The 72089-nt window shown below is 36.6% G+C and overlaps 4 protein-coding genes across 6 annotated transcripts; 3 read left to right on the top strand and 1 right to left on the bottom strand.

The window, feature by feature from the left end:
- Nucleotides 1-15664: 15664 nt before the first annotated feature.
- Nucleotides 15665-22439, top strand: LOC140863720 (probable protein phosphatase 2C 76). Of its 2 annotated transcripts, none has more exons than XM_073267338.1 (10): nt 15665-16010; nt 16100-16145; nt 16634-16930; nt 18189-18316; nt 18472-18570; nt 19224-19382; nt 20446-20532; nt 21053-21144; nt 21459-21533; nt 22014-22439. In XM_073267338.1, the coding sequence occupies exons 3-10, from the start codon at nt 16677-16679 to the stop codon at nt 22269-22271; spliced, it is 1152 nt and encodes a 383-aa protein (XP_073123439.1). In that variant the 5' UTR covers nt 15665-16010; nt 16100-16145; nt 16634-16676; the 3' UTR covers nt 22272-22439. The 2 variants fall into 2 exon arrangements, with proteins under 2 accessions (XP_073123439.1, XP_073123438.1); XM_073267337.1 differs by having other exon boundaries at nt 15665-16018.
- Nucleotides 22440-23378: 939 nt separating this feature from the next.
- Nucleotides 23379-29706, top strand: LOC140863176 (uncharacterized). 2 transcript variants are annotated; one of them, XM_073266392.1, is made up of 2 exons: nt 23379-23543; nt 26823-29706. In XM_073266392.1, exon 2 carries the CDS (start codon nt 26954-26956, stop codon nt 29102-29104), a length of 2151 nt encoding a protein of 716 aa, XP_073122493.1. In that variant the 5' UTR covers nt 23379-23543; nt 26823-26953; the 3' UTR covers nt 29105-29706. The 2 variants fall into 2 exon arrangements, with proteins under 2 accessions (XP_073122493.1, XP_073122495.1); XM_073266394.1 differs by lacking the exon at nt 23379-23543 and adding an exon at nt 24820-25077.
- A 1239-nt stretch (nt 29707-30945) lies between these two features.
- Nucleotides 30946-36998, top strand: LOC140863941 (uncharacterized). The gene is made up of 2 exons (XM_073267748.1): nt 30946-31088; nt 34414-36998. Exon 2 carries the CDS (start codon nt 34545-34547, stop codon nt 36723-36725), a length of 2181 nt encoding a protein of 726 aa, XP_073123849.1. The 5' UTR covers nt 30946-31088; nt 34414-34544; the 3' UTR covers nt 36726-36998.
- Nucleotides 36999-37177: 179 nt separating this feature from the next.
- LOC140867172 (uncharacterized) lies at nt 37178-38607 on the bottom strand. Its single transcript, XM_073272250.1, has 3 exons — nt 38249-38607; nt 37858-38076; nt 37178-37721 (listed from the first exon to the last, which is right to left on the bottom strand). The coding sequence occupies exons 1-3, from the start codon at nt 38603-38605 to the stop codon at nt 37356-37358; spliced, it is 942 nt and encodes a 313-aa protein (XP_073128351.1). The 5' UTR covers nt 38606-38607; the 3' UTR covers nt 37178-37355.
- Between the last annotated feature and the right edge of the window lie 33482 nt (nt 38608-72089).

Raw genomic sequence — 72089 nt, 5'->3', positions numbered from 1 at the left:
TCCATGTTATAAGTAAAATGAAATATTGTCTCAGTGATCAAGTCAATCTCATTGAACAGTCAGAATAACCAATTGGGTTAGTTTGATTTTAGACAGGGGCGTAGCCAAATTTTTTTTTATCCTGGACTATCTGATAAATAAAAAATAAAATATATAAATTAAATATTAAAAAATTAAAATATGATAATGTACGTATAATCAAATAACACTTATCATATTTAATGGTAACTGTAATATTACATAGTAGCATGAACAAAATATAACTACTTAAGTTGTGCCCAACGGTTTTTCATAAAATAAAGTTAATCAATCATTGAATCAGTGTCGATATTTGCAATAATCCCTCTTTCAATTAGGATATTTATAGAATCTTCCAAGGACTCTTCTTCCATCTTATTTCAAAGAGAAGTTTTAAGAAGTTTCATAGATGCACAAGTAAAAGAAATACAAAAAATAAACTACATTTTTAAAAAATAATGGCTTACAATCATATTCTACTAATACTTTTTTTTTTTGAAAAAATATTCTACTAATTACACCAATATATACTTGAAGTTATATATATATATATATATATATATATATATATATATATATATATATATATACTAGTAAGAAGACACGTGCGCTGCTCATGAATAATAAATGAGGGAAATACGATGAAAATAAACAAGTATTTTGGAAAGAATAATTCATATAATATCACTAATGTCAAAATATAATGTTTGAAAACAATCATTCAAACAAACCAGTTTTATTCGAAAAGAATTATTCTAATAATATTACTCATGCCAAGAAATATAACTAATCAATATTTTCTTTTTTTCACTTTAATCACTTTAATTCCTGCTTCATTCATTTGATTCAATATCTGTCATCTTCTTTGAGTAAATACAATTATGTTCTCGTCATCTTCGATTTTAATTGTTTTGTATGTTGGGTTTTTTTATACCTTTACTTCATCTTGATTATTTGTAGTTTTCAATAAATATATATATCTCTCTCTCTCTCTCTCTTTTTGTTTTTTTTATCCTTTTGTGATTCCGACAACTGGTTGGCGTCTCTTGGGTTTTAGATATTTTTGTTTCGAAGATTTCTGGCAGCGGCTTTTGAAAGCTTTCCACAACTATAGATAGGGTCTTTTTCGGTTTATGAATTTATTTATCCATCTTGAAAAGAAACACATGCTCTTCCTTGATTGTGTTGTCAAGAGCAATGTGAAATTTTGTTTCATCCGGTTCCTGTAATTATATAATTTCAATGGACGGATTAGTAAATAAACCCCTGTGTCAAGAAAATAGCACCAAATATCCCCGTGAAATTATCGAAGAGCTAATAACCCCATGTGTAATGAATTTGAGCAAATGAACCTCTGTGTTATATTCGTTTTAGCTCACTCTCCTCAAAATATATATTTTTTGTATAAAATATATATTAAAAGACAAAAAATACCTCCATTTAAAAATAAAACTCTATCATTTTGTCAATTGATATATTATATATTTTGATCCATTAAATTTGTTGTGCAAGGATTTATTTATTTATTTTTTTATCACTTGAAATCGTACAAATATCAATCGATTTAATTGAATTTTTATGTTATGATTATATTATATTATCTTATATTAGCTACATGAAAAAAATGTGATTATTTTAAAAAAACTAAAATGATACATAAAAAAATTTCACTGAAAAAATAATATTTTTTCGAATCATAATTTTTAGATAATTTAAAAATAATAACACAAAAAATAGATGTTTGATAATATTTTTCACTAAAAATATATTTAATCTATTTTACCTATTAAAATGAATAAAAAGAAAAAGTTTTCCATTGTGAATTTTTTATCATGTACGCTCAAATTATTTGTTAAAATTAACTACATGACATTTAAATTTTAAGAAAATTGGTGCCAAAAAAATTGAAGATATTTTTTATATATATCATTTTAGTTTTTTTAAAAAATAATCACATTTTTTCATGTAGCTATACAATTATTACATAAGAATTCAATTCAATAGGTTAAAATTTGTACGATTTTAAGTGATAAAAAAATAAATAAATTTTTGCACAACAAATTTCATGGATCATAATATATAATATATCAATTGACAAAATGATAGAGTATTATTATTTTTAAATGAAGGTATTTTTTGTCTTTTAATATATATTTTAGACAAAATATATATATATTGGGGAGAGTGAGCTAAAAAATATATAATACAGGGTTCATTTGCTCAAATCTATTACACAGGGTGTTATTAGCTCTTCAATAATTTCACGGGGGTATTTGTTGTTATTTTCTCGTACAGATAGAGACTTTCATGCTAAAAAAAATTATAACATAGGGGCTTAAATGTTCAAACTCGTTACACAGGGATGTATTAGCTCATGCGTACTTTCACAAGGGTGGTTGGTGCAATTTTCTCGTTTAGTAAACACTAAATTCGGAACTTGACATTTGGATTTACGGTTACAATTATGTATACTAATCATCTTCTGAGATTGATATTGATATTTCTTCTTCAATTTCTCTGTAAAATGTTCTATTGCATTGGTCAATGTCGAGAGATATTTGTGGGAGAGCAAAAGCACCAATGTGTTTTCTCATGCTTTCCAAAATTATGTTTATATTTTGAAGTATTAGTAAGACACTAAACAAATAATTTGTAAGGTGAATATTTGTACAGATTTTTTTTCCACTATTAAATAACATTGATACAATCATAATATTTATGTTTTTATTATCATATTCATCGGGTTCTAATCTTTTTAATATGCTTAATTGATATTTTTTTTATATTATTTTGTAGTTGGAGGAAATTTTATGATCTTGGAGAAAGTTTGTGCTAAAAACATGATTTTTATCACATTTGAAGTTGCCAAGATGGAATTTTGAAAGAAAGACAGAAACGTCAAAAGAAATCCTGAAGCAAGGCGTAGGCACGCCTTGTGACTGCATATAAGAGATCGAAAATTTATTGAAAAATATCATATTTTATAACATTATTTATTTTTTTAATTACGAGACATGATAATTATCAGCTACAATGAATCAAGCTTTTAGGAAATAAATTTTGAAGTAAAAATGTAAAACTGCCATTTATTATTTGGGGAAAAAATCATATTAATGTTCTATCATATAAGAAAGCAAACACTAACTTGTCGGCATGATTTTCTAGCTGATGGAAGAAGTAAGCATGGGAAGAATTCGAAAAGAATACCTATCTGTTTCGATTGAAGAATAGATTCCAGTGAGGAAAAATCTGTTGGATTCACAGTTGCATGTTGCGATTGGAGAACAATTCTCGGATTCTTAAATTTAGGGATATTCTGGTGTCATCCATTTTCACCGTTAGGAAGATGAAATGGATATTGCAGGTGTGAGGACCCGGATTGCTAATCTCATCTTAGGGCAATTAACGATTAATAGACAATTAATCGAACAATAAAAGAATATTCAAACCAAGAGCAACCAAATTTTTTTTTTTTTTAAAGAAGGCCCCTCGCTCGATCGGGTAAATTCACCCGATCGAGCGGGCAAGAAAGTCCACACTCGGGTCTGAATCCATATTGGTCTCGCTCGATCGGTGGAAATCACCCGATCGAGCGAGCCCAAAAACTCACTTCTCTGCTTTGGAAATTCACAGGCCGCGCTCGATCGGTGGACTTTACCCGATCGAGCGGGCTACTCTGCTTCAAAATTCTGCAGAGTTCTTTTGCTGATAAAATCAATTATCAACTCCAAGTCATGATGTCTAAAATCAAATAACATGTATATAAGCTATTCAACATGATTCTACATATTTTACATGCATTCAAACTAATATCAAGTGATCTAGAATACATAAACTCTCAAATATATATATCAATACTTGACAAAAATAACATATACAAATGTTCTTGCTTTCTAACATGTTTACCAAGGCATAAATACATGTCATTTGCTTAAAACCCGAGTCACCACATGCTATGACTCTTCTCAAGCTATCCAAGCCAACTCTAGCTTGATCATGCCCCAACCTGATGCAATGCACACATACAAACAAAGCAACAGCCGGATAACTCCGGTGAGAATAAATCTCAGTATGAAAGACATGCATATACATCATTAAAGCATATGAAATCTATATGTCATAATAATCTGAAATCGTAAAACATGTAATAACATGTAAATCATAGAATCATCATCAATTCTTAAATTCTTAAAGCATAACGATTCATCTACAGCAATAGCACACATTCGTATCTAGAATAGCGTATTACAACATGCTAGCATTTATAACTGCATAATCTAAACCATAGAAAACTCTAGGTTAATGCATAAATGCAATGCATGTGCCAAGGAATAGGCTATCAAATCTGATACCAATAAGCTTAGTTCTTGGGATCCCGGGGAATAAAATCTTTAACTAACCACCGACTCTCCCAATCGAGGTGGTGTTAAATATTTTAATTTCCCTGACTTTGGTGCAACTATAGTGAGTCATCTAGCTCTGGATATAAATCTATATTCCGTGCCATGAGTCATCTGACTCTGGAAGTAAATCTGCATTCCATGCCACTCAACTACAGTTCTCCAAACGTCATATGCACTCTAGGCCATTCTGCCCTCTGTGCTATTCAAGGTAGGGTTCAAGATGAATGCAACATAATCTGTATGCATTAAATAAGCTAACACATCTTGAACACACCATTCAAACATCATTCAAGGCATAATAAGAAATACAGCACATAAAAACACTTAAACAAGTAAGTATGTGATTTTAGGAAAACTCGAAAACCACCACGTTCTCGAGTTGTTCTACCTTGCGAGGATAATGTCGAATCATACCTTTCATCGCGATTCAAACATCTTGAATCTGTTTCCAATGCTGAGTATCTCAAAGCTAGCCAAATCAGTCATACAATGCTGCTCATTTCAATCAATGCTACTTGAAGGTATTCTTGATTCAACTTCAAACATTTCAAGTCATTCAAACTTGAACTCGTCGATTCAACTTCGATAATATTCACTTCAAATCTGAAATGGTTTATAACATAGCTAAACATCAATATCCAATCTGAATCGATGTTTCTTTAAAGCTTATATAGTTCAAATCTTGCTAATACAATCGAAATTCAAACCGACGTCGCAACTATTCGAGTCCGATAAATCTTTCGATTCAAATATCATTATATCTTCATTCTCAACATACTCACATATTCAATTCATCCACAATAAGCTTAAACATGAGCTCTAGACATTGAGAATGCATAACAATTCAAAATCTTGAACCGGCGGCGTAATGATACGATTTCGAAAATTCCAAAGGCATTAACAGCATTAAGATAATCATATCATTCAAATATCATCAATTCTTCAGCTGAATTTCGAAATATGCAACCCCTAAAAATCATATTTCTGACAAATCTTTCAAAAATCGGAAACATGTTCAAACGACAATCTTTTCTCGATCCGTCTTAGATATGCTATCGTCGTATATGCTAGAACATGTTTATACAATCAAATATTAATTCTAACAACATCATAAATTTCAAACATGGTAGAACTTCGTAAAACTTACGTCAAAACGTAGCACTCGGAGCCGTGATCGTAAATATATGCTCAATCGGAAATTCTACCGGGCGGATCAAAAGATATCGAAACTTAAAGGGTTGAAAATGGCTTAACCCTTCTTTTTCCACCCTCTCGGCCATTTCTGAATTTTGTGGGCTGAGAATCTGATAATTCCTCCCTTTACACGTTTATACATTGCAAGTTGCAAGCAAAATTGCACTTTGGTCCCTAAACTTTGGCCTAATTGCAAATGAGTCTCTGGACAAGCGATTGAATTCAATTTTAATTCTAAATAATTTAAGAATATTAGAATTCAAGTCTAAACTCTAAATATTCTCAAATTAAATATTCTCGAATTAAAATTAAATCATTTCGGACCTTATCGCATTTTAGTCCTTGAACTATTCAATATTTGCAAATTGGCCCTTGCTCGGATTTTATCCTCAAATTCAATCTTTGATATTTATCATCTTGGAATTCACATCTTAAATTCCATAAATATCAATTCAAATATTTTTAATCTTTTAATTTAAAAATTCCGGATATTAAAATCTTAAAATCCAAAAAATCCTCAAATTAAATATTTTTGACCCGAAATTGAAATCTCGAATTTTCATAAATTCTCAAATTCATCTTTTCACTCTTATTCGGAATTTAAATCTTAAATCCCATCATTAAGAACTTAATATTTTCGGGTCTTACAGCAGGGGATCATAACAACCAAAATAATGTTTTAATATGTGTTTCTGTCCATCAGATTCATGAATTATTATGTTCCTGTCATATGGAATATTAGGATTATTTCCCTCGATCCAAATAACAGCAACTTGGTCAGCCATAAGATTGTTATAGCTACGCTGAGATACTCTAGCATTCTTGAATATTTGAAGCTTGACATCTTCAATGGAGAGAAAATCATGCATTCAGTGCAACAATTCATATGGATTTTTTTCATGACATCCTTCAGTAGCTTCATAGTATCTTCACAAATCTAAGCATTGTCAAATACTGCCATCCTATTAGTCAATTCATTGTTGCTATCCCAAAAATACAATTGAAAACGAGACGATTTTTCTTCATGATAAGTTCAAGGTGAGAGTGTATGGAATACCTGTCCTAACACTCTAAATATATAGATTCCATGCATGTCTCGAAGAAGCAATATTTTTATCCATCTTAACACCAAAAGAAGTGAATGAAAATATACTGTTATAGACTCTGATTATTTTCCAAAAATCCTCAGCTTCTTGAGATTGTGTGTCAGTAAATAGCACAAATAATTCATGTGAAATGGTTGTTGTAACGCCCCAAAAAATATCCAATTAAATAATTTATGAGAATTGGAATTCAATTTCTAAGTTTCATAAATGAAAGGACTGAAATTGAAGTTTGGAGATAATCATGGACTAGATTGCAATTTTGGAAAAGATCAGGGACTAAACTATAAATATGGGTTGACCTATTAATTGCATCAATTATTAAGATTATATGCATGTGATATGCATTCACCCATTTTCAGAAGAAGAACCGTGAGGGAGAGAGAAATCCATAGCCAAGGCTTTTCAAGCTTTTCAAGCCCCGAACCAAGGAAATCCAACCGGTAGAATTTTGATTTGAGCACGGTTTTGCGATCCTCGCAACAAGAGCTAAGTTTCTACGTAAGTATGATTAAATTCTACCAAGTTCTAATTTTTGGATGTTGTTGGATTCGGGTTTTTATGGTATAAATATGTTCTTGAGATAATGGAGATGGTATATCTAAGACGGTTTGAGAAAATACCATCGTTTGAACATGTTTTTTTTTTTTTTTTTTTGAAGTATTTTTGGAATTTTTGGAAATTTTGGATGATGGATTTCGAAATTTAAGGATGATTTTTGATGATGATATTATGATGGAATTGTGATAATATTGATGTTGAGAATTTTGGAAATACTCGATTTTTAAACGTTATGCCGTCGGGTTGAATTTTGAAGAAATTGTTAAATGATTATTTTAGCAAGGATGACAAGGAATGATATTGAGAAATAATGTTGTCCATTTTCATATTTTGAATTGGAATTTATTGAATCGTAATCGCAAGAAATCGAGTTGTTTAGAGTTAGATCAAGATTGAGATTGATTATTGTTCGAAATGTGATTTTTGGATCGAACAAGAAATTGATATGAATTTCATATGAATGTAGCTTTCAAGACTTGAGCATTTCCGGACTTGAAATTGAGGTATGGATAGACAATGAAGAGCTTGTGATTGAATCCTCGAGAAGATTTGAGATTCTCGAGCCCAATAAATCACATACTTATTTGCTATATTATTTGAATTATATGAATTGATTGAATAACATGAAATAATGAATTTGATTTTTATTCGATGATTATCGATATATGATTCATGCTAATGATTTGATATATGAGATGAGATGCTCAGATTGAGCAGATATTTTGATATATTGAATTGCATCATCTCATTCATATTGAGCCATACTTTGTTCAGATTTGACGGCAGACTTGCCTAGATTGCAGCGGACGTTTGAGTCTATATTTGAGTGGGATGGAATATAAAACAACTTTCATGACCAGAATACTCTATATAGGAGTGCCGAAGTCCGGGGTTGAGATGCTCAACGCCCACCCGATTGGGAGAGTAGGTGGTGACGTTGTGTTTTCTTTTCCCTTGGGATCCCTAAGATCAAGATTCAGACTGAATCAGAGAATTGATAACCCCAGACTCTTGAGCATGCATTTCTTCCATGCATTATCCATTTGAAATTACTTATGGATTTATATTGATATCATTGAAATATTTAAATACTCATTTGTTTTTGTCATTCATACTGAGTTTTTATACTTACCAGTTTTTCGGCTGTTGCTTTGTCTTGTGTGTGCATTGCAACAGGTGGTTTGGGGTCAAGCTTTAGAGAAACTTGAAGATTTGAAATGAGAGTAGAAGTGGAGCTCGAGTCTAGCAGACGAATAATTTTAAATACATATTGAAAACATGTTGAATTTGGAGTTTTCAAACTTGTTGCATTTTATACTTGTTTGAATGATTTTCAGACATCTCTTTATTGTATATTGTGATCAAGACTTTGAGAGGTCACCATTCCGGGTTTTTGAAGCAAGAAAAAAATAGAGATTTTCGAAGCCTCAGCGCGCCCGCGCAATCCAGGGGCGCGACCGCGCATCCGATGCGCCATTTTGCGCAACGGAGGCGCGCCCGCGCGCCTGCGCCTCCTCCTTAAAAAAATTTACTTTCCGCGACACGTTTTTGCATCGCCAAATGTCATATTGATTATTTTAAATATTTGCACCCGAGGGCTCCACAGTTGTGGTTGCTAATATTATTTTATCATTATCACAACAGGACGTGGGACTATAAAATTCAAACTTTTTTGCCCCGCAGTAATGACACATGAGCATTGAATTTATTTCATGTGATTTTATTGTTCCTGCATGTCATGGGCAAGGCAAAAAATATAATTATATAATTAATTCAGGATAAAACATAAAAATGTATAAAAATATTTCGTAGCAAATTCATGAGGACATAAATGACTAATAATTCTTTCTTTTACTTTGATGTTTAACAGCTATGAGCCGTCAATTTGGGTTAGGCCCGTCGGGTTGGCCCGGCCCGCCACAGAATTTAAGTGGGTTGGGTTGAAATTTTTTCAACCCAACAAAAGGTGGGCCTAGATGGGCCAACCCGCCTAGGCTCGCGACCCGCGCGGGTTGGCCCGCGGGCCTAGAGAATTAATAATTTATTTTTATTTTTATTGTTATATATGTATTTTTTAATAAAAGTTGTGAATTTTTTTTGTATTAATTACTTTATATAAAATTTACACACATGAAATCAATAATTAAATTTTTTATTAATATGTATCTATTAATATTTATTTATGAAATGATTTTTATAATTAATTATAATATTTTTTATTTATTTTTATTGTCGTGATTCAACCCGCGGGCTGGCTCGCCTAACCCGCAACCCACCTTGGGTTGGGTTGGGTTGAGGATTTTGAGTCCACCAGGATGGTGGGTCGGCCCGCCATCGACCCGTCAAAAGGTGGGTTTTTGGTGGACCGGCCCGCCTCGCCATGGATTGGCTCGTTTGACAGCCGCCTATGAGTAACGTGGCATTATCTTTCTCTTTTTCTTTTTTTCTTGGCTGTAATGCATTCTTAATCAGTTTAGGACGTCTTTGAATAAGAGAATTTGAATGTTTGGACACTGGTTTGTCCTTTTCTAAAGTATTTTCTGCAAATATGTCTGTATTAATTATGGTAGTTAGCAAAATAAAATTTGAAATACGTTGTAATTGATAATTCTAAGATATATGAAGCTTATATTAAAAATATACCTTGTGGCAGTTGTTGTTGTTGTTTTTTTTTTTTTTGGTTTTTTTTTTTTGCATGTAATCAACATGCACAAAGCTACCATCATGGAATAATACCTTTTTGATAAAAAAAAAAAAATAAAATGAACTGCATGTTAGGCATATATTGTAGTATATAACATTAACCGGGAAAAATGAAGAGGTAATAGATGTTTTCCGGCACATTACAAACGTGCACAACCAAAATAGAATTGTATAGAAATGTTAGAACGAGTGTAAACAATTTTTTTCCTTGGAATATTTTTGAGGGGCTATAATATAAAATGGCGATAAGAAAATAAATATAAGTGATTATTATATCTATTTACAATATAACAATTTATGACAATATTTTGGAAAACATGCTTGAGTTGGAGAATCTTTTCTTTTCTTTCTTGGCTCAGATGCGTCCTCAGACCGTTTTTCGCCTTTAGAGGCACTTTCTGCAAGTTTCTCTAATATAAATACAGTTGAGAGAATCAAGTAGAAAATGAGAGGTAACTATTATTTTTTTTGAACTTTGAGTTTCATAATAGCTTAGGAAAAATTGAAATTTAGTTATGTATGCTTGTCACTTTGCGATTTCGGTCCTATATGTTTTCACATTTCAGTTTTAGTCCTGTATGTTTTGATTTTTGGTAATTTTGGTCCTTTTTATTCGAAAATGCTTACGTGGCACTGTACACGCCAGCTCCACATCAGCACTGAATTGGTGTCACGTCGAAAAAAGGACTAAAATTTCCAAAAAAATAAAGATAGCAGACTAAAACTGAAATCTAAAAATATAAAGGACTGAAATTGCAAAGTGACAAATATACAGGACCAAAAAAGCAATTTTTCCTAATAGCTTACAAGGATAAATATACATTGAGAAGGAGTGCATAGATGTTTCTGCCCTATTTCTTTACAAAAAGAACAACTCATGACAGTGGCAGCACAATGATGAAACGAAATTTGAGAAACCTGACTGAGTTGGAATGTAGTAGCCCGATTCTATTTTACAAGATTAAGTGATTTTAAACATGTTAGAAAGTGACATATAATTTTAAAAGTGTCAAAACATGTTTAAGGAGTCCTTATTTGGTAAAAATAAGTGGAAAATCAGATCTGGAACGTCCAAAAATAGTAGGGTAGGTCCCGGGGGTCCAAAAATGACTTCGGAAGGACCAAAACAGTTCGGAGCACCCAGAATAGTTCGGGCCCTCCAAACCCGAGTTCGGATCGTCCGAACTCAGCAGAGACAGATGTCTTAAAGGCTCGGACAAGTGGCAGTTCGGACTGTCCGAACCCAGTTCGGATCGTCCGAACTTCGCCTATAAATAGGCCCTCCGAATTTCAGATTTTTCACACAAATTCAAGTATTCTCTCTCGGCCTTTAGTGCATTCTAGGGTTTTGGGGTGTTTCCAGCCTTCCTAGGCTTGGTCCGGAGGTTGGCCAGGTGCTCCGGGGTTGCGGCGGAGCGGTGCCCAAGTTCTGGGACAGTCGTCATCAGCGGGCTGACGACGGACGCAGGTATAGCTCTGGCTCCTTATAGTAAATAGGGAGTATGCTATAGCGTAGTTAAAGCTTTTAGAATAAGATTATAATGCACGAGTACTTTGCATTGTAGTGCGGATTATAGGCTTGGACATAGTGCTGGTCTAGCTTGCCTAGTTTATGAGGTACGGAAGTATTATTCGAGATATCCAGATTGAGTATGCATGTATTATGTGTTTGCATGGATTATGTGATTGCATGTTTTATATGCCTTTATATATACAACATGTCACAACTTTATGTTGCATACATGAGCATATTGAGCTTGTATCCTTGCGATATCTGGTATTGGGATATTTATCGTGTCAGTAGATGGTTGGACACAGAGACACGTTTTAGGTCACCAAAATCAGTTGGACACGGAGCTCGTGTTAGGTCACTGATATTTGGTTGGACACGTGTACTTGTGTTAGGTCACCATCAGGGCTTCTGAGTATATTGGTCACCTCCTGTAGCGACGGCTCAGCGTGGCACATACTAGGACCCAAGTTTGTTCTTGATCAGATATTCTTGACCTCGTGTCTTGGTACACAGTTCACTTGCATACATGCACATATAATACCGTATACTCATACTCTCGTACTAAGCTTATCATGCTCACGTCCCGTACTTGTTGTATCTGGACACCCTATTCTATGGGGCAGGTCTGCGGCTGGATGATGCGGGTGGTTCCAGGAGGGCTTAGGCGTTGGATGACCAGCAAGGCTTTGTCTAGGTTTTTGCTTCAGTTGTATTTGGGTTAATACATTGGATTTATTCGATATGGTTGTATCATAATATTTGGGGAGTTTATTAATGCTTTTTCGCTGTTAATTCTAATGATTTTATTATTTAAGTTAAATGCATGCTTAAGTTCTGATTAGTAGGTGATCACGACGCAGGTCACTACATGGAACCCCTTCTCTTTCTTTTATTAACTTGACTCAGTTGCTTCCTCAATTCGTTCTTTGCCTTTTGAAGAACTTCCTGTGAATGTCTTTGACATTAATGCAGTTGATAATATCAAATAGGAAATACGAGGCAACTGATATTTTTTTGAAGTGAGGTTCATAATAGCTTATAATGCAAAATATACCTTGAGAGGTAGAATTTAGTTGCATATTATCGATAGTCTTAGAACTTTTATCCTCGAATAACAACATGTTAATGATAAAATAAAATAAAATGAATCAGAATATTATATCGTATCAAAATAGCGACAATAAGTATATGAGTAAATGTGCCCCGGGAAAATGTTACATTCTAACCTTTTGGGTGAGAAAATTTAAGTTGTTCGGCCCATGGTGAACTTGTGATTTGATGAGAAAATTGGATTTACAAAACTTGAACACCTGGGATGAAAATAGAGATAAAGATTAATCTTGAAATTATGACGAAGATTGAGGGTTCAAGATATTTGATGTTAAAATGGATATTGTACAATGGTGAAATTTAAAGAAGCTTAACATTTAATTGAGTACATGGATTGTTACATTTCGATATGAAAAAAATTCATACTGATATCGTACAGATACAAAAAAAAAATCGATATACCAAAAAAATGTCTATATATCGAAAATATTTCGGTACGATATACCGAAAAGTCGGTATTTTTGTTCAATTTTCCAGTCCTAAAAATGATATTAGGGCCGCTGCGTGGGTTTTTTTTTTTTTGTTCTAAGATGGAGAAAGAATTGTGGGTGGGGAAGCGTTTGCGAGTGCAATTTTTTGTGGTGGAAATAGCAGAGGGGCTGATTGTTTTGTTTCTGAGGAATGTTGGGAGGGCACATGGGCACTGCCTGTGTGCTGCATCCAAGGGCCCAATTTTATTGCATTTGAGATGTTCACATGAACATCTCAAATGCAAAAAATGTGAGCCGTTGAATTCCTATTCGGGCACTGCCCGAATGGGGTAGCATAGAATCATCCGTTTGGGAGATGGTGATTAGTTTGGCGGTTTTTTTTGGATATAATAATAATAATAATAATATAATAGATTCAAGGGTGAAAGGGTAAATTTACAATTTATTCACACATTTAAATTGAAAAAATGATTTTTGGGTATAATAAAAATAATAATTACCCTGTAATAAATAATAATAATAATAACAATAACAACAACAACAACAACAACAATAATAATAATAATAATAATAATAATAATAATAATAATAATAGTAATAGATTTAAGGGTGAAAGGGTAAATTCACAATTGAAGAGTGACTAAATTTATTCACACATTTAAATAGAAAATAGAATAGAATAGAAAAAGGATTTTTGGGTATAATAATAAGATTAATAATAATAATTATTATTATTATTATTACTCTAAAATAATAATAATAATACAATAGATTCAAGGGTGAAAGGGTAAATTCATAATTGAGGAGTGAGTAAATTTATTCACACATTTAAATAGAATTTTTGGGTATAATAATAAGATTAATAATAATAATAATAATTATTACCCTAAAATAATAATAATAATAATACAATAGATTCAAGGGTGAAATGATAAATTCACAATTGAGGAGTGAGTAAATTTATTCACACATTTAAATAGAAGATAGAATATACTTGAAGTGGATCATAATTATACATATACGGTGTATGTAAGATCAAACACAAGATTGCTCAATTACTTTTTGACCCCGAATCCATGAATAAATAAAAATCAAGTTTTAATCTTTTATAATGTCCGTTATTTTTATTTTTAAATTTAATTTCTAATAATCAAGATTATTACTACTTTCATAATAATCTCTTATTTAAATAATAATCCTTCAATTTTTCCTACATTCAAGCTATTCAAAAAATCCAAAATATAATTTCACGTAACAAAATGAAGCAATGATAGAGAAAAAAAGGTGGAAAACTCACAAGAGGATAACATGAAATCGTCGACGGTGTGGGGAGATCTGATGAGCAGTCCAAATCGATTGAAAAACAGAAACGAAATTGAGAAAGAGAACAGAATTGAGAAGGCCGAAGGTTGCTGTCTGCTGTCAATATAATAAACCTTTGCCTACTAATGAGCTGGATCAAATTATAATTGAGCTACAAAAAATAATTTTGCCCGGTTCATAATTAAAAAATACATTATACTACTACTAATTTTTTTTTTTGATCCAGGGCTGGATCCCACCCCAGCCTTTGGGGTGGCTCCGCCCATGATTCTAGATCCAATTACTATAAGAAAAACCATCATTTTTCACGTGATGCAATGCATTGGACAACGTAAAAAACATATGTGATCTCTTTACAACCACTAGATTGCATATTTAGATATGTCACTCAAAGAATAATTAATATGAAATAAATCTACACGATATAGTACAAGGAAATAACATAACTTGAACTAGACCAAATAAAGTTCAATAATTTCAAGCATTAATAATTAAGAGTTGAGAATGATAGGGTTCATTATAAGTACGCTCCAAGAATAACACTAAATTCTTAAATCTAATCACGATATTTTCTGTCGGGACATGCATTCTAAAAAATCCGATACAAAAAACTAGATGAAAGTACTCAAAGCACAATAGCTCGATCATAGAGTATAAAATTAATAAAACCAACATGGAGATAATTTATTTTGATACATATATGTAGACATCGTTTTTTGTGAATATTAATTAGATATTGATTGATTAGTCATTTTAAATTGATTTGTCCAATCTTTAACGTCATGTACCACAATCTTTTCTAAGTCTTTATACCGATTTATAATCTTTATATTACAAATATTTCATCTCCCCATCAATGAGTCAAGTAGTGTCATAAAATATAAAATCTAGAGATCATGTGAAAGAAAATAACCGAATGCATAAACATATATAAACTAAATGAATGGTTTGGTCGCCCATTCCCTAAACATTTGAATTCAAAGCATCAAACTATCAAACTTTCGAGCTTTTTGAACACAAGCTCGAGTACCTCGACATGCATATTTCACATTATTCATTCGAATTCGAGCTACAACAAAAACAATTTAAATCAAATTGAGCTCAAATAGTATGACAATCGAGCTCCGTGTGATGCTCACACATGCTATAACCGTTACTGCTATTGCTGCTGCTATTAATGAATGAATAATAAAGATAGGAACAAAAAGGGAATGATAAATCGAAGCAGAATAATAATAATAACAATAACAATAATTTGTTATAATTGTGGGTAATGCAAGATTTGTGTAATTGAATGAGACGCACACGATGCCCTGTCTTAAAAGTGAAGCAGATGCCACGTCGACATCCCCCCCTTCGGTGACGCACACACAGATTCCAATACCCCTTTCTCCCACTCTCTCTTTCTCTCTCTACAAATCCATTGCCCATTCATTCACTCTGCTCCACAATCATTCTCTCTAGGGTTTTCCATTTTTCGAAATACTTCCCCCTTTTTTCTTTTTTTTTCCCCCCCTGTAGTATCTAAAGATATATTTGCCAACTGTGGCAAACTTTCTTTAGTGGTGTGGTTTGATTCGATTGAATCGGTTTCGGATCTTCGTTTGGATCCGATGTTCACCTTTTCATGGCGATCGATTCGTGATTGTTCGTGAATTTGTACGGATTTGTTTGTTTTTTTTGTTTTTAATTTTTTTTTAAAATAATCTGATGATGAAGTTTTTAATTTGAAAATGGCAGCGGATCTGCATCTTGAATCGATGCTTTTGAGTCAGCTACTCTGAGTGTAAGGATTGATCTTTCACGCTGATGGTTGTGGATTTTCGTTCTTTTATTTTTCAATAAAAAATTAATGACGAAGTATGTTGTGATTTCATGTATGTGTGTTGAAATGGGAGACGATAATTTTATTTTTGGAGTTCCTTTTTGTGAAGGTTATAAGGAAATAAAAGTGTTGGGAAATGAAATGTGATCATTGGATTAAGTTGGATTAGATTCATGATTCATCAACTGCTTTGGCAGCTGAATATACGGACTTTTCTATTAATGTAAATAAAAAAACCCAAGGAATAGAAGGTTTTCTTAATTGTGGGTGACATAGGAGGGTGGTGTTTGTGATTGTGAAACTTATTATGGGAAAAGAGAATCTTTGCATGAAAAAAGTAATTGTGTTGTTGTACTTGGCAGTTATTGTATTCTTTAGCTGACCACTTGCATGAAAATGTACTAAAGAATTCATGATACTGATATTTCCATTCTTCTTATGCGGTTTAGGATTCACTAGATTCAAAATCTAAGATCAAAGCGCCAGCTTTAGATGTTATGCAGCAGTTTTTTGAGGTCTGTATATCTTTGCGCGGGACACATTGAGAGATCTATTGAGGTCGGGAAGTTTCGATATATTTGCGGAGGTTCTAATGCTATTTGCCGCTTAACTTATCTGTGGGATAGAAAATTTGTGGGAACGAGAAAGATGATGGTGGATTCTGGATCAACTGCAAAAAGACCTATCATTGATGTCGTACCTGAGAAGGATGATGATGGTAGCTATGCTAGTGGAGGGTGGAAAAGGTGATCGAATTAAATAATTTTGTTAGTTTCTATACTTACGTGGATATTTGGTATTCAGTCATACTCTGGCAGGTATTAAATTCTTATTTGCGGTATCCTAATTTGATTGCGATATGGACGTTGGCACTTGCCGTTATTTTTCGTTTGTCGTTTGTTAGATTATATTTACGTAAAAACCGTTAAATGGATTCAGTTACTACATATAATCTCTCTCTACGTCGTTATCCTTTGCAACTTATTTATGCAAATTGCTATCTACTTTGATATATTTTATTACAATTGGTTTTCCAGCTAATACCTTTTGAGAGTAGAACCTTCCAATTTTTAGTTAGAAACTTGCTTCAATAATGTTCATCAACATAAAAAAAGGTCCTTTTAAAGTAATTAATTGGGAGTATCTTCATCTGGCTATAAACATCTTTTATTCTGTCATTCTCTTTCTGATGTGACTGAAAGAACCTGCGTTCGTTATGCTGTATTGTGTTTCATACATGAAAGAAAACCAATATTTGGACTCTTCCTTGCGCTCATCTTTATGGCCAAAGTCTTCAGTGAGAGTGCTTATGATGGTTGAATTTATGAACCTAAAAAAAGGAAATATAGCCAATTGTTTAGATAATACTGGAAGGACGGTAGCAAAGCTTCTTTAGCGCATTTGGTGCAAGCTCGATTAAAAGCATATACCACAAACTGAAATAGAGGATGACACGTTTAGCATGTCTTGCGGTGCTTTGTCGTGTTGTTCCAGATAGGGTTCAAGTTTGTGGGCCATGTGGTTGGTGCTTAGAGCCATCATTCAAGTGACAAGTCTACTCCATGCTCTACCGAAGTGTAACCACTTCCAATGAAGCTTGCGTGTGTTGTTCACACAAGAAGATTAAATACTGATCTAAATATATTTTATTTTTCTGATGTCTTTGTAATTGCCATTTTATATCGTGCACCTTTTTCCAGTTTCTGACTTCTTATTCATCCTTTCCATTTCTATGACAATATATGCCGGTTATCTCTTGCGCATTATCACCTCTTAAGGGAATGGAAAAATATTTGTATTTATTCGTTGTTCTCTTCCACTTTTCCTAACTTTATGTCAAGACCTGACTCTTTATTACTACCTCATGATGCCATGTTATTTCATGTTGAACGATATGGGAAAGCTAGGGTTTAACAACTGAGAGAGAATGTTTCTACTTTCATTATGTTGTCGGACTAAGTTCATGAAACAAAGTGGATTCACTTTTTCTTTCCTGATTGGCAGTGAAGATGGAAGATTAAGTTGTGGTTATTCCAGTTTTAGAGGGAAAAGGGCTACCATGGAGGATTTCTACGATATCAAGACTTCCAAAATTGATGAGCAGTCAGTCTACCTTTTTGGGATATTTGATGGTAGCTCTTCCCTTTGTTGTCTTTCAGCTTGAATACGGCTCGTAGAATCAAAACAATCTTGTTTTGGATAATACTTTTCATTAATTTATGCTATTAAAATAATTTGTAGTGAGAAGGCATATTGTTCTTCTAATGAGGATTGCTTGTTGTTACAGGTCACGGTGGCTCTCGTGCTGCTGAGTATTTGAAGGAACACCTATTTGAGAATATCATGAAACATTCAGAATTTATAAGAAATGTGAAATTGGCTTTAAGTGAGTTGATAATCCTATTCCGTGCTGCTTTTTATCTATGTTTGATAAACAGGGAACAGACTTGTATAACCTTAAACATTAGTTTTTGTGCTTCAAGGACGTTAAATTTGTACCATAATTATTGAGCTTATCTGTGGAAGAGCTTCCTCAACCTGCACCAAATTTATGGTATCTTATGCATTTGCTGTTATCTGTGCTGCCTGCTGTTTAAGTTCCCGCAGAAAGTCGATCGATGTGTTAACTGTTTCCCTCTGAAAGTCACTGACATTATATTAGCTCACACCTATTTATACCTAAGTGAGCAATATGATATTCCTACTGTAAGAATGTGGTAATGGTAAATGCACATTGTCTTTTTCCTCTGGAGCACGGTAATTTATTACTTGCTTTATTAGTGCCTCCCAGTTTTATATCTGTGTCAGATGTGTAGCTACTTAAGTAATCGAATTCCTGAGTTTATCTCGCTAAGGACTTGGAGCTCTAAATTTGCCTTGGATCCTAGGATATAAAAGATACATTCTCACCATTCTCTTTGTCTGATCCTGCCTAAAGCCTGTAGAAATCATCGGACTGGTGGTTGGGTGGTTCTACGTTGTCAATTGTCAGTGCCTATCCTTTTATGACACATTTAATTAACTTAGATAAAATGACAGGTGAGGCATATCAGCAAACTGACAAAGAGTTTCTAGAGTCTGAAAAAGACACTTTCCGGGATGATGGCTCAACAGCTTCTACGGCAGTTCTTGTTGGCAATCATCTCTATGTCGCGAATGTTGGCGATTCTCGAACTATAATATCCAAAGCTGGAAAAGGTGATCCACATTTTAATTTTCTTATAAAGTAGTATTAGATACTGCGACGAATTCAGCAGCCTTCCTTCGTAAGAACAGGCTGCAAATTGATCTGGAATTTTGCCACAAGTTATTACATGACCACCGCAAAAGAAACTTGTTATGAAACTTTAATTCAATTTTAGTCACACGATATTAGTTCCTTTTTCTGTTGTTTTCTGGAAGTGCGATTCCCTTTCATAATATATATACGTTTTAGGATGAACTTTTTATATATATATATATATATAACAATTCTATACCTGGTCTGGATCATTCCAGAAGTGTTTGAACTTTTCCGGATTCTTCGAGACAATATTCTGTTTCCAAACACAATTTTTAAGTTGGAAATACTACTTGATGGCTTCTACCAACACTATATTATAAGTGGTGGATGATTTTGTTGGGACGTGTACATACTTTTAAGAATTGTCCGACTAAATTAAATAATTAGGTAATCTGCATCTCGGTGAAATATTAGCCAACTTTTTAAAAATTTGAGCTACCATTCATGTATATTTTATCGATCTACATCTTTTCTGATATATGGTAAGTTTACAGCTCTTTTTGCTATGGAAACTTTTTCCATATCGCGGTTAAAATCTCTTTTTGACAAATAATCCCCCTTGGCTTGCTTGACAGCAATTCCACTCTCGGAAGATCATAAACCTGGTCTGGCTCATTTCAGAAGTGTGTGAACTTTTCCACATTCTTCGAGACAATATTCTGTTTCCAAACACAATTTTTAAGTTGGAATTGCCATTTGATGGCTGCTACCATCACTATATTGTAAGTAGTGGATGATTTTGTTAGGACATGTACATACTCTTAATAATTAGTTGACTCGGTAAGTTAGGGAATCAGCATCTCGTTGAAGTATTAAGCCAACATTTTTAAAATTTGAGCTACAATTTGTCCATTCATGTATATTTTATTGATGTAGTCTTTTCTGATATATGGTAAGTTTACAGCTCTTTTTTGCTTTGGAAATTTATCGTGGTTAAAATCTCTTTTGACAAATAATCCCTCTTGGATTGCTTGACAGCAATTCCGCTCTCGGAAGATCATAAACCAAACAGAAGCGATGAAAGGAAAAGAATTGAAAATGCTGGAGGTATCGTGATGTGGGCAGGTATTGTCTTTCTAATAATTCAACCGCTAAAGCTTATTCAATTTCTTTGCATATATAGCAAGAATCTGCCTCCAATAAATTGTATCATTCCCGAGACACCTAGAGGCGGTGTGTATTGTCAAGAATATGTTATCATTAACCCTTCTATACGATTCCAATGGACAAATGGAATCCTTCGATGAAAATGAGTTATTTTCTACAAATGGAGCATAATTTGTGGACTGATTGATCTTTGTCCCTACTAGTGGTTTCATTTCATTTCATTTCTCTTTCCCCGATTTGAGAGACTGGTTGTCTTGAGTGAAAAATTTGTGGTTTCGTTTCCTTTCTCTTTCCCCTGTTTGAGAGACTGGTTGTCTTGAGTGGGAAATTTGCAGTTGGTCGGGAAGATAGATTATTTGTGAGCAAGGGTATGAATCCCTTGAACAAAGATGGTGGTCTATTGCATTTTAATACCGAAACTTAAATAAATAAGGATTTCAAAAGTAGCTATCACCTTCGATTTTTGCTATTGTTTCAGGCACTTGGAGGGTTGGAGGTGTCTTGGCAATGTCTCGTGCGTTTGGAAATCGCATGCTCAAGCAATTTGTAGTGGCTGAGCCTGAAGTTCAGGTACTCCCTTGATTCATAATCATTAAATATTTTGGTTTCTCCATACTGATGAATTCAGTTGGTCTTGCATGATTACCCTGATCTCGCTGTAGTAAGAAGTCAAATGGTTTACCTTTTAAAACCCATGTATAGGTTATAGTTCGAGAATGATGCTTAATGCTATAGGTTGCATTTGGGGTAAAGGATTAGGAAAGGATGACCCTGGGGCACTCAAATCCTTGGCTCAAAATCCATCAATACGAATGCAACCTTAGGCAAATAACTTTTGTCATATACTAAGTTTAATGGGCATATGTTGCTATGTGAACTTGCAGGAACAAGAAGTTGATCAAGATCTCGAATTGCTTGTGCTTGCTAGTGACGGGCTTTGGGACGTTGTTCCTAACGAGGTAATCCCTTTTAATGAATAATGGTGTTATCCTTTTAAACTCAATAAAGGTGTTATCTTTTTAAACTCAACAAAGGTGGTATTATTTTTTCATGATTTTGTTTTCATTTTTGGATAACATTTTTTATAGCCAAATTAAAACATCTATTTTCCATGTTGTTTCCCAAAGACTTGCAATCTTTAAATTTTTCCAACAGCTGGTAATAGCAATAACTATTTAATCTAACTTTTGTGCAATCACACAAAATACTCGTACTGCATTCTTACAAAATAAATCACACTTTACCGACCTATGTTCTGGTATTACATGTTATTACTGTGATTTAAAAAAAGCTAATTAGCAATTTAGCACGTATGCATAGAAATTTTTTTCCACTACATACCGCTATATAAAAATGCCCAAACTTAGTCATAGTTTATTTGCTTCACATCAGTTGAGTAATTTAGTTACGTTTATTTATTTATTAATTTTTTTTTCCAGGATGCTGTGTTAATAGCGCAAACAGAAGATGACCCCGAAGCAGGAGCTCGGAAGTTGACAGAGACTGCTTTTGCTCGTGGTAGTGCAGACAACATCACCTGCATTGTCGTGAAGTTTCACCATGATAAACCCAATCCAGAGGAAATCCCTCCACATCTCGGAGCTGACCTGAAGGAAACGAAGCAAGCTTGCGAACCAGAACCTGAAGTATCCCAGTTAGATTCTGAATCGGAGTCAGAGGAGACCCGGCAGAGTTGATGAATTTGTCGATGAATTCGCAATTCTGATTCATACTTGTGGTGGAGCCAAGGGTTATGATTTGTTTATTCATTGGTTTGTTTCTTTCAATTTGCTTTGTAATTTAGAAATTCTGGTGATTGTGTAGAAGTTTTTTTAACTCATAAATGTGTTCTTGGTAGATTCAAATGTGTGGTCTAATTTAATTTTAATTTAATAAAGACAAGTTGACATTTCGATTCTCCGTTGTCAAATGATCCCTCACTCCGTCGCTGGTGAGCGTCTTTGAAATTCTATAATTATTATTATATTATGGAGAGAGAAATTTAAAAACTCTCTTGATCAAATTTAGTCAAAAACAATTATAATATATTTGAAATCATGGGTATGAAATTTATCGTGAATTTGGTCGAGGCTGGTTGATCAAGTACAGCCTAGTCAATCGTGTATAAAAGAGGGTCCTTCCCAAAGTACGAGGGGCTTCGAACGTGGTCACAAATATTCTTGTTTTTTTAACATCGAAGCCATGTAATGAAGCTAAAGTTTCATTGAACTTGTCGTTGTAGATTCCCAAGTACCACTTCTTGAGGGTATTTTTGTGGCCTTTAAACACAAGTTAACCATAATAAACAACATTGCAAGAATATGGATTGTTTTGAACCATAGATTATATCAAACCAATAATGTATCAAGGATATGTTGCATGCTTAATGTTCTCCTTTTAGCCACATTAGGTTAATCATACTATCATATGCATGTTACAAATCTAAGTCTGATTGTCTTGATAAATTTTATGTTTAAATGATAGTAATCGAGTCGAGAGAGTATTGTTATCACATTTTATGGTCAAATAATATAACTGTTGAAATGATATAAGTTGTTTTTAAACGTCAATTTTGAAAATAAATTAGAAATAAAAAAAGTTTGATCGGAGTTAAAAAGTAACCGGAGTTAAAAAGAATACACACGAGTTAAAAAAAGAATCATGGTTAAGCTAAATGTGTCAATCTAACCATGGTTAACTCCAACTCTAGTGAGGTGGGAACCCAAAAGTTTGTGTTCACTATGAAATAAATGTGTTAATCTAACCATGGTTAACTCCTACTCTAGTTGGATGGGAACCGAAAAGTTTGTGTTCGCTATGAAATGCAACATTCTCACAACCCTATGGTTTCGATCACGATTTTAGTTTTCTCCATGGTCTACTAGGGTTCTGTCCAAGTTCAATTTGGTGGGAAAGTAGGAAAATTTTAACAATCACTGTTCCAGTCATTCAAATTCTTAATTTTGCGCGTAAGTCTGACATTCCCTTTATTTTTTCATGCGTTCGCTTTACGTTGAAATTGAATTTCTGTTTTTTGGAATCTTAGGGTTTTCGGGCTGTGTACTGAATTGAATTTGGCAGCTTGACAATCTTTTGTTTGATTAATCAGATCCATTGGGAATGCTCCTTTTCGTTGATTTAAGGGTTTATTTGGGTTTTTGGGACTCTTTAACTGTTTTCGAAGTTCTGTGCAATCAGAGCTTGTTTGAACTGCTGTTTGTCATTTAATGCTGTTGAAATTAATTTATGTTTTGGTAAGGGTTTGTGCCAGAGGATTTGAGCTACTTCATTGTCACTTTGTTAGTTGTTACTCCTTAAATTTAAGGTTAGATGTTAAATTTGAACAAGAATATGCTAGGCGAAAAAGAGATAATCCTCACTACTAGCTATCTCCAAGTGCAGGAAACACCTCAAATGTCACAGTTCACGGACTCGTGAGCGAATCATAGTTGTTGGTTAATTGTGATTGTACCTTACTAGTGTCTCATGAAAAATGAATAATTTTAAACTTAAGGTTGTAATTGGCTTTACAGATCTGAAGCCAAGAATTTCAAATCCATTGGTTTGTTTGGTAAACCCACTTGATTATGAATTTCAAATCTCAACTAGTTATTTTTTAAATCATCTTAGTGGATTTCAAATTATCCCAACATGGAGTTGTTTCAAATAATTCCTTCAGATACTCCGTCAAATCCAAATCCTCTAATATACGTGCAACCTTAGTGAATGTAATGATGTATTCGAAAGAAACTTATAGATTACTAATCATTGAAAAATATCAAATAATTGAAAGATGTAACGGTATAGTTTAGTCTGATTGAATTAGGATTCTCCAAATTATGTTTGGATCTTAATTTGATTTGTTTCCATATAAATGTACATATGCAGTTTATATAGAATACACCAATAATATCATAATAAGAGAGTATCAATTATTTGTTTCTTAATGTTGCGTGGCGTCACTAACTTTACGTCACTTGGTAGTAGAGGTGTTCCAAGAATTCCAGAAATCATGTCTGTCGATTAGCATCCGACTGGAAAATACACTTGATCAGATATCCACTAAGACCAAAATTTCCAAATATGTGGTATTACTGGATTAGACAAGGAATTACAGATATCAAATTCAAAATCCGATCATATCCAAAAGAATTTGTATTGTTTAGACATTTATACTGGAAGAAGTTTATATTGTATTTTCATGTATTCTCGGAGTACTGTTAACCTTTAAGAGTTTTGAAATGATATGAGAATTATGAGCACCCAATGGCTAAAGACTGGAAGTTTTTGAACTTTCTAATTTTAGCATAGTTCCCTTGAATTCCGAAATTGTAAACTAAAAATTAATCAGATTGAATAACTGCTGGCGGCCATCTGAAAGTGGATATCCATGTATGACTATGCGAATATACCCTTATGGAGATTAGAAAAGTTTCTATCCGACTAAGTTGTTTCTGATAGCGAAAATGGCAGAGAAATCATATATCTGATCCGTGCTGTTCGGTAATTATTCCTTTCTTTTTTTGTCATTTTCCTCGTGCTTCTTCATCACATTTTCTCCTCCCTAGTCTACGCATTGGTACTGCTGACGTGTGTAGCTTGGAAGAGTGACCCTGCCAGATTGTAAGACATGCTTCATCCGAGGAAGAAGGTTACTTTGAAATGGTTATGTATTAACTAGTGTCGGCCAAATGCCAATATTCTTAAGCCTTTTTAGGCTACAACGGGTGGTGTATGCTAATATTGTTAGGCAGTTTATATCGAAAAAAAATGAAGAAACTACATAATGATACTGAGTGCAAATTTCGATGGTGTAAATGCATCTACCATTCTTATAACCACTTAAGTTTCTTCTTTCGTATTATTTTAAAGTTGAAGCTTTATGCTTGAGCTTGACTGCTTGAGGGAGAAAGTATTGCTGGATCACAGCATATATGAAGATTTTTTCCTTCTATCTTTCATATAATGTGAACATATCAACCACTCTCTCCTGTTGGTTGGAATGGAGCATTATTTCTTGGAAAGGAATTAAAAGACTAACACCAGATCTCAAGTAGTTCAACTGCAGTTTTGAATTGTTTGATCGACAAGTTAAACAGGATTTTGATTTGTGGTTTTAACTTTTAACTATTTGGGTTTTAGGTTGCATAGTATATTATGCACGGATACTACGAAAATGACCATTATTGGATCACATGCTCCCTGAATATGGTTAAATGTGGGTACTGCTACTGCAAGCATCCAATAAATAACAAAAAGAAATAAATTGGATGCGGTATCCGATAAGGCCAAAGGAATATCCTGATCATGTCTGATTCGGCAAGAAAATATCTTTGATTTTAGAAGGATGTAGTATGGATAATTTTTGGCAATATTTTAAAAAATTAAGATTTTTTCACAAGTAATTAGAACTTTAAAAAAATAAAAAATATAATTTGTAGTTGCTGATAAAAACAAATTGGATTTTTTTTAAATAATATCTTGTGCATCATTATTTGTGATCGATCATTAGATTTATTTTAAAATAAACTTGAATTTTAATGCCTTGCTCGAAAAATCGTTTAGTTATAATCATTGATTTGTTTATCATATTTTGTGTGTTTAATTTACATATGCATTTTTGCTTGTTTATTATTTATTTATTCATTTATTTTTATTTTTATATAAATTAGCCATATCATTTCATAGTATATTTTAAGGTTTGAAAATTGTTTAATTAGAATGTCCACACTTGTCTATCATAGGTAAAGATAGAGCATCACTGCTTCTTCGTCAATGTATGGTTTATACTTTATTGTAAAGCATGTTGTGTTTAAGTGCCTTTAGTTCTTGACATTTTTCAAATGTCGAGAAGATAGGCTGCTCAATTATGTGGGGGTGGTTTAAATTCTAATGTGAATGTTGAAGGCATATCAATATTTAGGCTGCACCGTTGCTGCTAGACATGTTTTCTGCAGAGTTTTTTGCTTATGTGTTTTAGTTCTGATCTCAATGATTGATTTCACGTATGATTCCATGCCTTCGAAGATATCGCTTTGGAAGTTGAAGTCATGAGCAATGTGTGGCTGCTAGGTTTCTTGTGATTCTTCACCCCTAGTAAATCTTGATAGTTTTCAAAAAATGAATCCCATGATATTATTTATGAACTCGTTCCGTGAGAATCGCATTTAATCAGAATAATTCTGTTCACGGTTTTTTATATTTATGTTTTTGTAATAACATACATTTTATCCTTCGTCACGCTTCAGGTGCTTGGAAATTATTATTCGGGAGGACCTTTGGTGCCAAACAATCCCTGTTATTTGGTAGTTCTTGTTGCGACTTAAGAGTACATGCATTGATAATCTGGTGAAAATTTGGAGGCATATAATTTTTAAGGATGGAGTGCAATAAAGATGAAGCTGTCAGGGCCAAATCAATTGCTGAGGCCAAGTTAGAGAAAAAAGATTTTGAAGGTGCGAGAAAATTTTCCTTGAAAGCTCAAGCTCTGTATGCAGGGTTGGATGGCATATCCCAATTGTTGACGACACTGGATGTATATTTATCTGCGGAGAATAAGATAAGTGGGGAAGTAGATTGGTATGGAGTACTTGGTGTAAGCCCCTCAGCTGATGATGAAACAATAAGAAAACAGTACAGGAAGTTTGCCCTCATGCTGCACCCTGATAAAAATAAATCCGCTGGTGCCGAAGGTGCATTTAAACTAGTTTCTGAAGCATGGAGTTTGTTATCAGACAAGGCAAAACGGTTGGCTTATAATCAAAGGAGAGGCTCCAAGGGGTTTCCTCAGAAGGTTCCTATGCATAATGGTGGTCCATCAGCAGCACCCAGGGCGAATGGGTATTACAAATTTGCAAGCAGGACATCAGCCCCGGTGACCCAAAAGAATCATGTGAAGGTTCCCCTCAAACCTACTCCTACTCCTTCTACTACTCCATCCCGTCAAAGAACTGATACTTTCTGGACGATCTGTGATTTGTGCAAGATGCATTATGAGTATGTCAGAATATATCTTAACAATACTCTTCTTTGTCCCAATTGTAAGAAGGGCTTTAAGGCTACAGAGACTGCTTCGCCATACAATTGTTCCGAACCAGCCAATCAGTTTCCTCGGCAGCGGCACCCAAGTCATAGTAATCATGTACCCAGTCAAAATGCTCATGATCCTGTAAAAGATGGTGCAGCTGCTCGAAAGCCGATATCTGGCCAGTCAGGTCCAAATTCTTTTAGGTATGTTAACAACCATCAGGATTCACTCGCTGGAACGGCTACTGTTGGTAGAACAGATCCTTCGATTGCAGTGAAGGCTGCCACTGTTGTTCAACTGGCTCAGGAAAAATTGAAGAGAGAACACACTGAATCACATGTCTCCTCTGGGTGGGAGGCATATATTAAAAAGATAAAATTAGATGAAGATGTCAGGAGATCTGGAACGGACAATAATTCAGCCCAGGGACATCATGGATTTGGAATTTCCAGCTCGAATGCTGGATTAAAGGTTTATGGATTTTCCGGAACATACCACTATCCAAACGTCACTAGAGAGTTGACAGCCATGGAAACCCGAAACTTATTGATGGTCAAGGCCCGGCAGGAGATTCAAAAGAAGCAAAATGAATGGCGGTTGGAGAGGATATCCAAGCCCGTGACTAAAGAGAAAGACAAGATGAAAGCAAGCAAGAAAGAGATAAGTCGAGGTGAGTCATCTGCAGTGAGGATTGCGGAGCAGGCAGAAAAATGTCAGGTTAACGGTGCTTCCGGTAATGCCACAAAAAAAGATCCTGCAGTGGCATCCATAAATGTACCAGATCCCGATTTTCATGATTTTGATCTGGATAGAACAGAAAGTTCTTTTAGAGATAACGAGGTCTGGGCTGCCTACGATGACGATGATGGCATGCCACGTTTCTATGCTTTAATCAACAAGGTCATCTCTAGAAAGCCATTTAAGTTAAGGATCAGCTGGCTCAACTCAAAAACCAACAGTGAATTTGGTAGTCTAGATTGGATAGGCACAGGTTTCTATAAAACATGTGGAGAATTTAGGGTGGGCAAATACGAAACTTGTAAATTCATCAATGCTTTTTCTCACAAGGTTAGTTGTTCAAAAGGGCTGCGTGGAGGCATTTTAATACTCCCCAGAAAGGGTGATGTTTGGGCACTCTACAAAAACTGGTCATCTGATTGGAGTGAGCGGACACCTGATGAAGTTATACACAAGTATGATATGGTGAAGGTATTAGACGACTATAGCGAGGATATGGGTGTCAGTGTTGCTCCTCTTGTGAAGGTGGTCGGGTTCAAAACAGTATTTCTTCCAAATTTGGACCCTGAAATGATCAAAAGAATACCCAAGGAAGAGATGTTCCGATTTTCTCATCAGGTCCCAAACCATTTGCTTTCTGGTCAAGAAGCTCAAAACGCCCCAAAAGATTGCCTGGAGCTGGATCCAGCAGCTACTCCACTGGAACTTCTTCAGGTGATAACTGAAACCAATGACGCACCAATGAGGCTGAATGAAGAAAGTTGATAAACAGGTATCACAGTGTTAAAAGTACTAGTTCAGATTGCCTTGCTACGGGCATGAGCATTTCAGGGAATATTTGCGAACCATAGATGTGTGAGAATGGGATCGCTAACAATTAGTAGATTTTGCTCAAGCTAAGGTATTGTACCGGATGCTCAGGTCACTGTAGAATTGATTCGCCTGTTTATTTTCTTCTCAAATTTCACAAGGACGGTGCTAGGATATCCACATCTTGCTACACTCATCTCCTATTGAATTGGGTGAACATTTGTTCATATTTTTGTTCATAAGCTTAGAAGACGAAGAACTCAATTTCTCTTTCCCCCAACTCCGACCGAGAAAGAAGACATCGCTTTCACTTCGCAGCTATTAGAAAATGACAAAGAGAGGTGCATACACTTTTGTTCCATGGCTTCTGACTCCGTCGTCTAAATATGGGAATTCTCTCCCTTTGAAGAGTAGGCATATTCATATTTTCAGTAGAATTGAATATAATTTCAAGCAGCTGCCTGCATTTACATCCTTTTTGGTTTAGAAAATGCCCTTTCCTTCTGATTAAACTTGTTTTGCGAATTGAATGGGTGTTCTGTCAGCAGCCAATACAAATTATACAATTTTCAGATTTATTTATTTTATTTTTATTTTTATTTTTATTTTTAAAAGTAACTTTAAGGGGTGGATTGAGTTTACTGTTTAGAACTGGGAAGTCTTTGACCTCTCGCTGAGAGAACCGGGAAATCTATCCCCCACAAGCATTACACTGGCTGATAGCCATTAGATGCATGGGTTTTACATGAATTTCAAGCGAGATTCATGCCATATCAATGATTCAACACTCTTGGTGTAACATAGTCTCGATAGGGAGAAGCATTGCCATGTGGACCAAATATAGTGGCGAACAAATTTGTCAAATTTGCTACCTACTAATTGCAATTAAATGTTTTTCAGTGTCTCAAAATTCGAACAATGATTTTGATACTATTGAACTAAATTGGCACTTCAAAAATATTATGAATTTAATTTCTTTTAGCATCAGAGCATTGTCTGAAAGAAAAAAAAGCTCTTTGTCTAAGCATGATTACAGATTATCAAAAGGCCTCGAGACAAGAAACAGCATATTTGAGCCCCAGTTTCACGCAAACCAAATCAAAGCACAAGTTTCTCTAGGGTTTTCCAAAGTGGAACCCAAGATCCATATACATTATATTCTTTTTGCTTTCACTTAATACATAACAATGGAAGCAAATGTTAATGCCTAACCAACAAGAACATCCTTGTAAGACATTGGAGCCAAGTCCATGATTCAACATAACCATGTGATAGTGATTGATATCCACTATTTCTTAATTATGTTTTGTGACTGATTTTAAAAATTTAAAATTAAAGTTAAAAAAAATCACAAAGAATGAAATAAAATATAATAATAAGAATTAAATATCAATTGGTTTAAAAAATTAAGATTAGAAAAATAGCTACTAGTTTAACGAAAATAATTCCAATTATAATTCTAGCTGTACCTTTAATTTATTTGCGAGTAACAAAGATCACTCACAAACTTTCTCAAAATCGAACAAAAATTTAAAATTGTCAAACATAAAAAAGAATAGAATGTAAATATCATTTTCTTGAAAATAAAAAAAAAATTTGATCGAGGCTAAAAAGTAACCAGAATTAAAAAAAAGAATAAAAAAAAAGTTTGATCGAAGTTAAAAAATAACCAGAGTTAAGCGAATACACGAGGTACAAGGCAACTATGATTAAGCTAAACGTGTTAATCTAACCATAGTTAACTCCTACTCTAGTTAGAGGGGAACCCCATAGTTTGTGCTTACTATGAAATGCAACCTTCTCCCAACCCTAATTGTTTCGATCACGATTTTAGCTTTCTCCATGGTCTACTAGGGTTCTGTCCAAGTTCAATTTGGTGGGAAAGTAGGAAAATTTCAACAATCACTGTTCCAGCTCATTCAAATTCTTAATTTTGCGAGTAAGTTTTACATTCCCTTTATTTTTCATGCGCTCAGCTCTACGTTGAAATTGAATTTCTGTTTTTTTTAAATCTTAGGGTTTTCGGGCAGTGTACTGAATTGAATTTGGCAGCTTGACAATCTTTTGTTTGATTATATCAGATTCATTGGGAATGCTCCTTCTCGTTGATTTAAGGGTTTATTTGGGTTTTCGGGTCTCTTTAACTGTTTTCGAAGTTCTGTGCAATCAGAGTTTGTTTGAACTGCTGTTTGTCATTTAATGCTGTTGAAATTAATTTATGTTTTGGTAAGGGTTTTTGCCAGAGGATTTGAGCTACTTCATTGTCACTTTGTTAGTTGTCACTCCTTAAATTTAAGGTTAGATGTTAAATTTGAACAAGAATATGCTAGGAGAAAAAGAGCTAATCCTCAGCACTAGCTATCTCCAAGTGCAGGAAACACCTCAAATGTCACAGTTCACGGACTCGTGAGCGAATCATAGTTGTTGGTTAATTGTCATTCAGAATTTGTACCTTACTAGCGTCTCATGAACATGAAATAATCTAAAACTTAAGGTTGTATTTGGCTTGACAGATTGACGTTAAGAATTTCAAATCCATTAGTTTGTTTGGGTAAATCCACTTGATTGTGAATTTCAAATCTCAACTAGCTATTTTTTAAGTCATTATAGTGGATTTCAAATTCATCCCAACATGGAATCATTTCAAATAATTTCTTCAAATACTCCTTCAAATCCAAATCCTCCAATATACACGCAACCTAAGTGAATGCAATGATGTATTCGAAAGAAACTTATAGATCACTAATCATTGGAAAAGATCCTATAATTGAAAGATGTAACGGTATAGTTTAGTTTGATTGAATTAGGATTCTCCAAATTATGTTTGGATCTTAATTTGATTTGTGTCCATGTAAATGTACATATGTAGTGTATATAGAATACACCGTCAATAACTTAATAAGAAAGTATCAATTATTTGATTCTTAATGTTGTTGTGGCATCATAAACTTTATGCCACTTTGTAGTACAAGTGTGCCAAAAATTCCAGAAATTATGTGCATTGATTAGCATCTGACCGGACAAATACACTTGATCAGATATCCACTAAAACCAAAATTTTCCATGTATGTGGTATGGCTGGATTAGAAATGGAATTACAGATATCAAATTTCAATATCCGTTCAGATCCAAAAGAATTTGTATTGTTTAGACAATTATATTGGGCGAAGTTTATGTTATATTTTCATGTATTCTCAGAGTACTTTTAATGTTTAAGAATTTTGAAACTAAGGGTGTGAGAATTAGGAGCACCCATTGGTTAAAGAATGGAAATAAAGTTTTGTGAACTTTCTAATTTTAGCAAAATTCCCTCGCATTCCCAAATTGTAAACCAAAAATTAGTCAGATTGAATAACTGCAGGCAGCAATCCGGAAATGGATATTCTTGTATGATTATGCGGATGTACCCTTTTGGTAGATCAGAAAAGTTTCTATCCGACTAAGTTAAATCAGATAGCAAAAATGGCAGAGTAATCATATATCTGATCCGTGCTGTTCAGTAATTATTCCTTCCTTTTATTACCATTTGCTTCGTTTTTCTTCATCACCATTTTCTCCTCCCTACACATCGGTACTGCTGAGTGCTGACGTATAACGTGGAAGAGTGTCCCTACCAGATTGTAAGACATGCCAATCTGTGGAAGAAGGTTAATTTATAATGGTTATGTATTCTTTAGTGTCGGCCAAATGCCAATACTCTTAAGCCTTTTTAGGCTACAATGGGTGGTGTATGCTGAACATTATTAGGCAGTTTACATCGAAAAAATATATGAAGAAACTACATAATGATCCTGAGCGCCGAGTAATTTCGTTTGTGTAAATGCATTTACCATTCTTATAACCATTTAAGTTTCTTCTTTCATATTATTTGTGTAAAGTTGAAGCTTATGCTTGATCTTGACTGTTTGAGGGAGAAAGTATTGTTGGATCACAGTATATTTCAAGGTTTATCTCTTCTATCTTTCATAGAATATGAACAAATCGACCACCTATTTTTTCAAACTTCTCTCCTTATGGTTGGAATGAAACATCATTTTTTGGAAAATAATTAAAAGACTTGACACCAGATCTCAAGTAGTTCAACGACAGTTTTGAATTGTTTGATCGACAATGTTTTAACTATTTGGGTTTTAGGTTGCATAGTGCCATAGTATATGATGCATGGGTACTCCGAAAATGACCATTTATTTGATCGGATACTCCCTGAACATGGTTAGATGTGGGTACTACTCTTCTAAGTATCCAAATAAATAACATTAAAAAATAAATTGGATACGGTATTCAATAAGGCTGAAGGAGTATCCTCACCATGTCTGATTGGATGAGAAATATCTTTGATTTTAAAAGGATACGGCAGGGATCATTTTTGGAAATATTTTTAAAAAATTAAGATTTTTTCACCTGTAATTAAAACTTTCAAAAAATAAAAAATATATAATTTGGATTCTTCATAAATACAAATTGGATTTTTTATAATATATTGTGCTTCATTATTTGTGATTATTAGATTAGTTTTAAAATAAACTTGAGTTTTAATGTGTTGCACGAAAAATTGTTTAATTATAATAATTGATGTGTTCATGATATTTAATGTGATTACTTGCATATGCATTTGTGCATGTTTATTATTTTCATTTATTTTTATTTCTATATAAATTACCTGTATCATTTCATTTTATATTATAATTTATACTTATAAATTTTGAAAATTGTCTAATCCAATGTCCATGTCCATCAGAGGTGACGATAGAGCACCACTGCTTCTTCGTGAATGTATTGTTTATTGTAAAGCATGTCATGTTCAAGTGCCTTTAGTTCTTGACGTTTTTCAAATGTCGAGAAGATAGGTTGCTGAATAATACGGGGAGTGATTTACATTCTAATGTAAATGTTGACGGCATATCATCTGTTGGCTGTACCTCTGCTGCTAGACATGGTTTCTGAGGAGTTTTTGCTTATTTGTTTTAATTCTGACCTCAATGATTGATTTCACGTGTAATTCCTTGCCTTCGAGGATATTGCTTTGGAAGTTGAAGTTATGAGCCAATTATTTGCCAATACTCTATAATGGTGTGGTTGCTGGGTTTATTGTGATCCTTCACCCCTAGTAAATCTTGATGGTCGTAAAAAAGTGACTCCCATGATATTATTTATGAACTCATTGTTCCGCGAATATCACATTTAATCAGAAAGATTCTATTCTGCGATTTATATATATATATATATTTGGTAATAACATATATTTAATCCTCGTCATGCTTCAGGTGCTTGGAAATTATTATTCGGGAGGACCCTTGTTGCCAAACAATCCCTGTTATTCGGTAGTTCTTGTTGCGACTTAAGAGTAAATGCGTTGATGATCAGGTGAAAATTTGGAGGCATATAGTTTTCAAGGATGGAGTGCAATAAAGATGAAGCCCTCAGGGCCAAATCAATTGCTGAGGCCAAGTTAGAGAAAAAGGATTTTGAAGGTGCCAAAAAATTTTCCTTGAAAGCTCAAGCTCTCTATGCAGCGTTGGATGGCATATCCCAATTGTTGACGACACTGGACGTATATTTATCTGCGGAGAATAAGATAAGTGGCGAAGTAGATTGGTATGGTGTACTTGGTGTAAGCCCCTCAGCTGATGATGAAACGATAAGAAAACAGTACAGGAAGTTTGCACTCATGCTGCACCCTGATAAAAATAAATCCGCTGGTGCCGAAGGTGCATTTAAACTAGTTTCTGAAGCATGGAGTTTGTTATCAGACAAGGCAAAAAGGTTGTCTTATAATCAAAGGAGAGGCTCCAAGGGGTTTCCCCAAAAGGTTCCTGTGCGTAATGGTGGTCCATCAGCAGCATCACCCAGGGCGAATGGGTATTACAAATTTGCTAGCAGGACCTCAGTTCCGGTGACCCAAAATAATCATGTGAAGGTTCCACCTAAACCTACTCCTACTCCTACTCCTACTCCTACTCCTACTCCTACTCCTACTCCTACTCCTACTGCTCCTTCCCGTCAAAGAACTGATTCTTTTTGGACGATCTGTGACTTGTGCAGGATGCACTATGAGTATGTCAGGATTTATCTTAACAACACTCTTCTTTGTCCCAATTGTAAGAAGGCCTTTAGGGCTATAGAGACAGCTTCACCACACAATACTTCCGAACAATCCAATCAGTTTCCTCGGCAGCGCCACCCAAGTCATGGTAATCATGTACCGGGTCGAAATGCTCATGATCCTGTAAAAAATAGTGCAGCTGCTCGAAAGTCGATATCGGAACAGTCAGCTCCGAATTCTTTTAGGTATGTTAACCATCATCAGGATTCACTCTCTGGAACAGCTCCTGTAGGTAGAACAGAGTCTTCGATTGCAGCCAAAGCTGCCACTGTTGTTCAACTGGCACAGGATAAGTTCAAGAGAGAACACTCTGAATCTCATATCTTCTCTGGGTGGGAGGCATATATTAAAAAGAGAAAATTAGATGAAGATGTCAGGAGATCTGGAACGGACAAAAATTCAGCCCAGGGACATCATGGATTTGGAACTTCCAACTCGAATGCTGGATTAAAGGTTTATGGTTTTTCTGGAACATACCACAATCCAAACGTCACTAGAGAGTTAACAGCCTTGGAAACCCGAAACATGTTGATGATCAAGGCCCAGCAGGAGATTCAAAAGAAGCAAAATGAATGGCGTTTGGTGAGGATATCCAAACCGAAAGACAAGATGAAAGTAAGTAAGAAAGAGATAAGTCGAGGTGAGTCATCTGCCGTGAGGATTGCAGAGCAAGCAGAAAAATGTCAGGTCAACGGTGCTTCTGGTAATGCCACAAAAAAGGATCCTGCAGTGGCATCCATAAATGTACCAGATCCCGATTTTCATGATTTTGATCTGGATAGAACAGAAAGTTCTTTCGGAGATAACGTGGTCTGGGCTGCCTATGACGATGATGATGGCATGCCTCGTTTCTATGCTTTAATCAACAAGGTCATCTCTAGAAAGCCATTTAAGTTGAGGATCAGCTGGCTCAACTCAAAAACCAACAGTGAATTTGGTAGTCTAGATTGGATTGGCTCAGGTTTCTACAAAACATGTGGAGAATTTAGGGTGGGCAAATACGAAAATTGTAAATTCATCAATGCTTTTTCTCATAAGGTCAGTTGTTCAAAAGGGCTGCGTGGAGGCATTTTAATACTCCCCAGAAAAGGTGACGTTTGGGCACTCTACAAAAACTGGTCATCTGATTGGAATGAGCAGACACCTGATGAAGTTATACACAAGTATGATATGGTGATGGTATTAGACGACTATAGCGAGGATACGGGTGTCGGTGTTGCTCCACTTGTGAAGGTGGTCGGGTTCAAAACAGTATTTTGTCCAAATCTGGACCCTGAAATGATCAAGAGAATACCCAAGGACGAGATGTTCCGATTTTCTCATCAGGTGCCAAACCATTTGCTTTCTGGTCAAGAAGCTCAAAACTCCCCCAAAGATTGCCTGGAGCTGGATCCAGCAGCTACTCCTCTGGAACTTCTTCATGTGATAACTGAAAACAATGACACACCGATGAAGCTGAACAAAGAAAGTTGATTTAACAGGTATCGCAGTGTTACAAGTACCAGTTCAGAACGCCTTGCTACGGGAATGCGCATTGCAGGGAATAGTCGCGAGACATAGTTTTAGTCCACTAATTTACTCATTTTTTTTGCCCCATTTTCAGCTAAAATGTAATTTTGCCTCTTGCATTGCCTTTGTCCCACCAATTTTCCAGCACAGAAATCCAAGGTGTCCAATCCAGAAAAAAATTGGTCGATTTATTCTATTTGTTATTTATTTTTTATAGCAAGGGATGCCCACATCGGGTTTAGAAGTCACGACCTCTCGTCCAGAGAAGCGTCGCCATTTGGGACTGATCCATTGGCGAAAAAAATTGTCAGATTTGAAGTCTACCCGTGGTATACGAAATTTTTTTCAATAACTCAAAATGTATTATAATACCGAAATAAAGTGACATTTCAAAAACATTACAAATTTAAGCAGATGAAAAAAGGGCAACTGTCTGATTATACATTATCAAAAGGCCTCGAGACAAGAAACAGCATATTTTGAGCCCCAGTTTTCATGAAAACCAAATCAAAGCACAAGTTTCTCTAAGGTTTTCCAAAGTGGAACTCAAGATCCATGTACATTCTTATTGCTTCACTTATGTAACTACTTTAGCTAATTAACAAGAACATCCTTGTAAGGCGTTGGAGCCACCCCCGAATGCCCCTCTTCCATTGCAGCCGGCCTTTGCTGCCTGCGCTGTTCTTCTCTTTCTCTAACTTGCGGCACCAGCCTTTCTCTCGATTGCCCCTCATCCCTAGCTATTGGCCTCTGTTGCCTCTGCTGCTGCTGCTGTTCTTCTCCAATGAGTGGCACTTGCCCCTCTCTTAAACGAACCAAACGCTCTTGCGCACCACCTCGCAACTTCTCTAGTCTTGGTTCGCTACCGCGTAGCATCTCGAACACTTTTAATACGTTTGCCATGCCCCCGAGAAGAAGCAATATGCTTCCTGATACACACAACCAAATCCATGATTCACCCTGCATCCACGTCTCTGAATTAGAAGTCACATAATAATTAATAGATCGATCTAAATTTAGTGTCAAGTACAAGAATTACACATGAAATGTGTGAATAAAACTACCAGATGATGGTGATCATATATATATATCGAACCTGATCTTGGCTCTTGAGAATACCGCCGACTAGGAACAACAAGCTAGCCAGCATGAACGGAATATGAACACTCTCCTGCAAGATTTGAATAGTCGCATCCGCCCTCTCATAGATTTGACATGAGTTATGGACTGATCCAAGCAACCATAGAACTGGACCAGCAATAAGCATGTTTAAAGCATGTTGTTCTAATTTATGATAGCCGTGTCCTTTTTCTGCCTGTCCAAAAATTGCACCCAAAAGAAAGACGTACGTTTAATTTCATTGATCGATGCACATACTTTAAATATTATTGAGTGATATGGCACATTAATTAATAAATCATATATAACAAGGGAATCATGAGTTATTTAAATGAATAAATGAACTAGATCATTAGATTAGCACATACTTTGATGAAGAGAAAAAGGGTGGCCAAGAAAAAGAGAAGAGTGCCAATAGCAAAGACCAACGGCCCGGCAAATTCGACAAGCGCCAGCTGCAAATCCAACTCGATCAACGGCAATCTGTAATCGATTCCGGCGAGGTGGGCGGCAAGATCATGCACGTTCACCACCAAAATTATCACCAAACCTATCATCACCAAAACAAGGCCGGACGTAGCCGCGCTCGACCACTGGCTCGCGAATCCACACACCAGCACGATCGTCGCGAACACGTACAGGCCCGCGTTTATGTATTCCGATCTGTTACGAACCCTTCTCGGGCCGTACGTTCGGATTTCCCGGGCCGACGCAAGCTTCACCATTTTTGCTCAGAGGATTGGAGATTTGGGCAGTGGCATTATATAGTGGAGGCAGTGTAGGTGGTGTAGGGGTGATGAAGTGTGAAGGAGAGTTAATGGGATTGGGCACGTGGCTTCGTGCATGGCTTCCATGCAATCACATTTTTAGAAAGTAAAAAAAAAATTTATTTTTACTACTTTGCTTCTCGAGACTACTTATTTAAATATTTAGGTGTCCCCATGATATATATTATTATATTCATATCGCCTTTTCATTTCCACCTACTCGAAAATTCTTCCCAACTCCAAATCTTTTCATTTCCACCTACTCGAAAAAGTGAATTTTGTGGTTTACAAGAATTTTTTTTTTTTGAAACAAGGTTTAACCGAATTCTCATTTTTTATATTTAATATTAATAAAAATAAATAAATATTTAAAAACTATAAGATGTTAAAAAATAAAAAAAAAATCACTTTTTGGTTTGGTTCATTTAAGCGAGGAAAAAAAAACAACCGAATCGAAAATCCGAAAAAATATAAATTGAATCAAATTTATGATTTAGTTTTCGGCTCAAACTGATTTTTCATTTTCGATGCATTTCAAGCGATTAACAACCGTGAACAACCCTATATACACACCACAACGTGCGAAACATATTTTTTTAATTAAAAAAATTATAATATTTTTGGTCCTAAATTTTGCATATATATTTTTCATTTTCAGTTATGTCTCAGTCAATTTACGAAAAATATAATGTGACATTCAGGGGCGGACTTATATGGTGGGCTAGATCGGACTTCAGCCCAGTCTAGCCTCAGCCCTTATAGGTCATATATATAAGTCTATGTAAAAAAAATTATATATTTTGAGCAATTTATGTTTATTATTATTCACTTTAATTTACTATTTTTTTTCGAAATTTTACTATTCCCACTTTATAATTTTTATATTGGACTTAATTTTTTGTGTTTAAGCCTTCTCTTTTTTTAATGAAAAAAATAGCATATTATAGAATTTTGTATTTTAATATAAATTAAAATAGATTTATTTAATTGCTCTAATAATGACTATATATTATAAAAAACAATAATAATTAGTTTCTTATGATATAAACCGTGTGAAATTTAAATTGGTTAAATGAACAACTATCAATATATATAAATAATATTCTAATTGCATATTGGTCTTATGAACATTAATTACATTTGAAAAATTATACCTTAACTTATGAAATAATATAAATATTTTATTCGTCACGCAACTCAAAAGATAAATATTCACTCATTTATAAAATTTTTACGCATTTTTTTTAAAGTTTAATTATTAAAATATAATAAAATGTTTTCAATAAATTTAATGAATAGTAATATTACCCATTATGATTTAATTTTTTCTACTAATAACTAATAAGGTTTGGATTCAAAAAAAATATAAATAAATTTTAAAACATTGAAAATAAGAAAATAAAAGATTAACACAATGAAACATGTAACTTGACTTGTTAAATTTTTTTATCAATAAATCTTTTAATGTAAAATCCAGCCCTCGGAACGAAAATCCTAGGTTCGCGCCTCTGGTGACATTTGAAAATAATGACATTTTTTTAAACAAGAGACGATTATATATAAAGTTGACCAGGGTGGCTCCAGCCCTAGTTTTAAAAAAAAATTAGTGCTATTGATATATATATATATATAATTTTGGTGTAGCCTATGATGAAATTTCTTAAGTATGGGCTGACTAAGTTTTTTGTGGGGAAAATTACAAATTTAGTCATGTATGTTTGTCACTTTGCGATTTTGGTTCTCTATGTTTTCACATTTCAGTTTTAGTCCTGCATGTTTTGATTTTTGGCAACTTCGGTCCTTTTTATTCGAAAATGCTTACGTGACACTGTAAATATCAGCACTGAATTGGTTCCACGTCAGCGCCACGTCGAAAAAAGAACTAAAATTACAAAAAAATAAAGATAACGGACTAAAACTGAAATCTGAAAATATAAAAGACTAAAATCGCAAAGTGATAAATATACAGGACCATAAAAGCAATTTTTCATTTTTTTGTGTGATTGAATTAGTTCTCAAGCCCATTTTATTTCAATTCATTTGCCATATAAACAAGAAAAAAAGAGCCATCAGTAGCAGAAAAAATGCATAGCACTGTCCACCGGGCGAAAAAACGACATTACACGAACGATAAATGAGATTTTTTCTGTATTTTATTCGGATTAATTCTTCACTCCCACTCTTTCTTCATCTAATTTTGCACGGATTCAGTTAATTATTTAATTAATTAATTGAAACTCTTGTTTAAATTATGTCACAGTAATATCAAACTTCATTAATTTATTTTAGTTACATTAATATTAAATGGAGCATAATTGTTTCCATAGTACCTTGAAATTTTTAAACGTGATCAGATAATGAATGACATAAAGTTTGAATAAGTTTTTTTTAATGGACATCAAGTAATACGTCAACAAGAATTTGAACTTAAGAGTTGTTTATTCTGATCGATGATGATGAATATTTATCAGGAATAATTTTAATTTTCAGCATTTTTTATTTTAATATTATGTTGGTTATACATAAATGAGAAATTTGCACCTCAATAAGTTTTGAGGTTGAATTAGGTCAACGATTAGTATTTAGTAGAGTCTGAAAAGACACAGTATTATCAATTTATTGACGGACCAATTCAACTCTTTTAACACTTCCTGTTTTTATTGTAAAAAATTCTCCCCGGAATAAGATGAAGACGAGTTCTTGGTAGCTAGATTCTATGATTGTCTACATATATTGAGAGTGATTTGCCTCAAAAATCGACATTGATTGAATAATTGATGACTTCTTTTCTATGAAAAAATGTAAAGGACATCTTCAATAGATTAATCTTGTTCGTTCCACTATGTAAAAATTATAGTTAACATTAAATATTTTATAAGTGTTCCTTGATTATAAATTAATTTTTTATTATAGTTTAATTTTAAATATTTAATTAATATTAATTTAGTCTATTTTGAATCAAGTAGCCCGGGATCAAAAAAATTTCTGACTACGACTCTGGTTGACACTTATTGATATGATTGTGACACAGTAAAACGGATTCAAACATTTTCTCATCGACAAAAATTAAATTTTTTTAAAAAAATTAATCTAAGTTAAAAATAACAAAAGAAACAAATTAAGAATATTTATAGAATATTAATGAGAAGAATCTCACTAAAAATAATATATTACTATTAACCTTTCCTCTTTTATTAATGGTATAATAATAACAATAATAGTATAGAAACAAATAAATGAAAAAACCGAGGGTTAACGAGTCCGATTCCTTATCTTAATGAATATAAAAATATACTAATTAACTCCAGCTTATTATTTTTTAAATATTACAGCAAAAAAATAAATTAAGGAGCAAGGGTTAAGGTGCCTGGCTCTAAGGTGTCCGTAACGTTATTTTAAAAAATTGATAAACAAGACATGATGATATATAGCTCATCTGATATTAAAGTTTCAAATATCGGACGAGGTTTTGAGTTTCAGATTCGATTATGACAAAACTCTCCTCGCATAAAAAATAACAAACAATTGGTAACTTGATGAACACGTGAAGACTAAAGAGTCTAGATTCTTTAGAAAATATAAAAACAAGCAACATAATTAAATTTTAGTGTTCAGGCACATTAATCTCGCTTTGTTAATTTTACTTTTTTGTTTCAATATTTTTCGAAAATAATGAGTCGTGCTCCTCAAACCAGGACTTCCTCATTATATTTTTCTTGTCTTAAAACTTTATAAAATAAAGAGATGTGCTGTTTCACCCGAATCGTTCATTATATTACTTGTTTCTATATTTTCTAGAAACAAGAACATTTTAAAAAATAATATAGATAAGTCTGCTAAATAATGTGAAAAATAACTTTACACTATTAAATAATTTAGATAATTATAAATGAGAACAAGAATATTTTGTATATTATATGCCACTAGTATATGGTTGTAAGTTATAAATTGTACTATACTGTATTAATTAATATTTTCTTATTTACATTAGTAAATGGAGTATACAGTAATATAATATTGTGGCCATGTATGGGGTGGGCATCTGGGTTCCAACCTTTCTTTTTTTTTTTTTTTTGAAAAGAAATAATTCCATAGATTAGGGAATAATATCACATATTACAATAGAATTAAGCCACATCGGGCAATCACCATTCAACCAAACTAAATTATCAGGTAATGAAAGAGCTTTTTTAGCTAATAAATAAGCTGCCTCATTAGTTGTCCTCCTCATGTGTTGGAGTGATAAAAATGGAGTGAGCTCGAGCATCGATTTGATTTCTAGAGCCAAAATGTCTTATGGTCGCAAATCATCTTCTGTATTGTGCATTGCTCGCACCGCTTGTTAATTGGATGTACTAGGAATTCTGAAAAAAAAACTTGTACAACAACATCAACAAAACAGCAACTAGTCGAGGCGAGAGAATCTCTCTATCCGCAAGACGAAATTGCCCGTTAACAGTGCTCAACGTTGGCGGCAATCTTCTCTAAGATACAACGACTAACGATTGTGATATAGCAGCACTACAAATATCACGAACTTCAGCGAACGAAAATAAGTTTCAACTTTTCTTTTGAGAAAGTGAGGGAGAGATTTTGCAAAAATCTGATGTATACGTTATCAGATGATTTTCTATCAGATTATACGTTATAACTGATCATCTATATAGCCTAAAACTTCAAACAATACGTCTTATGGCCTAAGGATGCAACCCATAACAAAAAAAACCCAGAAACAGATGCAACTTTTCGGACTGTAGAGGGCGCGCTCGGTCGGTAATTTTTAACCGATCGAGCGCCCTACTTTGGCCACACTCACTGCCTTGGAAAAATAAGGGTGCGCTCGGTCGGTATAATTTGGCCGACCGAGCGCCCAACTTTTCTGAAGCCCACTGTCTCGCAAGGTGAGGACTGCGCTCGGTCGGTAAATTTTCACTGATCGGGCGCACTAAAAAAAAAATAAATATTATTTTTTTTCTCTTTAACCAAATTTTATCCAAAAATAATAATTGATCATAAGACCTCGCCGAGCCGGCCGGCCACGCGTGTGTGTTTGTTGCATCGATTAGCGTCTTGCCCCTTTACAAAACATCCGGTGCCCTAAGGGCCCAATCCCATAAACCAAAATTGGGTTATTTAAGGAGTCAAACACATTGAATTTGTTCCAATGTGAGACAAACCAAAACAAGTTTTTCCTCCAATTTATTCACCAAATTTGAATTTATTCAACATATTTGGACAATCATTTCAAAAGCCTTTCAAGCCCAATTCACAATTTATTCAACATTTCCAACAATCCCCCACATGAATGAATTTCAAGTATATTAGCATTCTCACTAGAAAGTTTTTTTGAGTTATTGTTACATCAGGATAGGTAGCTTGTGGCTTTGAACCTACCGTAATAAAATACTATCGGATTTACTAGTTGCATAGTGACGCGATGTCTTGAACTAGTCAACCGTTTGTGTAAACCAAGTCAATAGTACTTACATAACAATACTCTAACATATTTTGTTCTCACGTTGTGTCCATTTCGGCCCTGGACCATATCTTAGATTCATAAGTGTGTCAATCAAAGCGACCAATAATTTGCACTTATATAGGTGATCTCCTATCAAGATTATCCCGCGTTACTCTACCTTATAGATATAGGAATCATTAAAAGAAAACTTAATCTCACCACATTTTGCAGATACATTTTACTTGGATATTCTAGGAATGAGTGAGTAAAGATTCCAAGTACTCAAACTAATATTTATAACTTAGTTGTCCAATTGAACCAATGTTTTGGGATCTCCAATTCTCAAGGTTGGGTTACCGTTATAAATATTTTAATTTGTGGATTTTAAACCCATTCCTCCAAGTAGTTTGTACATTTGATCTCAATTAATACTTTTTGTAAGCGGATCCGCAAGGTTTTTCTTTGACTTCACATAGTCAACCAAAATAACCCCATTCGAGATCAATTGTCTTATGGTATTGTGTCTCCGACGAATATGTCGAGATTTACCATTGTACATACTACTTTGTGCTCTTCCTATTGCTAACTGACTGTCACAATGAATAGTAATGGAAGACACTGGTTTATTCCAACATGGAATATCTTCTAGAAAGTTTCGAAGCCACTCGGCTTCTTCTCCAGCTTTATCTAGACAATGAACTCGGATTTCATTGTCGACCGAGCTATACACGTTTGTTTAGAGGATCTCCATGACACCGCTCCTCCACCGATTGTGAACACATATCCACTCGTAGACTTGGAGTCTTTCGTGTCAGAAATCCAATTTGCATCATAATATCCTTCTAGGACCGCATGATATTTTGTTTACACTATTCCATAACTTTAAGTGTATTTCAAATATCCAAGCACTCTCATTAGTGCTGTCCAATGATCCTCACTTGGATTACTTGTGAACCGACTAAGTTTGTTTACAGTATATGCAAGATCAGGACGTGTACAGTTAGTTAAGTACATTAAACTTCCTATCACCCTTGCATATTCCACTTGTGAAAGAGGTTCTCCGCTATTTTTGGCTAAATGTGTACCCAACTCCATAGGTGTTCTAGCCGGAGGACGATTTGTGGCATTAAATCGTTCAAAAAACCTTTTATACATAATGAGTTTGGGATAAAATAATTCCAGCAGATGTTCTAGAAACTTTAATCCCAAGAATAATATCACACAATCCCAAATCCTTCATATCAAAATGTTGTCTCAACATTTTCTTGGTTTTCACAATCAATTCATGGTTGCTTCCCATGATTAACATGTCATCTACATAAAGGCAAACAATTACATATGCATTTATAGTACCTTTAATATAGACACATTTATCACATTCATTTATTGTGAAACCATTTGACAACATAGCTGTGTCAAACTTTTGATGCCACTGTTTAGGTGCTTGCTTAAGTCCATACAATGACTTGACAAGTTTACACACCTTTTGTTCTTTTTTGGGTACAAAAAACCCTTCTGGTTGTTTTATATATATTTCTTCTTCCAACTCTTCATTTAAAAACGCTGTTTTAACATCCATTTGGTGTATCTCAAGATCATGCAATCCTGCAATAGCTATGAGAACACGAATGGATGTTATTCTAGAAACCGAAGAGTATGTATCTGTAGTGACCCTGCATGGTATCACCTACTAAGTGGCAACTAATAGCATGCATTAAACTTAATACAACAAAATAACCATAAATTACATATCAGCTTAGTATAAAAGTGTCAAGATTATTCATCAGTAGTGATACATCCATATCGAAATACTTAAAAGTAAACATTATACAGCTATATCGAATCCTGCTGTATAATTAACTCCTCAAGGCCTGCTCCCTAATCCTGCCTTGAACCACCAGCTCCGTCCATCCTGCAACCTGCCCCATGGAATAGAGTGTCCAAGATAACAACTAGGACGTGAGCGCTAACGCCCAGTACATAAACATGAGTACACGTATAAATATGATGCATGCAACATGACGACTGGTAAAGGGTCATCTGAAAAGTCATGCTCAGTACAGGCGCCACATGATTGCTGCCACCGCACGAATCAACCTCTGGATGCAACCACACTCGTCTAGTACACCAGAGTAGACAGACATAAATGCCCCCGCCGTCGCGGTACTCTCAGTGACAGACTATCGAATATAGAGCTGAGCGGCTCTATAGTCAGGTATAACAAGGTATAGGCTCAACGTGTATATGCACATGACATATGAATAAAGAAAACGGTAAATCATATCTCATGCCATATAATAATGCCAAATAAATGCAACATATAAACATGTATACTCACTGGCAATCTCAGTCAATGTATACGTACCTCTAGGCTAGTTCAAGTATAGTAGGATCCTAGGTTCCAAGCCTATATTCAAAAGTTCATCGTATCACTACATAAATTCTATAAGCCTTAACTAAGATAATAAGTACTCCCAAAACTTAAATAGATTCCCGAACCATACCTTCGTCCGTAGATAGCCCTTTGGAGTCGCTAGTCTCGAATGACTATAACCACAGCTTGGTTATTCCAGAACTCTTATTATAACCGATAGGGCCCTCAAGTGTATATCTCACACTATATAACTGAAAAAGGAACCTCGAGAATTCGTATTTCAAAATGAAATCGAATGAGCCCTATTTATAGGAAAAGTTTCGGACGAGTTCGGGCCCTCCGAACCTGAGTTCGGATCGTCCGATCCAACTCACTGTCTGCATGCGAGACATGTCGAGTTCGGATCGTCCGATCTCTACTTCGGGTCATCCGAAGTGCTCTAAGTCCGACACTTGTCAAAATTCATTGCTAAGTAATCCTGCCTACTTGGCACAAACAAGTTCGGGCCGTCCGAACTTGAGTTCGGATCGTTCGAACCAGCCTTAACTTCAAAGTCAACAAGCTCACCTTCGGAGCCCCCGGTGGTCAAGTTCGGGCCGTTCGAAGTCCTCTTCGGATCGTCCGAACTGGCTCAGACAATGAAATTTCATTTCTTGCTTCTGAAGTCCGATTAAATCCCGGAATTGGTTAATTACTAACCCTTAATCATGTTTAACATATTATTATCTTAAAATGAGTTCTGGGTTACTACATTCTCCCCACCTTTAGATATTTCGTCTGCGAAATAATATCTAAAGACAAATGAAGATAACAATATGAAATATCAAACCACGTTTTATTACAACAACTGTAATTACAACTACATGGTAATAAAAAATACAAAGTAAACAACTCAGGATATTCTGCTTGCATACGACTCTCAGTTTTCCAAGTTGCTTCTTCAACGCCTCGGCACTGCCACTGTACCATCACAAGTGGTATAGTCTTGTTCCGAAGAACTTTCTTCTTTCTGTCTAAGATACGGATTGGTCGTTCAACAAAAGACAAATCTGGCTCTAGCTTAATATCAGTAGATTGAATCACAGGAGATTCATCAGCTATATACTGTCGAAGTAACGATACATGAAAAACATTATGTATACTGGAAAGATTTGGCGGTAAATCCAAACGATATGCAACATCTCCGATCTTCTCCAGTATCTGGAAAGGTCCAATAAAACGAGGAGACAACTTGCCTTTCACGCCGAATCTCATCACCTTCCTGAAAGGTGATACTCGTAGAAACACATATTCACCAGGCTCAAACTGAAGTGGCCTGCGATGAATATTAGCATAACTGGCTTGTCTATCTTGAGCAACTTTGATCATATGCTTGATCAAATCTACCTTGTCTACAATCTGCTGCACCAATTCAGGACCCTCGACTTGTCTTTTCCGACTTCATCCCAGAATAACGGAGTACGACACCGTCGACCATACAATGCCTCGAAAGGTGCCATATCAATACTATGATGATAACTGTTATTGTAGGCAAATTCGATCAAAGGTAACTGATCCTGCCAAGATAAGCCAAAGTTCATGACAGAAGAACATAGCATATACTCCAATGTACGAATCGTCCGCTCTGACTGTCCGTCAGTCTCCGGATGATATGCAGTGCTCAAACTCAGAGTGATACCCAACGCCTCCTGAAAACTACCCCAAAAACGTGAGGTAAATCGTGGGTCTCTATCACTGACTATGCTCACTGAAATCCCATGCAATCGCACTATCTCCTGGATGTATAAACGTGCCATGCGATCATAAGAATACTCCCGGTTATAAGGAATAAAGTGTGCTGATTTCATCAAACGGTCAACAATGACCCAGATAGCATCACACTGACGTGAAGTCATAGGTAAGTGGGTAACAAAATCCATAGATACGTGCTCCCACTTCCATTTGGGAATTTCAAGATTTTGCAATAATCCACCTGGTCGTCGGTGTTCAGCCTTGACATGTTGACAAACCAAACATCTTGAAACAAATTGATACACTCCGCTTCATCCCTTTCCACCAGAATCTAGTTCGCAAGTCTTTATACATTTTCATGCATCCAGGATGAACTGATAATCGACTCCTGTGAGCTTGAGATAGAATATCGTTCCTGAGCTCCGCAACATTAGGTACAACCACTCGATTAGATAAGCACAATAAACCATCTGCCTGAAAATGAAATCCAGATGTATTAACTCCATTGGCTAAACGTGCCAAACGCTGAGTCTTAACATCAGATATCTGAGCATCTCTGATCCGAGAATACAATGCTAGCTCAGACAAAATAGTATACAATCGAATCCCATTTCTCCCTTTCTTTTGCTTGAGCGTAAAACTCAATGAACAGCACTCTTGAATCATATGAGATACTTCACTAGTCTGAAGTGCAGAAAATCTCACCTGCCGACTCAAGGCATCAGCAGTAAGATTTAGAACCTGGATGATATTTGATTTCACAATCATAATCCTTCAGAAGATCCATCCAGCGTCTCTGTCGCATATTCAACTCCGCCTGAGTGAATAAATACTTCAAACTCTTGTGATCCGTGAATATCTCAAATTTCTCGCCATAAAGATAATGCCTCCAGATCTTGAGTGCAAATACAATGGCGGCTAACTCGAGATCATGTACTGGATAATTACTCTCATGCGTCTTCAACTGTCGAGAAGCATAGGCAATAACATGTCCATGCTGTGTCAGAACACATCCTAACCCCTGACCAGAGGCATCAGTGTAGACAACATAACCTCCTGATGTAACACCCGGTATTTTTTTAAATACGTAAATCCGCATGCATAATTAGGGAATTTAATTATTTAAATTTTAGATTTATGGGTTAAATAATTATGTGAATTATTTGTGATTTAATTGATTTTTAAGCATTTAACCCATAATTAGTGATTTTTATGATTTTTAGTATTTTAATTATTTTATCGCGTAGACGGGACCGTGGACGGACGATATGACAACTTTCTAGCCAATTTAATTCATGAGCCTTTTAAGAGCCCAAAAATATTATTTTGAGTTTTATTTTCTCAAAATTTTTAGTATTTAATTTTATATAATTTTAGGAGTCCGTTTTTATTCAAAATAAGCCAAAATAATGATTTTTTAGCACTTTTAAAATTCCCTTAATTGTATATTTCGGGATTTTAATGTTAGTATCAGATTTTAATTCTTAATTGGAGTTTTTAAGTTATATATTTTATATATTAAAATCCTTATTAATATATTTAATTTCCTAAAAACCTATTTTTAATTAAAAACCTTACCCTAAGCCTACCCAACCCCACGTTTCAAAGCCTCAGCCGCCACACCCCCTCCTCCTTGGTCTTCTACAGCAGACTTCGGCCATAGCTCGATTTTCTTTAAGCTTCCAAGGTGTTGATCATCGTCCCGTCGTCCCGGAATCGTCCCACGCGCCTTTATCTCTTCAATTTCGGTGCAAGACATGTGTTTCTTCCAAGTTTTTGTACCTATCAGATATCATTATGTGTGTGTTGTGTAGGCATCGATTTGTTTAAAGAAATTTCAGAAAACTCGATCGGTTTTTTTTGTTGGTTGATGCTTGTGTATGTGATTTTCATTCAACTCACGATTTTCCTGGTCATGGCTCGTTCTAGCTGCTGGTCTTGGTTGGTAAGAGGTCTAAGGTGGGTCTAGGCTCGAGTGGCTCGAGCCAAACGAGCCAAAAAATCAGCCTTGGTTGTTCGGTCTCCATGGGAGGCACAGACTAGGGTTTCGGGAAGGGGCTTCGGCCTCGGCGTCGTGGACTGCATGGGGCTGAGGGTTGGTGCAGGTTAGGTCCGCCCAGACGTGGACTACGTCTGGGCGGCGACGCTCCGGCCAGGGGCGGCCGGAGCAAGCCGGCGGCAGCCTGGGAACGGCTGCTGCACTCGGCTGCAGTAGAGACGGGAAGAGGGAAAGGGGGGAGGTGGCGGGTTTAGGGTTTCAGGGTGGTTCCGGGTCGGGTCTTGGGTCCGAGTCGGGTCTGGTAGTAAGTGGGTTAAGTTAGTTGGGTCCGGGTCCGGGTTAAGTTAGTTGGGCTCGGGTATTTTATTTTTAAGTTAATTAATGAATTTAAGAGTTTAATTGGGCTAATTAGATTAATTTAATTAATGGGCTTCACTTAAGTTATTATTTGGGCTTAATTAATTTAATTAAGTTAGTCCACTAATTTTTATGGGCTTTAGGGCCCATGAAAATTATCGGGCCAGTCTTTGGGCTTTTGGGCTCATTGGGCCAGATTAAGTTGTTAATGGGCCAGATTTAAGTAAATGGGCTTGAGTGTTAGGGCCAGCAGTCCAGTACAATCTATGAGAAATTGCATGTGTCCTGAATATATATTTAATTATTTTTATGCATTGAAGATTATTTTTATATTTATATGTTAGTATGAAATTAAATTAAATATATATGAAGGACACACATTTTATTTAAGTACATGCATTCATGAAATAATTTTATGTATGATTTGATGTTTAAGGTTGAGCAATAAGAAAATATTTTATGTTGGAAGTTGAAGTAGTGTGACAATTTGAGATTTGAGGGGGATTCGTCCCCATATGTGAACTATTGAAGGGCAGCTTGCTGCCAATTTAAGAGGTGATTCGTCATCGCCACGTACATTAGTTTCCACGCTGATCAGTATTTAATGTATGATTTAAGGTTATACTACGGATACAACCATGCGATGTTAGAAAATAATTTGCTCAACAATATTTATGTATTATGATATTTAAGTTAATTTAAGTTAAGTTATGTTATGATATTTTTAAGCATGCTCATTTATGTATACGTTATGTATTAGTAGTAAATTGATTTAAATTATTTTAAACCCTTGTTATGTTAGCATGTTGGGCCTCTAGGCTCACTACACTGGTATGATGCAGGTGAGTACGTCGAGGATGATGTTGTACCCATCGGAGGCGAGGACATATGAGCGGACATGCAGTGACCCCGTGACCGTGATAGATATCTGAGTCATGATGCATGTTTGAATATTCCAGCACGTTAAATATTTTTAATTATTTTCAGTGGTTGAGTTTTTGGATAATTTATTTAAATATTTTCAGTGCATGCAGTTTTTAATTATTTTCTTATGAAAACATTTTAATTACGTATTTGACTCAGATATTTATTTTGTTAAAGAATGCATTTTTATTTAAGTTATTTATTTATTTTAAATCTTTTTATTTTGTGCATATATGTATGAGCATGTATGTACATGTTATATTTAGTAAGTATAAAAAAAAAAACTTCCGCATATTTATTTATTAATTATAGAGTTAGGGTCGTTTCAGTTGGTATCAGAGCACGGTCCTTGGAGGGGTCATTACTGCTATGCGAGCTCAAAAATCCACGCTACCGGTCTGTAAGTTTTAAGTGTTTATAGTATGATTTATTTTTTTAAGGATTTAAGTTAGCATTAATTTTAAACCACTTAGTTATGCATGGCGATTTACGTAAAGAAATATGTGGTGGTGCAGAATGCCTCCCAGACCGATGAACAGACGTGGGGGATCTCCACCTACACCTGCACCTCCACCTCCACCTCCGCAGAACCCACTTGCAGCATTGGAGCAGGCCAATGCTACTTTGATGGCAGGAGTTACTGCTCTGTTAGAGCAGCAGGCTTCACGTCCCAGAATGTCCCATGAGGAGGACGTAGCTGAGCGGTTCCAGAAGAAGGGGCCGAAGGAGTTCCTTGATACCACCGATCCATTGGTGGCTGAGGGGTGGATTCGTTCTTTAGAGTCCATCTTTGCATATATGGGGATCACAGATGCGGACAGGGTGAACTGTGCGACATATATGTTGAGGGGAGACGCAGCTCTTTGGTGGGAGGGTGCTGCCAGGGGAGTACACCTCCCTACACTGTCTTGGGCGGAGTTCAGGCGTGTCTTCTACGCCAAGTATTTCACGGAGGATGTGAGGAGTCGCATGATCCGGGAGTTTATGAGTCTCCGGCAGGGGGACAGGTCAGTGGTGGAGTACGTGAGACAGTTCGAGAGGGGCTGTCATTTTGTGCCTCTGATTGCAGACAGTCCACCGAAAAAGATGAGACAGTTTGTGGAGGGACTGAGAGCGGATATTAAGCACGACGTACGTATGATGGACGTCGCTACATATGAGGCGGCAGTTAGTAGAGCACTGAGGTCAGAGTAGGGTAGGAGAGAGATGCAGCGAGAGCATCAGGGGAAGAGACAGTTTCAGTCGGGGTATCAGCGACCATCTTCGCAGCGTCCTACGAAGAAGCAGTTTACTGGGCCGGCTAAGGGCCCGAATCCGCAGCAGAGGCCACAGCAGCGGAGGGGCGGGGCCCCTAATGCTAAAGGTTTTCCTACTTGCCCGAAGTGTCAGAAGATGCATTCGGGACCTTGTCTGTTGGGAGCAGGAGTTTGTTACCACTGCAGAGAGCCAGGGAATCAGATAGCTAACTGCCCAAGGAAGAAGAACACTGCTGGTAGAGTGTTCGTCATGCAGGCAGAGGAGGCAGACCCAGACACCTCCTTGATCACCGGGAGAATTCTAGTTGGAGGCAACTCCACGTTTGCGTTGCTAGATTCAGGGGCTACGCATTCGTTTATCTCCCTGGAGTTTATCAGGCGGATAGGCATCACACCTGAGATTATTGACAGTGGGTATGATGTTACTATGCCGTCAGGGCAGATTATTTCTACCTCGAAGGTTATTCGAGAACTGGAGTTGGAGCTTCAGAGACACTCCATTCGAGCAGATGTGGTGGTTTTGCCATTGAGTGGTTTTGATTTGATTTTGGGTATGGACTGGTTGACAGTCAATGGAGCTTCGATTGATTTTCGTCGGAGGTCAGTGTCAGTGAAACCGTCAGGAGGCGACCCGTTTACTTTCCATGCATCTCAGAGCAGTGATTTTCCTCAGGTGATATCTCTTATTCAGGCGAGGAAGTTGTTGAGACGGGGTTGCCAGGGGTTTCTAGCGAGTATTGTCACGGCCTCAGAACCATCTAGCAGATCATTATCAGAGATAGAGGTGGTTCGTGACTTTCCGGATGTCTTTCCGGAGAATGTTGCAGGAATTCCACCAGTGAGAGATGTGGAGTTCAGCATCGACTTGGTGCCAGACACCGTGCCTATCTCTAAGGCACCGTACAGACTTGCTCCGACCGAGATGAAAGAGTTGAAGGAGCAAATTCAGGAGTTATTAGAGAAAGGCTTTGTTCGTCCTAGCTTTTCTCCATGGGGGGCTCCAGTGTTATTTGTGAAGAAGAAGGATGGCAGTATGAGACTGTGCATCGATTATCGAGAGCTCAATAGGGTCACAGTGAAGAATAAGTATCCACTGCCGAGGATAGAGGATTTATTTGATCAATTGCAGGGAGCTTCAGTATTCTCCAAGATCGACCTGCGATCTGGTTATCATCAGCTGCGGGTTAGAGATGCAGATGTGTCCAAGACTTCTTTCCGGACACGGTATGGGCATTACGAGTTCCTAGTGATGCCATTTGGGATGACCAATGCTCCAGTGGTTTTCATGGATCTCATGAACCGAGTTTTTCAGCCGTATCTAGATCAGTTCATCATAGTCTTCATTGATGATATCTTGATCTACTCTAGGAGCATTGAGGAGCATAGACAGCATCTACAGACAGCCTTGCAGACTTTGAGGGAGCATCGTTTGTATGCCAAGTTCAGCAAGTGCGAGTTTTGGCTCGAGCAGTTGGCATTTCTTGGCCACATTATTTCGAGAGATGGGATTGCAGTTGACCAGTCGAAGGTTGAGGCAGTGCAGAATTGGGGTATTCCGAAGAATGCTTCGGAGATTCGCAGTTTCTTGGGTTTGGCAGGATATTATAGGAAGTTCATCAAGGGTTTTTCCTATATTTCAGTACCCTTGACTTCCTTAACCAAGAAGAACGCGAAGTTCATCTGGAGTTCAGACTGTCAGAGGAGCTTCGATCAGTTGAAGGAAGCACTCACTACTGCACCGGTGTTAGCAGTGACAGTACCACACGAGGAGTTAGTGGTGTACACCGATGCGTATAAGCAGGGTTTAGGCGCAGTACTTATGCAGTGTGGCAAGGTTATCGCGTATGCGTCGAGGCAGCTGAAGGTTCATGAGCAGAATTACCCGACGCATGACTTGGAGTTAGCAGCAGTGGTTTTTGCTTTGAAAATCTCGAGGCACTATCTGTATGGCGAGAAGTGCAAGATTTTCACTGATCACAAGAGCCTCAAGTACTTCTTCACCCAGAAGGAGTTGAACATGAGGCAACGGAGATGGTTGGAGTTGGTGAAGGATTATGACTGTGACATTAGCTACCATCCGGGTAAAGCTAATGTAGTAGCAGATGCTTTGAGTCGGAAGTCGTCAGTGGTATCATGTTTGACCGTACAGTTACCACTACAGAGCGAGATTCAGAGATTTGACTTGGAGTGTTATCCGAGTGGTCATGCACCGAGCTTATCAGTGTTGACGGTGCAGCCAGTTCTGCGAGATCGGATCAGGGATGGACAGTCTACTGATGAGGAGTTGCAGCGATGGAGACAGAGAGATGAGGCTAGGGGTAACCTCTTGTATATAGTGGTGGATGGCATTGTTCAGTACCGTGGTAGGATGTGGGTACCGAACGTCGATCAATTGAGAGCTGAGATTTTAGCAGAGACTCACACATCTCCGTACTCCATTCACCCCGGAAGTACGAAGATGTACAGAGATTTGCAGCTATTGTATTGGTGGCTCGGGATAAAGAGAGACATCGGAAGAGTGGTGTCAGAGTGCTTGACTTGTCAGCAAGTCAAGGCAGAGCATCAGCGTCCAGCAGGACTTCTTAGACCTCTTCCTATTCCGGAATGGAAATGGGAGAATATTACGATGGACTTTGTGGTTGGCTTACCGAGGAATGCCAGAGGTTGCACAGCGATTTGGGTGATTGTGGATAGACTCACCAAGTCAGCTCATTTTTTGCCCGTGAGGACTACTTACTCATTGACACAGTATGCAGAGCTTTACATCAAGGAGATTGTTAGGTTGCATGGCATACCAGTGTCGATTGTGTCAGACAGAGATCCGAGATTCACATCCGCGTTTTGGAAGAGTCTGCACACAGCTATGGGGACTAGACTTTTGTTCAGCACAACATTCCATCCCCAGACAGATGGTCAGTCTGAGAGAGTGATCCAGGTTCTCGAGGATCTTCTGAGAGCTTGTGTCATCGATTTTCAGGGCTCGTGGGAGACTAGACTTCCATTAGTGGAGTTTACCTATAACAACAGTTTTCAGTCGTCTATAGGTATGGTTCCTTATGCAGCATTGTATGGGAGGAGATGCAGATCTCCTGTGCATTGGGATGAGGTTGGTGAGAGGATTTTACTTGGTCCTGAGATTGTGCAGCAGACAGCTGACATTGTGACTCAGATTCGAGATCGGATTAGGACTGCTCAGAGTCGTCAGAAGAGTTATGCAGATACCAGACGACGAGATTTGGAGTTCGCTGTAGGTGATCACGTATTCCTGAAGGTGTCACCTATGAAGGGAGTAGTGCGATTTGGTCGGAGAGGCAAGCTTAATCCGAGGTATATAGGGCCATTCGAGATCTTGGAGAGAGTTGGCACGTTGGCCTACCGTTTAGCTCTACCACCAGGGCTAGCGGCAGTGCACAACGTTTTCCATGTATCCATGCTTCGAAGATATGTCTCTAACCCGTCGCATGTGTTGGATTTCGAGCCCTTGCAGTTGCCACCAGATCTAGTGTATGAGGAGAGGCCAGTGCGGATCTTGGCTAGGGAGGAGCGGAGGCTTAGGATGCGAGTCATACCGATGGTCAGAGTCCAGTGGCTGAATCACTCAGAGGAGGAAGCTACTTGGGAGACCGAGGCAGAGATGAGGACTCGTTTCCCGGAGTTGTTCGGGTAAGTATTTTAAATTTCGAGGACGAAATTCAATTTAAGGGGGGGAGAATTGTAACACCCGGTATTTTTTTAAATACGTAAATCTGCATGCATAATTAGGGAATTTAATTATTTAAATTTTAGATTTATGGGTTAAATAATTATGTGAATTATTTGTGCATGATTTAATTGATTTTTAAGCATTTAACCCATAATTAGTGATTTTTATGATTTTTAGTATTTTAATTATTTTATCGCGTAGACGGGACCGTGGACGGACGAGATGACAACTTTCTAGCCAATTTAATTCATGAGCCTTTTAAGAGCCCAAAAATATTATTTTGAGTTTTATTTCCGCAAAATTTTTAGTATTTAATTTTATATAATTTTAGGAGTCCGTTTTTATTCAAAATAAGCCAAAATAATGACTTTTTAGCACTTTTAAAATTCCCTTAATTGTATATTTCGGGATTTTAATGTTAGTATCAGATTTTAATTCTTAATTGGAGTTTTTAAGTTATATATTTTATATATTAAAATCCTTATTAATATATTTAATTTCCTAAAAACCTATTTTTAATTAAAAACCTTACCCTAAGCCTACCCAACCCCACGTTTCAAAGCCTCAGCCGCCACACCCCCTCCTCCTTGGTCTTCTGCAGCAGACTTCGGCCATAGCTCGATTTTCTTTAAGCTTCCAAGATGTTGATCATCGTCCCGTCGTCCCGGAATCGTCCCACGCGCCTTTATCTCTTCAATTTCGGTGCAAGGCATGTGTTTCTTCCAAGTTTTTGTACCTATCAGATATCATTATGTGTGTGTTGTGTAGGCATCGATTTGTTTAAAGAAATTTCAGAAAACTCGATCGGTTTTTTTTGTTGGTTGATGCTTGTGTATGTGATTTTCATTCAACTCACGATTTTCCTGGTCATGGCTCGTTCTAGCTGCTGGTCTTGGTTGGTAAGAGGTCTAAGGTGGGTCTAGGCTCGAGTGGCTTGAGTGGCTCGAGCCAAACGAGCCCAGAAATTGGCCTTGGTTGTTCGGTCTCCATGGGAGGCACAGACTAGGGTTTCGGGAAGGGGCTTCGGCCTCGGCGTCGTGGGCTGCATGGGGCTGAGGGTTGGTGCAGGTTAGGTCCGCCCAGACGTGGGCTACGTTTGGGCGGCGACGCTCCGGCCAGGGGTGGCCGGAGCAAGCCGGCGGCAGCCTGGGAACGGTTGCTGCACTCGGCTGCAGTAGAGACGGGAAGAAGGAAAGGGGGGAGGCGGCGGGTTTAGGGTTTCAGGGTGGTTCCGGGTCGGGTCTTGGGTCCGAGTCGGGTCTGGTAGTAAGTGGGTTAAGTTAGTTGGGTCCGTGTCTGGGTTAAGTTAGTTGGGCTCGGGTATTTTATTTTTAAGTTAATTAATGAATTTAAGAGTTTAATTGGGCTAATTAGATTAATTTAATTAATGGGCTTCACTTAAGTTATTATTTGGGCTTAATTAATTTAATTAAGTTAGTCCACTAATTTTTATGGGCTTTAGGGCCCATGAAAATTATCGGGCCAGTCTTTGGGATTTTGGGCCCATTGGGCCAGATTAAGTTGTTAATAGGCCAGATTTAAGTAAATGGGCTTGAGTGTTAGAGCCAGCAGTCCAGTACAATCCATGAGAAATTGCATGTGTCCTGAATATATATTTAATTATTTTTATGCATTGAAGATTAGTTTTATATTTATATGTTAGTATGAAATTAAATTAAATATATATGAAGGACACACATTTTATTTAAGTACATGCATTCATGAAATAATTTTATGTATGATTTGATGTTTAAGGTTGAGCAATAAGAAAATATTTTATGTTGAAAGTTGAAGTAGTGTGACAATTTGAGATTTGAGGGGGATTCGTCCCCATATGTGAACTAGTGAAGGGCAGCTTACTGCCAATTTAAGAGGTGATTCGTCACCGCCACGTACGTTGGTTTCTACGCTGATCAGTATTTAATGTATGATTTAAGGTTATATTACGGATACAACCATGCGATGTTAGAAAATAATTTGCTCAACAATATTTATGTATTATGATATTTAAGTTAATTTAAGTTAAGTTATGTTATGATATTTTTAAGCATGCTCATTCATGTATACGTTATGTATTAGTAGTAAATTGATTTAAATTATTTTAAACCCTTGTTATGTTAGCATGTTGGGCCTCTAGGCTCACTACACTGGTATGATGCAGGTGAGTACGTCGAGGATGATGTTGTACCCACCGGAGGCGAGGACATATGAGCGGACATGCAGTGACCCCGTGACCGTGATAGATATCTGAGTCATGATGCATGTTTGAATATTCCAGCACGTTAAATATTTTTAATTATTTTCAGTGGTTGAGTTTTTGGATAATTTATTTAAATATTTTCAGTGCATGCAGTTTTTAATTATTTTCTTATGACAGCATTTTAATTACGTATTTGACTCAGATATTTATTTTGTTAAAGAATGCATTTTTATTTAAGTTATTTATTTATTTTAAATCTTTTTATTTTGTGCATATATGTATGGGCATGTATGTACATGTTATATTTAGTAAGTATAAAAAAAAAAACTTCCGCATATTTATTTATTAATTATAGAGTTAGGGTCGTTTCACCTGATCCAGAAGGTAGAGCTAGCATAGGTGCAGTAGTAAGACGTCCACGCAGCTCGTGAAATGACTCCTCATAATCCGAGGACCATATGAAGGCAACATATTTTCGTGTAAGCTGTGTCAAAGGTCTGGCCAACTGTGCAAAATTCTCGATGAACCGACGGTAATATCCAGCTAGACCCAAAAAACTACGAATCACAGCAACCGTCGTCGGACGAGACCAGTTCAGCACTGCCTCTATCTTACTAGGATCAACAGATATCCCTTCATTAGAAATCACATGACCGAGAAACACTACCCGATCAAGCCAGAATTCACACTTACTCAATTTCGCATACAAATGCTTATCTCGTAACGTCTATAAAACAATTCTCAAATGCTGTGCATGCTTATCCTTGTCATGAGAATAGACAAGAATATCATCAATGAAGACGATGACAAATCTATCCAGATATTCTCGAAATACCTGTTTCATCAGATTCATAAAGACTGCCGGTGCATTCGTCAAACCAAATGGCATAACCAGAAATTCATAATGCCCGTATATGGTCCTAAAAGCAGTCGTAGAAATATCTGAGTCTCGTACCCGCATCTGGTGGTATCCAGATCTCAGATCTATCTTGGAGTAAACAGAAGTACCCTGTAGTTGATCGAATAGATCATCAATCCGCGGCAAAGGATACTTATTCTTGATGGTGACACGATTCAACTGCCTGTAATCAATACACAATCGCATCGATCCATCTTTCTTCTTGACGAACAAAACAGGTGCTCCCCACGGAGAAACACTCGGATGAATATATCCTTTATCAAGCAGATCCTGTAACTGCTGTTTCAATTCCCTCATCTCTGATGGTGCTAGACGATAAGGCGCTCGGGATATAGGCGTAGTTCCTGGTACTAAATCAATACCAAATTCAACCTCTCGCACCGGAGGAAAACCAGGAATCTCATCAGGGAATACATCAGGAAACTCACTGACTACCGGTAACTGATCAATACCCGTACTACTCATGGACATATCAACTGCATAGATAAGGTAGCCCTCCCCACCTGACTCCAAGACATGACATGCCTTCAGAGCCGAAACAAGTGGCATCGGAGGTTGCGCACCCTCACCATAAAAATACTAGCTATCACCCTTAGCAGGATGAAACTGTACCAGACGCTGATAACAATCCACATTAGCGTGATACAAAGTCAGTATATCTATTCCCAAAATACAATCAAAATCTGTCATCGCTAATATCATCAGATTAGCTGACAATACATTACCCTCAAACTCTAGAAGGCAACCCATCACTAGACGCTTAGTTACTATCTCCAGCTCCAGCGGAGTAGATACAATTAAATCCATATCTAATGATACATAAGGTAATCTATGTCTCTTAACAAAGTGACTAGAAATAAAGGAATGCGATGCTCCAGTATCAATTAAAACAAGTGCAGGAATACCACATAACAGAAAGGTACCTGCCAACATGCGATCACTTCCCTCAGTAGCCTGTTCTTAAGACAAAGCAAATACCTTCCCTTGAGTCTGGGGACGGTAACCAGAAGAACTCTGTGGTGCTGGCTGCTGTCGTGGAAAAGTAGAAGCCTGAGATCCAACCTATGATCCCGATCCACTAGCAGAACCCATGCGCTGAGGACAATCTCTCCGCAGATGTCCCTGCTGACCGCAAATATAACAAGCACCAGTAGCTCTCCAACATGAAGCTGCAAGATGCTTACCTCCACAGTGACTACAAAACTCTTTCTTCTTCTTCTTCTTCCCAAAACGGAACATACCTCGTGAACCATGAGATCCAGATGAAGTAGTAGGAGTAGAAGAAGACGTAGGTCCAGATTGCACAACAGATTGAGCTCTAGGCTCAAATGATCCACTAAGCTGTGCTGGCATCAACAACTGTGCACGCCTGTTGCTGGTCTCCACAAGACGGCAACGGTTCACCAAAGTCTCATAAGATACTGGGTTATCACAGACAACAACCTGTGAGTAGATATCTTGGTTCAGACCTTGTAGAAAGAGATCATACTTCGATGCATCACTCTCATTAATATGAGGACTGAAAGGTAGCAGATCAAGAAATCGTTGCTGATATTGATCAATAGTCATTGATCCTTGCCTCAGAGTAAGCAACTCCATCGATCGTGCTTGGCGAACAGCTGGAGGAAAATACAGTTTCTGGAACTGCTCACAGAAATATCCCCAAGTCACCTGTCCTCTCTCAGTACGTGCCTGAGCAGCTTTGGCATCCCATCAAAAACGTGCTCGATCCTCTAGAACAAATTCTAGAACTTCCAATTTCTGATCCTCAGTACAATCAAAAGAACGAAAAGTACTCTCGAGTTTAGACATCCAACTTCTTGCTTGTTCAGGATTCTCGCCTCCCACCAAAGGTTTCGGTCCTACTTGCATGAATTTATTGATAGAGTAGCGACGTCTACCCTCATGATGATGATGTTGATCATCATGATGGCGGTGATGACGATGATGATGACCACCTCCCTGGCCAACACTACCGTGACTCTCGTCAGCCATATCCTGAAAAGAATTGCACATTAAAATCCAAAATGCGCAAGAATTACTCAAAACTAATTCTAAATCCCAAGTACTGATTCTCAAAATCTATGCATGCTCTGATACCAAAAATGTAGTGACCCTGCATGGTATCACCTATTAACTGGAAACTAATAGCATGCATTAAATTTAATACAGCAAAATAACTTAACAGAGTAAAACATGCGGAAACATAACCATAAATTACATATCAGCTTAGTATAAAAGTGTCAAGCTTATTCATCAGTAGTGATACATCCATATCGAAATACTTAAAAGTAAACATTATACAGCTATATCGAATCATGCTGTATAATTAACTCCTCAAGGCCTGCTCCCTAATCCTGCCTTGAACCACCAGCTCCGTCCATCCTGCGACCTGCCCCATGGAATAGGGTGTCCAAGATAACAACTAAGACGTGAGCACTAACGCCCAGTACATAAACATGAGTACACGTATAAATATGATGCATGCAACATGACAACTGGTAAAGGGTCATCTGAAAAGTCATGCTCAGTACAGGCGCCACATGAGTGCTGCCACCGCACGGATCAACCTCTGGATACAACCACACTCGTCTAGTACACCAGAGTAGACTGACATAAATGCCCCCGCCGTCGCGGTACTCTCAGTGACAGACTATCGAATATAGAGCTGAGCGGCTCTATAGTCAGGTATAACAAGGTATAGGCTCAACGTGTATATGCACATGACATATGAATAAAGAAAACGATAAATCATATCTCATTCCATATAATAATGCCAAATAAATGCAACATATAAACATGTATACTCGCTGGCAATCTCAGTCAATGTGTACGTACCTCTAGGCTAGTTCAAGTATAGTAGGATCCTAGGTTCCAAGCCTATATTCAAAAGTTCACCGTATCACTACATAAATTCTATAAGCCTTAACTAAGCTAATAAGTACTCCCAAAACTTAAATAGATTCCCAGACCATACCTTCTTCCGTAGATAGCCCTTTGGAGTCGCTAGTCCCGGATGACTATAACCACAACTTGGTTATTCCAGAACTCTTATTATAACCGATAGGGCCCTCAAGTGTATATCTCACACTATATAACTGAAGAAGGAACCTCGGGAATTCGTATTTCAAAATGAAATCGAATGAGCCCTATTTATAGGAAAAGTTTCGGACGAGTTCGGGCCCTCCGAACCTGAGTTCGGATCATCTGATCCAACTCACTGTCTGCATGCGAGACACATCGAGTTCGGATCATCCGATCTCTACTTCGGGTCGTCCGAAGTGCTCTAAGTCCGACACTTGTCAAAATTCATTGCTGAGTAATCCTGCCTACTTGGTACAAACAAGTTCGGGCCGTCCGAACTTGAGTTCTGATCGTCTGAACCAGCCTTAACTCCAAAGTCAACAAGCTCACCTTCGGAGCCCCCGGTGGTCAAGTTCGGGCCGTCCGAAGTCCTCTTTGGATCGTCCGAACTGGCTCAGACAATGAAATTTCATTTCTTGCTTCTGAAGTCCGATTAAATCCCGAAATTGGTTAATTACTAACCCTTAATCATGTTTAACATATTATTATCTTAAAATGAGTTCTGGGTTACTACAGTATCGAAGAAATCATATACTTCCTTTTGTCTAAAACCTTGAACCACTAGACGAGCTTTATATTTATCTATAGATCCATTTTCTTTGTATTTTCTTTTAAGAATCCACTTGGATCCCAAAGGTTTACATCCCGGAGGGAGATCAACCAACTCCCATGTATGATTATGCATGATGGAATCTATCTCATTTTGTATTGCTTCCTTCCAAAAAGGAGCTTCAGGATTTGATAAAGCCTCTTGAAGAGTTCTTGGTTCATTATCTAACATGTATGTTAGAAAATCCAGACCAAACGACTTTTCAACTCTTATACGCTTGTTGCGTCTTGGTTCCTCGTTGTTTTGTGGAGTTTTAGTTGTGTTTTCATGAGTTCGCTTGTTCGAATCTTTCCTTTCTTTACATGGAAAGATATTTTCAAAGAATACAACATTCCTTGACTCCATTATTGTGCCTTTTTTCACATAAAAAATCGTTGACTTATGCACTAAAAATCGATATGCACTACTATTGTATGCATAACCAATAAATATACAGTCAAACGTTTTAGGACCAATTTTTATTTGTTTTGGCTTTGGTACTTCGACTTTAGCCAAACACCCCCACACTTTGAGGTATTGGTAAGAAGGTTTTCGACCTTTCCACTGTTCATATGGTGTTTCATCTTTTCCTTTGATTGGAATCTTGTTTAGAATGTGAGTTGCTGAGAGAATCGCTTCACCCTACATATTTTGAGGTAAGCCAGAATTTATTAACAATGCGTTCATCATTTCTTTCAATGTTCGATTCTTGCATTCTGCAACGCCATTAGATTGAGGTGAGTAAGGGGCTGTCGTTTGATGAATGATGCCCGAAGTTGAGAAAAATTCTTCAAAAGGAGCCACATACTCTTCACCTCGATCACTTCGAATCATTTTAATCTTTGAACTTTGTTGATTTTCAATCTCAGTCTTATATTTTTTGAAAGCTTCGATTGCCTCATCTTTGTTTTTCAATAAATATACGTAACAAAATCTGGTGCAATCATCAATGAATGTTATAAAGTACTTATTTCCACCTCGTGTTTGTACCATTTTTAAATCACATACATCAGTATGTATTAATTCAAGTGGCGCAGTACTTCTCGTGACATTATGAAATGGAGCTTTAACCATTTTCACTTCAACACAAATCTCACACCTGTTTTGTGGATTTCTTTTAAACCTAGGTATTACATTTAAATTTGCAAGTCGTTGCAATGTGTTGAAGTTAACATGTCCTAGATGTTCATGCCATAAATCATAACTTTCAGAAAAGTAAGCAGAACCAACAATTTTATTCTCGCCTCAAGGCGGAAAACATTCATTACATTCAATTTAAAGAGACCACTATCTTGGTACCCTTTACCAACAAATACGCCAGATTTGGTTAAAACAAATTTATCAGATTCAAATACAATTCTAAATCTAGCCTTGCTCAAGAGTGAACCAGAAACCAAGTTCTTTCTAATATCTGGAACATGCAGAACATTCTTGAGCGTTACCTCTTTGCCAGAGGTAATTTTCAACACCACGTTTCCCACTCCAACAACTTCAAACGTTGCGGAGTTTCCCATGAACAACTTTTGATCCCAAACGGTGGCATAGGTGGAATACATATCTTTATCAGCACAAATATGGCTCGTAGAGCCGGTATCAATCCACCATCCCCTCGGACCATCCACCATGTTGGTCTCACAAATAACGACACTTAAATCAATATCAGAAATTGCTAAAGGCACATACCTTTTTTCAACCAAGTTTGATTGATTTTGTTTCTGATTTGTGTTGTTTTTCTTTGGAATTCGGCAATACCTTGCCATATGATTCGGTTTGCAACAGTTGAAGCAACTTCCTTGGAATTTCTTTGCTTTCCCCTTTGCTTTCCATAATGGGGGCGCTTCCTCTTTTGACTCGTACTAGACTTCGCCAGATTTGCTTTGGCCTCGGTTTCCATATTTTTATGTGACTTGGCCTTGATATTTCTGTTGTTCTCCTCGATGCAAAGTCTCACGATCAGATCTTAAAGTTTCAACTCCTTACGTTTGTGCTTAAGGTAGTTTTTGAAGTCCTTCCACATCGGAGGCAAATTCTCAATGATAGACGCGACTTGGAATGGTTCATTTATTTTCATCCCTTCGGCCAATAAGTCATGCAAGATGATTAGTATCTCTTGCACTTGACTCATCACAATTTTTGAGTCTATCATCTTGAAGTCCAGAAATTAGCCAACCACGAACTTCTTTATTCCTGCGTCTTCAGTTTTGTATTTCTTTTCCAAGGAATCCCAGAGTTCCTTGGCCGTCTTGACAGAGGAGTAGACACTATAGAGAGTATCATCAAGGCCATTCAATATGTAATTTTTGCACAAAAAATCGCTGTGGTTCCATGCATCAACTGTGGTCCTCCTTTGGGTGTCAGAATCACCTTCAACGACGATTGGGGGATCCTCCTTCAGGAATCTAGACAGATTGAATGTTTTCAGATAGAACAGTATCTTCTGCTGCCAACGTTTGAAGTCGGCACCAGAAAACTTTGGCAACTTTTCTCCATGTGCAGGGGCGAAAGCGAGCGGAGTGAATGAAACGGTAGACATCTTCAGAATCCGAGAAATACAAAATTTCGTCTTGCGATTGTTAATTGGATGTACTCCAAATTCTGAAAAGAACTTGTACAACAACAGAAACAAAATAGCAACTAGTCGAGGCGAGAGAATCTCTCTATCCGCAAGACAAAATTTCCCGTTAACAGTGCTCAACGTTGACGGAAATCGTCTCTAAGATACAACGACTAACGATCGTGATATAACAGCACTACAAATATCACGAACTTCAGCGAATGAAAATAAGTTTCAACTTTTCTTTTGAGAAAGTGAGGGAGAGATTTTGCAGAAATCTGATGTTTACGTTATCAGATGATTTTCTATCAGATTATACGTTATAACTGATCATATATATAGCCTAAAACTTCAAACAATACGTCTTATGGCCTAAGGATGCAACCCATGACAGAAAAAGCCCAAAAACAGATGCAACTTTTCGGACTGTTGTTGTGAAAATTTCTCGCAAGCGTACGAGTGTCAAGTTTTAGTATAGTGAAAGAGAGAGTGTCGATCCCACGAAGAGTAATTTGAAAATATTCAATACTTGTAATTAAAATAGTCTTAATTTTATCTAGAAAATCAACTTTGGAAATTTGCTTAAAACTTAAATAAGTAATGAAGAATTATCAAGCTCACGCACGCACAAATTTTGAGAAATTATCAATCAGAGAAAAAAATAGTCTAGAGGTTTTGATTTCACTTGATCTCAACAATATTCAATCCTAATTAATCTATTTTATGAATTTCTTTCGATTAATAACCAAGAACACTTAGATTATTCTATTCCCCTCTCCCGAGCAATAAATAGAGTGTATCAACTACAGTTCGATTTTAATATCCCTATTAAAAATCTAGATGTAGTGATATGTGTAAAATGATGTTCATTAAAGGTTCTATTAAAGCTATATACTCTCCCGAGCTATATAAACAATTAATAGTGTAGTTCCTAATGATCCTACTCAAAATACCCTCTCTTGAGCAACGATTCTAAGTAAATAAACAACTCAATTTATGGCCAGTAAATTAAGAAGACATTCAATTCTAGAAACACAATTAATCTATAGAAATTCAATGCATTAAAATCAAATATTCATGAATATGTCTCAACCAAGCTACGTCAACCTCTAGACTAGAAAAGTTTAGTTCATGCTCAAATTCAATAAAAACCAAATCATGTTTAATATCTCAAACATAATTCAACAATCAAAAGAAAATAAAAAGAAGTAACAAAGTCGTAGTCTTTCTTCCGTGTCCGGTTGAAAATTTTCGTCTTCGTTCCAAGCAATCTTCAATTCTTGATCCCAAAAACTCACAAAAGTGCTCTCAAGAATATTGTGTGTATTGGTGGCTGATAGATAGCTTAATTACTCAGAAAAATCCCTTAAATATGACCTAACAATCGTCCAAACATAATACCAAAAATATCCCCAAAGTTTCCATAAACAGTCGGACTCTTTATTTCCTCACAAACGACGGCACGGGCGCGCCTTAGACTCGCAAAACACTCTTCAGAATCTTCTTCAGCAGCGCGGGCGCGCGGATGGTCAGCGCGGGCGCGCCTTTAGCTCGACTTTTCTGCCTAATTCTTCAATAACAGAGCGGGCGCCCCATCAGTTGGCGCGGGCGCGCCTTGACCTCGATTTTTGCCTTTTTCTTCTGTTTTTCAGCTCTTGATTCTTCCTTTAATTTTCATTTTTTAGGCTCAAATCCTTTAAATACTCATCAAGGTCCATAACTACCTACAAACACAAAAACAACAACAATTTCACGCAATATCTACCAATAAATATCAAAAGTCAAGTAAAACCATATGCAAATTAAGTGCACAAAATGCACTTATCAAATTCCCCCAAACTTGAACTTTTGTTCGTCTCGAGCAAAACTAACACAACTGACCACAAATGCATGAACACTAACCATCAAGAATTACTATGGATCAATGACCTCAGTTTGGAATTCCAAAACAATTTAAATCCAATCAAATCTATCCTACTAACACTTGAAAAATAAGTTCACCAGAAAAATAATTCAACCTCATAAACTTAAGAAACCCCGCAACTCACAGTTCAAAATGCTCTTCTCTTAACTCAATTCAAACATTCACAAATCATGAGGACTTTCATGGTAGCACTCACAATCAGTGTGATTCAAAGAATAATAGTTTGTGCATGTTTCGATCAAGAATTCATAATCATTAAAAGTTTCAATCAACAGTCCATAGGCTAACTCGCAACCCCTCTCCACTAGTATATTGGGCAACTGTGACTCGGTCAATTAGGACTTAATCAGCTTATAATGTCAGGCCTGACTCATGGCTACAATTGAAGGATAAGAATTCAAAATAAGGAGTAATTCATACTTATGCTTAAACTCTAATTTCAACTCCTTTCATTCACAAATTTACACTTTTTTCTTCACTTTATTGATTTTTTCAACTTTTCACACTTTCTTTCACAACTTTTTTCAACTTTTTTTTTTCTACTACCTCTTTTCATATTTTCAATTCATCCACCACACCATTCCATTTTTCACAAATAACACCAGAAGCATATAACATTTTAGCACTCAAATTACTCCCTTAAAGATAGAAATTAGTATTTAGGCTAATTAGGTAGTCAATGTAGGACCTTGAAATAATGACGAATGAGGGTTTATCACACGTTTACATGCATGCCATTCGATTTTCAAATAAAGCTCAAACACGGTACTAGGGATACATGCATTACAAGGTAGCTTGAAAGGCTCAAACGATTTCAGAAAAATTGCCTAAATCATTCCTAATCACAGTTATGCCCGTATTTTGCCTCGAGGAGTGTTTGAACTAGTTCTAGACAAGTCTCAATCCACAATTAAATCATACGAATTCCAATCAGTGCAGGAAAGAATAATCATCAGCAGTAAACGATGATTTTCACACAAATTCAGATTTTTCAGTAACTCAATGTACTAATAAACGTGTAGGCTCAACTGGGCAACTAAGGATACATTGATTCAATAAAATTCAGGCCTAAAAAATCCAAACAATGCCTCAATCATTTTTATGTTTATCTGTCTCAAGATTCAGATTCAAGAAAAATCCCAGAGTATATAGAATTTCAATTGTTCAATTGGTTCCGTTTATTTCAAAATTTTGTCAGCTAGGCAGATAGTCATGGATTTCAGTTATAAAACAAAAAAGTTAACATCATTGGCCATCAATCCATTTCATTCATGACTTCTCAACATCATTCACCAAAAACACAATTACTCAAATTCAGCCACACACCAACACAACACAACGCCTAAGAACCAAACAACTAAAAGAAAACACAAAACAAAATAAAAGCAAAAGCAAAAGCAAAAGCAAAAACACCAAAAGTAAAAAAGGACACAATCCCCCCAAACTTAGTACATTCATTGTCCTCAAGGAATTAAAACAATAAAGCATAAAGGACATGTACCACAAACAACGACCGTCAGTGGTCATCACCATCACCATCACCAGCAACATCATCATGGGCAGGACCGGAAGGGCCAAAAGTAGGCGGCCACTGTGGATACGGAGGGAACAGATGAGTCGAACTAGCAGCCTGTGGAAACTGATGTTGCAAAGCATCTGTAAAATCCATCATGTAGTCCATAAAGACACCAGTAGTCTGCTGAAACATCCAAAACTCTTGACGGTGCAATCGCAATTCATCCTCCAGAATAGCAACACGATCAGGCGCAACTGGGGGAACCTGAGGTCGGGTGGCAGGGCTGCTTCGTGCAGCTGCTCTCTCATTAAAATCTTGCCTCTCAGCACGCGTTATCTTCTCAGAAGTCGACACCATATGGAATTGAGCATGACAAGCAATAGGAGCAGTATCTTTCAACAATTCTTCCCAAATCAATTGCTTTGCCCTCCAAAATACAATAAACAAGAATCGCTCGTTCTCGTGTCACCTCATGCTCGTGGTCAGTTGGTTTAAGGCGAGCACACACAAAGTTATACCACAGCTTAGCATCAGGAATTAGCTCTGTCTTCTTCAATTTGGAGGGCAAATGATCACGGCCCATGCGCCATTCCGCACCCGAAACATATATACGGCTCAGAATCGCCGCGTAATCCACGTCATTAGCTCGGTATTCCTCGTACTCATCGTGAAACACTGGCGGGAGGTTGTACATGGTGTTAATAGTGTGAGCATCAAAAGGCACCAGCTGGCCGCAGACAAGCACTTTAAACTGCATGTGCTTTACTTTCAAGTTCGCATAAAATTCACGAACTACTGGGACAACTGCATTCTGAGGTGGCTTAACAAAATGTAACCATTGATGCCCAGCTACAGCCCGACCAATTGTACTAAAAAACTCATCATTCTCAAATCCCGATGTCGTATCAAACCCACGCTCCGGTAGTATCGTTTTCCCTAGACAGCGTTGGTAATGCTCTTCGGCACTCTCATTCCAAAAATGCTGCGGTTCAGGCTCCGGAGCGGCAGTAGAAGAGGATGCAATAGATTTTTGTTTCTTCTTTGGTGCCATTAATCAAACACTTAGTATGCACCTTAAGTAACACAACAATCAACCAATTTGCTACAATCACAACTCCCCCAAACTTGAATAGAATTCCCAATCCACAAACAACAACGAACGCTTCAACTACAATCCAATAGAATCCATACTCCACAGATTGATTAACACACAATACTTCAATATCCACACACCGCAATAGATAGAATTTCTGAATAATCTTCACCCAAATCAAGTTTATGATCAGAAGAAGATGAACTTACGCTAGATGAGTCCGATAAGAGTAGAGAATCAAAAATTTCCCGTTGTAGAACCGATAGAATTCCGAATTGAGGCACGCCTTCTTTGAATGTGATACACCGACCTGCTTCGAAAAGATGATGAGAAAAGAAATTAGAGGTTGTATGTTGGAGATTATTAGATAGAATTGCCGAATTGTGAAGTGTGAGAATGGAAGGTGGGCGCGCCTGGTTATTGGGGCGGGCGCGCCTTGAGCTCGAACTTGGGCTCCAAAATCCTGAAAACAAAACATAGAAAAATAACCAAATTACTTCCAAAGCATAAAAAAATAATAGTAAAAACTAAAAAGCAAAAAATACAACGAGAAAATAAGGAAAAATAAAGACATAAACTAAAAGGTTTGGGTTGCCTCCCAAAAAGCGCTTGGTTTAAAGTCATCAACCCGACTTGCACCAGTCTTTAGTTGGGATAGTCAAGCAAAGCGCTGGATGCGGGTGGTAATTCGTTGCCAAAGTAGTGCTTGACTCTCTGCCCATTAACCTTGAAAGTTCTTCCATCTGTACACCGCAATTCAATGGCACCATGTGGATAAACGGTCTCCACGAGAAACGGCTCGGACCATCGCGATTTCAACTTCCCTGGAAATAATTTCAAACGAGAGTTAAATAACAAAACTTTCTGACCCGTTTCTAATTCCCTATGCACAATGTTTTTATCATGCCACTTCTTTGTATAGCTTGGCATTCTCATATGCTTCACTTCGAAACTCGTCCAATTCCGTCAACTGTAATTTACCTAACTCACCGAATGCTTCGAGATCCATGTTTAGCTTCTTGATAGCCCAAAATGCCTTGTGCTCCAACTACAAAGGTAAATGACATGTCTTACCAAAAACCAGCCTGTAGGGAGACATCCCAATGGGTGTTTTGAATGCAGTGCGGTAGGCCCAAATGGCGTCATCTAGCTTGATTGCCCAATCTTTCCGATTTGTCTTAACCGTTTTCTCCGAGATTTGCTTGATTTCCCGGTTAGAGATCTCCGCCTGGCCATTGGTTTGAGGATGGTATGCGCACGCCACCTTATGCCTGACACCATACTTAGTGAGCAAGGTATTAAAAATCTTATTGCAAAAGTGCGTACCTTCATCACTGATTATTGCTCGTGGAGTTCCAAACCTCGTAAAGATATTCTTTTGCAGAAATTTTACTACAACACGAGCATCATTAGTAGAGGTGACAATGACTTCCACCCATTTCGAAACATAATTGACTGCTAATAAAATATAATTGTACCCGAAAGAAGGGGAAAAGGGACCCATAAAATCAATACCCCACACATCAAACAATTCCACTTCTAAAATATTTGTGAGGGGTAATTCATGCCTTCTAGAAATAGTTCCCGTTCTTTGACACTTATCGCATGATTTCACTAAGGTATAACTATCTTTAAACAATGTAAGCCAATAAAAACCAGATTGTAGTACCTTAGCAGCAGTTGTGTGGCTCCAAAATGTCCTCCATAGGGTGAGGAATGACATTGTTCCAAAATTTCATTTGCCTCTTGCCCCGCCACACA

Source organism: Henckelia pumila, chromosome 4 (genome assembly GCF_033568475.1).
Source record: "Henckelia pumila isolate YLH828 chromosome 4, ASM3356847v2, whole genome shotgun sequence".
Lineage (NCBI taxonomy): Eukaryota > Viridiplantae > Streptophyta > Magnoliopsida > Lamiales > Gesneriaceae > Henckelia > Henckelia pumila.
Note: the sequence above shows the minus strand (reverse complement) of the source record. Positions and strands in the feature narration are given on the sequence as shown.

Coding starts and splice junctions, on each gene's coding strand:
- LOC140863720 (XM_073267338.1), top strand. CDS start 16,677: ATGTTATGCAGCAGTTTTTTGAGGTCTGTATATCTTTGCGCGGGACAC. Junction 18,317..18,471: donor CCTTTTTGGGATATTTGATG/GTAGCTCTTCCC, acceptor TTGTTGTTACAG/GTCACGGTGGCTCTCGTGCT. Junction 19,383..20,445: donor AATATCCAAAGCTGGAAAAG/GTGATCCACATT, acceptor ATTGCTTGACAG/CAATTCCGCTCTCGGAAGAT.
- LOC140863176 (XM_073266392.1), top strand. CDS start 26,954: ATGGAGTGCAATAAAGATGAAGCTGTCAGGGCCAAATCAATTGCTGAG.
- LOC140863941 (XM_073267748.1), top strand. CDS start 34,545: ATGGAGTGCAATAAAGATGAAGCCCTCAGGGCCAAATCAATTGCTGAG.
- LOC140867172 (XM_073272250.1), bottom strand. CDS start 38,605: ATGGTGAAGCTTGCGTCGGCCCGGGAAATCCGAACGTACGGCCCGAGA. Junction 38,077..38,248: donor CCCTTTTTCTCTTCATCAAA/GTATGTGCTAAT, acceptor ATTTTTGGACAG/GCAGAAAAAGGACACGGCTA. Junction 37,722..37,857: donor TTCTCAAGAGCCAAGATCAG/GTTCGATATATA, acceptor ACGTGGATGCAG/GGTGAATCATGGATTTGGTT.